This window comes from Ixodes scapularis, unplaced genomic scaffold (assembly GCF_016920785.2).
Source record: "Ixodes scapularis isolate PalLabHiFi unplaced genomic scaffold, ASM1692078v2 PGA_scaffold1__304_contigs__length_218370807, whole genome shotgun sequence".
NCBI lineage: Eukaryota > Metazoa > Arthropoda > Arachnida > Ixodida > Ixodidae > Ixodes > Ixodes scapularis.
In genome coordinates, this window is record NW_024609846.1 from 20,213,212 (window position 1) to 20,285,300 (window position 72,089).

Consider the following 72,089-nt stretch of genomic DNA (forward strand, 5'->3'; position numbering starts at 1 on the left):
GCGATGCGTTTGGATACACAGTTTAGCTACGAAATTTGCGCGAGTCATGCTTAGCAGTGTGCAGACGCAGTGCCCTTCATCCAAATGATTGGAGGCTTACTTTGGTTGCTCGGCGCATCGAAGAGCTACCCTGAAACTGGTAGTTCCCGCGCCGTGATAGATGATACTGTGCCGCTGTCTAAATTGTCCTAGCGTAGACGTGCACTTTCACGAAGCACAGGTGTTGCCGTTTAATGCCAGAAAATTTTTCCCACATCCGTTTCAGTTAAGATTTTCAGCGGCAGTCGTCAAAACACCAAAGGTGAGGATTATTCCGTCGGTTTGCTAAAGCAATGAAGCACCTTACCTAGTCAGAATATAGGACCTTCGTGAGTTTTTTTTTTATATTGTCACGGATGCTTGGACCCGTCCTTTTTTTTGTCGGTCTTTGCTATTTTGATCGTTCCACGCTTTACTCGGCTGTGACCGTGTGTTCTGGTGGGAGTGATGGGTTCTTCACCGTCTGCTGATTTCTCGTACACCCCGAGGAGCCGTGAAATCTGATCCCGAGCCCGGCAGAAGAAGCACAAGACGATTGAGTCCCACAAGAGGAGTGAACACCGTAAATAGACCGCAAAGTACCTGAATCCCGACCCAATCGCCGCAGCCAGGGAGAGCCACCGGAATTCAGTCTCCTGCCAGACAAACCGAGTCGGACTAAGACAACGATGAGCAACCCGTAGCAGCAGACCGGGACTGCTCCCACTGTCCTCTAATTGCCCGTTGCACCTCGCACTCCGACGCCCTTTTATGGGGAGGAGCACGAAGACGTCGAGGACTGAATTGACCAATACAAGCGTGTCTCCCGCCACAACAGGAGTCAGATGACCAGCACCCGCAGAAACTATACTTGTCGGGGAAGGATTTGTCAGGCACTAGTTTCAGTGATACAAATCCTTCTTCACGTTGTAGGAAGTTTTGCAAGACAGAGCTGAAGCCCACCCACGTTAGCCATCATCGACGAAAAGGAGCCAAAGAACTGCTTCGGTTCAAGACACAGGGCCCCGATGAAAGTGTCACCGCCTTTGTGTAGTATGGTTCGCGCCTGAGCGCCCGTGTAAACCCTAAGGCTACAGAAGAGAAAAAAGCTAAGAATTCTCATGCTGCGCTTGAGAAACAACATGTTCAGCGGCCTTTTCCGCAGCCCTCCGAAAACAATCGAAGGGTTTGTTACCGAGGCTTCCAACATCGGAGTGCCCGGCAGGCCGGGGCTGGTCATCATCAACGACTCTCCGGTGTCTACACACTTGAGTTGTCCAGCGGCAACTTCAACTCCAGCCCCCCAGACATTAGTGAAATCATCGATGACGTCGTACGGACAAGGGGAGTTCAAGAAGCTACATTCTGCCGCCAGTCACCTGTCTTTCATTTCAAATTCGGAGGTTGTTCCAGAAAAAGTTAAATGGGAATTTTAACTGAAGAGTTTTTTGAGAAAAGCGGCATTTGATGAACCGAGGGTGACCTACTCTGCAATGGCACGACGACAACCACCGGCTCCCGTTAGTGCCCGACGCCAACTCGAAGGGACACACCAACGCCACAGTATTCCCGACGTCGCGAAGAACCAGTGTAAGTCCACGCTGAAACACATACAGCGAAAATGACGGACGTGTGGCCAACAGTCGACCGACGACCACTATGCTACGACTGCGATGAGGCCGACCAGGTCTACCGTTGGTGCCCGTACCGATGAATGGGCCTGCGCCGAACAACCCTTCGCGCCGAACAACCCTCGACCACGTTTCCGGGAGCGACCAAGTGACACTGAGGAATATCTTCGGTGGCCTCTGTCCCAGGTGCCGACACTACCCCGAAGCTCCCGATCCACATCACCTGGACATGCCCGTCGTCTGGATGGGAGGTAACCTCGACCCAGGCTTCTACACCAAGTACGCCAAAGCAGGTGTGCGACAATGCGATGACAGCTGATTTGGTGCCGTTCGTCATCCAAAGGCAATAATATTTTGACGACACCAGTTATCTGTGTCCACTCCTCGGGGGACACTTTGAACGCGATCGCCATCTTTAAGGCGCCGCTGAGTGGCTTGAAGAAATAGTATGGTTGGTTCCTCTCATAAACGGAACACCAAGCATCACCCGAGTTCACTGTGCCACATCAGACTTACTCAAGTTTTAGTGGTTGTGTCATGCAGAAGAAATCGCAGTTGCGGAATGGAAGTGCTTGGATAGCAAATACATGTTGTCAGCAGCCATCAAGCCAACGGAAGAGCGAAAGGCACAACCACGCAACCAACACGTGCTCGAACTTGCCACATGGATGCAGAAAACTGCCAACAATATTTGCAAATAAGATAAAGTGATTTGAGGACAGCTATTTTTTTTTTATTCGGCCATCTCAACCATACCTGCAGTTTCAGCGCATGGGATGTCAGTGGCAGCCCATGACGTATGATCAGGAGACGGCGGGTGGCTGCCAGCAAGAGCAAAGTCGCCACTCGACCGATCTGAACACCGAAGTGTCAGGAGCTGGAACGTTATCCAAAAAGGAGCACAGACAGCATGACCAAAAGTCTGTCACGAGACTGTCCTAACACAAACTCTAGTGATGTGAAAGTGTTATTTCTTTATTTTTACAACCCAAAGGCCCTTGTGGGCATTGTGAAGAGGATCTTTATGCCTTCAACAGACATGATAAGAACATCATAGCACACTGACATTAACGGGGACAAAGGAGGCCCAGCTACTGAAAACAAATATCACACTAGTGAGAAAATAATTTCCGTAACTTGTTAAATACAAAGACGAACGCACCTCTGACAATCTAGTTTATAGTACGTGATAATTCTGGATACAGGGATTGTTATATAGCAGGTCATTCTATATAGATTACGAGACGGAATGTCCAACGAACCTGAATGTCCAACGAGACGGAAGATACAATAATGGATATTCAGGCACGTTGGACATTCAGGCGCGTGGGACATTCCCTCTCGGTTGGACCTTCCGTCTCGTTGGACCTTCAGGCTCGTTGGACATTCAGTCTCGGTTAGATCTTTCGTCTCGATGGACATTCAGGCACGTTGGACATTCCGTCTCGATTGGATCTTTTCTCTCGTTGGACATTCAGGCACGTTGGACATTCTGTCTCGCCTATCACGTGCTAGATTAATTTGCCTTGTTAAATATACAGACTTGTGTGTATATTTAAACCACGTTCTTTTAGGCATTGCCCTGTTTTCGATACTAAAATGTCGTGCCACTGAAGCCGATGTAGACAGACCGACAGAGAAACATAGAGTAGACACAAATATTTTAATTTCATCTATAGGTATCATGACGGTTATTTATCTTAATGCCGATGCGCAGCTATGTCCCAATCGGTTAAAGGTGCCGATTGTACGACGCGAAACGCTCCTTTGATATTGACAGCTCAAATGTTTCGAATGTTTCGGTGACATAAGTCAGCCAATTTGAAATATATAACAGGGATGCAGTGTCCGGGTGTTCTAGTGCATAGCAATTGGGGGACGTCTATGAAAGCCGCGCCTCAGATCTCAGGAATTTCTAGTTCAGTCCTCATCCCTGCCCGTTTCGATCTATACCTGAGCTAAGAACGGAGACCCGCATTATAAACACATGACCGCCTGCCAGCGCCACTGACTATGCGCACAGTCAATATTGAAATTTTTGAATAGAGCTTTGGCAGCTGCATGGAGCGAGGCATCAGTAGTTTTCACAGACGTGTTTTCCCCCCCAAAATATATGTTCTCTTTACAAAGTAAAGAAAAATTACGCCTAACTCGCCTATATATACACCGGGGGAGGGGGGGGGGGGAGGGGAACCGGACAACTTATGAGTAAATGCCAAACAATTGTGTGGATTTAACAAATTTTTATTTTTGTTCGTTTACACTGCAGTTGCGAGCAGTTTACATAAACATGCATTCCCTGTCAGTAGGTTAGTATGGCACAGACTAGAGAGAGAACACTGGTATCATGCAGTACGCAATTTGTTTTTGCATGAGACATCCATAGTGGTTCTCAGAAGCCCATGGAATTTATCTCGCTTCTGAAAGCACTCGGAAGCTCGCGATGCGGTCGAGGTAGTTGATGACTTCTTGGTACGTGGGAGCTTGACTGCTGATAAAGGACGCAAAAGCGTCCATCTCGGCGTGCAGCATAATGTTCACACCCAGATATACCAATAGCCTGCATCATGTGTGAATACAACAATAGATCGTTCCACGTGGCTTTCTATTCTTGTAGGGGAGGCGTATTGCACAGCGAAGCCGCTCGATTCGTCGGAATTTCATTGGTCTTTTGACAAGTGGAAGAAGGTCAATTCGTTGAATAGGGCAATTCGCAGAATAAAAAATCTGGCAAAATTGCCCGTTTGTCGAAATGTCGAAAAGAGTTGATTAGGGTAGGGTGTGTAGATAGCCGGGGACAGTGGGGGTCAACAGTGAGACCCTCTTTCTAAAAAAGAGAGCGTCACAAATGCAGTTTTCAGAATTTACAAGGGTCCGATACTGAATCATCGTACACGGGTCGCTCAAAATTATAAAAGTCGGCTTCTACATGAATATATTCACTCGCGACTCTAGCATGATGGGATTTGGGAAGAAGGAGCGAGAGACTGACCTCCTGACCATGTGGTCGCATGTGCACTTGTTATCTGCGCACATGAATAAATCGCGGTCGCACTGTCGCAGCGGCTCTGTGACAGAGTTGCAACCAGTTGAAATCCGATCGCAGCCTCGATATGCTACCTGCGCGCGTATCGGTGCGATTGCCGCATGCCACGTGACCAGAAAAGACAGAGCTGGAAGGACAGAAGACTATCCTAACAAGTATTGTATTAATTATTGAAAGTACCTACTTGTTGCTTAGCACATTGTTCACTGCGACAGCAATCGCTTTGGTGGCCGAAGCATGCGAAACTAATCGTCGCGATAAGCGTCAATGTGCCGGATCCTCCGGATAATCACCGGACAAAAACTTACCACTTTAGGACACCACCTGCACAAAGGCTTAATGGAAGGAATATTGCATTTTCTCACTGGTTTTAATATGAGGATCGAATTTTTGTTTCTGGGGACCGAGAAGTCCGGCACCATGACAGAACAGCACACGACATAACAACACGCGACAAAACAGCACGGTCAAAACAGCACGCGTCAAAACAACACTGCGTCAAAACAGCACGGTGACAAAACAGCACACGTCAAAATAGCACGCGACAAAACAGCACAACGTCAAAACGGCACAGCGACAGAAGAGCACGTGCCAAAACAGCACGGCGTCAAAACAGCATGACGTCGAAACAGCACAGCAACAAAACAGCACAACCTCAAAACATGAAATTGATAATATAGCTAGGGTTCGGCGTTTTCGGTTTGTATTATTTGAAATTCCGCGCAATTTTTTTTCAGTTTATATTCTAAACAAAAGTTTTCGGTTTATTGCGGTGAATATTTGTAGACTCATACACTTCTCAGTTATATTAGGTTTATTTACGAAAACCAGTATACTAACGAAAATGCAATAATTAAAAGCGTTTTTGTAAAATGTATATTGAGTACCAGGTACTGGTCTTCTTATTTGTTGCCGTCTTTGGCAGCCGACGCGACCTGTTCTGTAAGACGCACGGGGGCCTTATCGTGATCTGAGATTATCGTCGTGTGCTCGTATTTGTACACAGGACGAGCACGAGCTTCAGTACCACTTCAACCGGAGAGGAAAATATGAATATGGAGAAATTAGCAAGCGTTGTATTCGGTGCGTTTTCTCCCATTTTCACAACTGCGAGAGGTGATAAATTCGCGCCGACGGTTGAAATGACAATAAAACACTCGTATTTATGCCCTCCTCTAGTAGACGGAAGCTAGGGGTGTTATACAATGCACGGCATTTACGGACGCTCTTGGTTTCCGTTGTTTGATTTCACGATTAAAACTGTGTTGTACGGAACGGCGTTCCAAGGAACGGCGTTCCTGGAACGCGTTCCTAATATGAGGAACGAAGGAACGCCTCCGTTCCATTTTGAATCGGTAGAACTGGAACGGGAACTCGTTACATTTATAGTGGAACGGAAAAAGGAACGACATTCCTTTTTTCGTCCAGTGGGATAATGTTTGTTTTGCTTCTAAGGGGGAAATTCTAAAAGTATAAAAACTATCTTTAAGAAGAGCGGGATCTCGTTACTTTTTTGGTTACTTGTATTAAGGTTTATTTTGTGTGGTCCTCGCTTGGTAACAGTCGGGTGCAGGAGAGCTAGTGGACATCGATACTTTTTTCATTACCCGAGACTGTGGTACAAGAAGCAAAACTTTTAGTCGGAGGAAACGACACAGAACGAGGGTCGTTTAAAACACTACTTTGTTTTTTTCCACGAATTCTAGTACGCCTAGAAATCTAAGGCCGACTAAAGCCATCACTGAACCTTCACAAAGAGACCTACAGTTACAACAAACGAACAGGTTTCCAGACATGGAACACACCCTTGTATCACGAACGATGGTCACTTGAAGATACACAAAAAATAACCTTTATTCCTTCACCCCTTTTTCCTCCACTTTCGAACTGAACAACGAATCCAACCTTCACGAAGAAGGACTTGCAGTTTTCAAGACTGACCTTCCAAAAGCCCGTCCCTCTACTTCACTTGCTCGTCTTGAGGACAGCAACATCGAGAAGCAACTGCTGTTAGGTTGGAACAAGGGACTTTGTTAGACTGAAACGTGTGAGGTTGTTGTGAAACCCTCGTGCAATGTGGGGTAACAGTACATTTGGCTCTTTTGAATCGCGTACCAACAACATAAATAAGATTCAAAGCTGATATTTTTAAAGGTTAATATAGCAACAAAAGAAACCCTGCATACCCTTGTTTCCTTCTCCTGGTGCCCTACCATCATGGCATTCAAATTCGTATGTTTACATAAAAAAGATAGATTGAAAAAAAAACCTTTCTCGAGTTAGCGAAATACGGTAGTCAGCAAAATACAGAAGTAACATATATGTAGAAATTCGTTCAATTTTTTTAAGGGTAACGGGAACGAGTTCTTTTTTCAAATATGGAACTTGTAACGGGAACGCGTTTTGAAAATCAGAAGGAACGAGCAACGAGCTTTCGTTCCTTTTCTTGAGGAACGTGTACAAGACTGGATTAAACTCTCTTCTTTTAACAAAGAATTCGGCGCAAATCCCTATCAGGTGAAAAACCCAGATTTCGTCCTGAAGACCCCTGCGCCCCCGGAGCTTTTGTTGCAAGCTGAACCGATCTCGCAGACAAGCTGAAAACTGCGAAAGGAAGTGGTCATATTAGTCAGTAATGAGTAGAGTTCCGTGTTTTCGGAGCTTAGTTTTCGTCAAGTTCGGAGGGTGTTTTTCTGAGTTTATTTTTGCCGAAAATTCGGAGTTTATCGGAGTTTATTTTTTGTTTGATTCCGAATTCTCCGAAATTCGGAGCTCAATTTCGCAGTGTTTCTTATTAAAAATAAACAAATAATATCCACATGTAAACGTATGCTAAACAAAAAAGAAAAGAAAACGAAAAAAAAACGCGATTCAATTAGTATTTTCTTTAGTCGGATTTGGCGTTGGTGCCATTACTACTGGCAATACTAATTTGTCCTAGAACAAAAGTAGCACACAAGTGTTATTTCGATATGTGTCGATACCTTAAAATCAATACCCTACTGGAGGTAGTCGCTGGGAAGCCTGTATTCATTCCATGCAATTCCATCAACCTACCGCGCGGTCGGAAGAGGTCCCAGACATCACACGACGTCGGGCCAATATTGGTATTTAATTGGCAAAAAATGGTCCAATTTTGAACCAATGTGGCCATCGCACTACCAATTTTGGTGGTACACTGACATATACTGGCCAACATTGGCCTGACTTGACCAACGGCTTACCAACGGCTTACCAACGTTGGCAAACGATTGGCTTAGGCCGCCCAACACTGGCCTATCTCAGCCATTGGCTTACTAACGTCGGCACTTGAATGGCTTAGACTGGCCAGCATTGGCCAATCTCAGCCAATGGCTTACCGACGATGGCAATGTGTTGGCTTAAGGGTGGCCAACATTGGCCTGTCTCAGCCAATTGGTTAGTAACAGTGGTAAGCAATTGGCTTAGATTGGCCAACATTGGCCTACGTTAGCCGATCAGTCGCCAGCATTGGTAATCAATTGGCTTAGGCTGGCCAACATTGACCTGTCTTAGCCAATGGGTTACCAACATTGGTAATCGATGGACTTAGGCTGGACAACATTGGCCTGTCTTAGCCAATGGCCTACCAACGTTGGTAATTGATTGGCTTAGTCCGGCCAACAGTGGCCTGTCTTAGCCAATAGCTTACCATCATTGGTAAGCGATTGGCTTAGGCTGACCAACGTTGGCCTGTCTTAGCCAATGGGTTACCAACATTGAAAATGTGTCGGCGCAAGGTATCAGGGTGCCTCGTTTTCTGGAACCGAGCTTTAAAAACGAATGAAGTATACCAGGAAATAAAAATCGCTGTTGTAAAAAGGCGTCTTGATAAAAAGGCTATAGGAAGACGCTATAAATAAATAGGTTATTCATGAATTAAAACTAATTGGCAAACTTTATTAGGTGTCAATTGGAAATTTGTATTTTGAATAGATTCTCGACGAAGGAGTTTACAACATGGTACACCCCAGGCAGCACACTTGCTTAGACTAGCTATGGGGCCAAGATTGGGCCTTGGCCGACTTGACCGGGACTGCCCAGGGAATTCGGTGAACTGCCAACATGGCGTCTCACTGTATTTCCCGTTCACCGGAATTACATGGAACTGTCAGTGAAGGAACTTTCTTGGCGCCTTTTGTCTCGTTTTTGGTCCGAGCCGACCAGGGTAGACAGGCGTGCGGCCACCAACATTTAAAAATTTTGTGGCGCTTCACTGTATTCACTGGCCCTAGGATTCCACGGAACGAGAACGGAGTGGTTTTTGGTGTCGTTTCTTGGCTTTGCAAGATTCGGTGCCCCAAGGAACGACTGGCGTTGTCACGAAGCTCTCTAGAAAAGCATCAAGTCTCGAAAATCAAAAGATCAGTTCATTAGTGTAGAGTGCGAACCGAATGAACGCAATAATAGTGTCAACAAATTTATCCCTCCATGACGTTTACAGTATTCATGTCTCAAATCGCAACATCTGAAACTGGAAAAACTTGCGAGATAATTTTTCTCTGTTTATTTTTCAACATCACGCATGGTCGCAACGCAACAAGCAGCGGCGCTATGTACGTCGACGCCCACGTTGAGAACCACGAAATATACATTAAAACACTTTTTAACACCCGAAACAAATGTTTAATTATATAATCGTGAATTTTTCGCCACCTTAGGGACGTCCTATTACCTCACTGTTCTGCAGATTCCTCAAATATGCAGACGCTGTTGCTGATAGATTTCTTTTTTTAATATTCTGCAATATGATAAGTTGTTAGCACTTTCGAGCCCAGAACCCCTTCATGTGTGGTCATCGTTTTGTTAGATTCGTGTTTTTTTAAGTTCAGCTTTGGGAATCTTTGCATCTGTATTGCATTTATGATTACATGGTTTAAGAAATGGTAGAGTTTTTGTTACATGTACACAATGCTCGCGAAACAAAAAAAAAAAAATCTGTTATTAGCGTGCTGCGAAATATACGGCACAGCTTATTTCTGAGTAATATTTTTTTCTTTGTGATTTCAGTTTAATTGAGGAAATCGTGCGCAGAAAGAAGACGCGGTTATTTTTGCATTTGAGTTTAGAGTTTTACGCGGTTATTTTTGCATTTTAGTTTAGAGATTTTAGTTTTACGGCGAAACCTTGCATCTTTATACCTCCCGTTTTTGGTTAACATTTGGGAAGGGCAGTTCCTTTGGGACTCCAAAAACTATCTCGGCGAGAACTTTTCTTGGCAGTGCAGTGGAAAGGAGGAGAGCCCGCGCACAGTTTTATTCAGCGCTCAAAATGGGAGAGGGAGCGCGGGCCTGTACCTTCCACTGCATTGCCATGAAAAGTTGTCGCCGAGTAACCGTCGTGCTGCTGTCCTGTTCACTCGGTACTGACAGCAGAGTAGACGCTATGCGTATTTTAGGCCAAGCGTGTCTCCGGTTACGGTCACGTGACTGTAGTCTCCAAGCGGGTCACACGGCAGAACACGGCACCTGCCTGAAGGACACTGCTTGGTAGACCACTCACGTAGCATCCACTGCACTATCAACTTTGGGACGAACTCACAAAAGTATCTACTGACAAATCGTCTCGCTGTGTACATTGTTAGGATGACCCTCGAAGATAAGCCTTTTGTGGGCGCACCCGCCTGGGGACCTTGAAGAAGCAGGATGCAGGCGAAATGCTGGCGGGAGGGGAATGTTTCCTCCTCACCTCTCCAGCAAACCATCTGCTTCACCCTAGCAGCATTCCTTACCCTGGCCCTGACTGAACTCTTAGCTGCGGCCTGTGTGGCTCAGTGTTTGAAAAGTCCTACGCGTATTCGCGACTCTAGCAAAACGGACGCCACCAAGCGGGAAAACCGGGAACCAGCCGGTCCAGGTCGCTCCGCGCCCCTCCGCGTCTCTGGTGCCTTTCGCGGAGACGTGTTGTCGGCGCGGTGGTGAACAATGTAATTTAACGAAGGTCCGAATATTTCTTAAGTTTGCCTGAGTGATCATTAGTGTGGTGAAGCATCAGTAGATTCTTTTCTTCTCTTGCGTGTTTGAAAGCCCACTCCACAGCACACGGTCGCGTGCTTTCGATTTCTTAGATGGGGAGGAATCACGGAAAAAGTTTTGATTTCTTGCCTGTCTCGAATCACATTCAAAGTGACGACTACTTGGTAACTGATAAGTGACAGATGAGGCATTTCACTGGAGGGAACATAAATGTTGCAGCCAAGTGAATGGGAAGGTTCGATAGCTGCTTTTCTTGAGTTTGGTTGTGTTCCGTTAGCTTCAAGTTTGAGCCACCCACGCCCGTCGGTGCGTTGGCTATTCATCTTGACTGCTTTTCGCCGAAAACGCCTCTGGACCACACTGAAGGAGTTGGGTTGATTTCGCAATTACTTGATTCAGGAAAACCTGCTCGCTGCAAATGATGAATGAGGGAAATTATATTTTTTCAAAAGGTGGGGGACAAGTCTCTAAACGTTAGATGCTGTCACGGCATTTTGACCTATCGCGCCTCCAATATTTATATTACAAGGACGTCGAAGCCAGCAGTAATATATGTCTACATTGGTCAGGTTGACCGGCCACAAAAAAATATTCCTTTTCTTCGTTCAGGATTCGAAGCAAAGTTCCATGCAGAGAGGTTCTGCGTGAATCCTCGATGAAGACTCTCTTCAGTTCGTCTCCGTGCTGCCGGCTACAGAACCATATGACTAAGTTTAAGTAGTTTCTGTCCGTCTGTCAAATATACTTTTATTCAGCAGCTCACCTAATAGCTAGTCAACTAAGCTCATATTTCAACTCGAAGAATATACTAATATCGCTTTAGGGGGACCATAGTACATAATATAACATATAACCCGCTCGTTAAAATGACTTCTCGATTGCTGCTAAAACCTGAATTGAAATACGAGTATCAGCTGCTTAGTGCGGCGCCAGTGGGTTAACATGCTCATTGGCTCAAGAAGTGCTTGCTTAATTTTCGTCAGTTTCCTGCAGCCTGTGTTGTTGACCGAGCAGACGACTGGAGCTGTTTCTTAAACGCGGATACGCACAAAAGCTCGATTTCGCGGACGGATAAGTCGCATGGTCGAGGCATGCGAGTTAGCTGAAAAGTTACTCTCTGTGGAACAATTCTGTAGTCATCGCCGCTCTCCTTAGATGATCAAAACTGATTAATATATTACTGTCTCTCCGGAGCCCATAGTTTCGGTTTTGAACGAAATCTCCGAAAGTTTATTATGAAAAGAACAAAAAACACCGACAAAACAAAACTATGCTTTGCAAGCTTATGTGCACCGGCTACACTTAACCGTCTCAGTTCAAATGCCTATAAAATTGGGCATTATACAAAAGAAAATCGGTTAAATTGAACGCGCCACCTGTTCAGGCGGCCCGGCCGAGCCGACGCGACCTCGACTCAGCCGCCATGTTTGTTTGGTGGTGGCGCCCCTTATAGGTCGCTGGAGTCGTGACCTAGGGGCAACAAGCGATTTCTTCGAAGAAGTCACAGAAATTCTCGTGATGTCGCTTGGTTCGGCAAATGACAGCTTGTATCGCATAGTGTTGAATCTTCACGGAGCCCTACCATCTCGTTTGTGTGTGTACGTGGTTGTTCTCCAGTGCCAATATCGACAAATATCTCGGAATGCATCTTTCAAGTCCGCTAATGTTTTTGGTAAGTGCACGGCAACCTGCTTGTTGGCAACGAGTGGCCGCTGTTCTACGGGTACTCTTCCAGATTATCTATAGAATTAGGCAGTGTCTACTCTCCCGGCAGCCGGGACAATAATTTTTTCCGAAATTCTACAGAGAGTCGGCTCCAATTAGCTGCCTGAAATCGTGCAACTCCCGGTAGAATGCTGACTTTCTTGTTCTCCCGGCTGTTCGTGGAAACACGTTTCATAGACATTTTTTTATGAACACCTGTTTCACGGACAGGTTTCGCCGACACTAACATATCACCAACACTCGCTACGTGAATTGCACGTTGCGGGGAAATTTTTGCCGGAAGTAGATACTCTGCCGGCAGCGCGGGAAAAGAATGCCGGCAGTTGTCCCCTATTGGGTCTCGTATCAAACGAATTGTGAAAACGGCTATTTGAAGCTGTAGAGCAGCTCATTGGTAAGGTGTCTGTCTCAAGCACAGCGGGACCCTGATTCAATCCAACAGGTGGGCTTACTTTTTTTGTCAAACTTTTTTTAAGCATTTACGATATTTACAACATGCTTTTTTTATGATTAACACTTAGCACTTGCGCTACAGGCGCAAAACTAACAATGCAAAATCGAAAACAAAAACGCGCGAGCACGTGGATATTGGGTGTATATTTGGATCCCAGGATAGCGAAACACGCTCGCAGAATACTAAAAAATGCACGCTAAATTAAGCAAAAAAACTTTCTTGCCGAACTTAGCGCAGAAATTTACCCCCTCTATTTAGTATAAAAATTTCTCCGCTAGATTTAGCGGAAAGATTGTGGCGTCGCGTGACGCGACGTCCTATGGCACTATGGCGTAAAAATGTCACGTCATGTCCACTGCTAAATTTAGTAGAGGAAATTTCTGCCACATTTATCGGGGCGCAACATACGCACACAAAACACACGGGATATGCTGCGAAGCTTTCTTGGCGACGGCTATCGCCGTAAAAGTGGGTTTGCCGCCTTTAGACATTATTTTCGATGAAATTCATAAACAGCACATAAATATGGTACACGGAAACATAGACAGCTATGATATTCAAAAGCGAAGTACAACAACTGCCGTGGGGCATCAGACGAACCTCGCTAACGCCTGGGATGTCACAGGTCACAGGTGTCGTGACGTCATTAGTGGTCTATCCAATCCAGCTGTTGTGGCTGCGCTAAAGAAACCATGCTGCGTTGCGCTGAGGTCTGAAAATCATGTCTATCTTCACCTCAAAATGGGGTTCCCATTTGGAATACATTGTCTGCACATTATACTTCAACTTCAGGTGTTTCACAGAGTTCTACTCAGGGGTCAATTCTTTTTTTTTTTATTGTTATACATGATATCGTTTTTGCTGTTAGAAATGCTAAGATCCCCCCCCCTCCCCCTCCCCCGAGGATATTAAGCTTTATTTATCGGTTCGTGGTTCTGACGATTGTTTATAACTACAGGAAGATGTAAATCATCTGTGAATATGGTCCTCAAGCAATGTTATTTCTCAACGCGCATAAAACTAAAATTCTTTCATTGTCCAGGAAGCCTGACCAGATTGATTTTCGCTATGCACTACCCGTAGAAGTCATAACGCAGCGCGAATCTACAGTTTGTGACCTTGCCGTTCTTGGGGATATTCGTCTTATTTTCAAAGACCATGTTACATCAATTGTCGCTAGATCCCTTCGTATACATAGTGGGTATGGATTCACGTATGGCGCGTGAGTTTTCTGAGCTTAAATGTTTAGTTCGTTTATTTTGTTCTTTTGTACTTTAAAAATTTCAATTTAGTTCCGCTGTATGGACGTCTTTGAGTTCCAATTAGAGCACAAACATTAAACGCGTTCAGAAGCGTCTGGTGAAAATCGTCTATAATACATTCTTCAATCACCCTTGCTATTATAGCTAGGATTTGATTCTGGAGTTTCTTGACTTACAAAGGCTATCGAATCGTCGAGTCAATCGCTATTTATCGAGTGTTTAACTGGTATCGTCTATGAACTTCCAGGCCCCTATTCGGAGCGGTAGGTTTATTTCGCCATTTTACCCAAACACCCAGCCTCATGCTTCATCCATGACTAGAATTCGGTATCTCTAAAATGTAATTTCTGGGCCCGATATGCACATATATGCTAATAATTTTTGGGGAAAGTGACATATCGATAGCGTTTGATGTTGTGTTTTTCTTGCTTCCATGCTTTTCTCTTCTTTTTTTTTTCTCCTCAGATTCTGAGCGTGCGATTCTTCTAATAACACTTCGAAGAATTAGTACCGTATAATCTTGTTTTTAGAGCCCAGCTCTTAGGAGCCCGTTCCCGGCTTGAGTGGCGTTGGCGTCGCCGTCGGCGTAACCGTAAGGTCACGTGACCCCCCAGGTCACGTGACCCCCACATGTCACGTGACTCCCCAGGTCACGTGACCCCGAGGTCACGTGAACCCCCAGGCCACGTGACCCCAACCAGGTCACGTAACCCCCCCCCCTCCCCCCCCCCCCCCGAGATCATGTGACACCCGTGAGGGGAGGAGGAGAAAGGAAAGGGGGTATACCCTCCCCTCGGTACCCTTCCTTCCTCCTCCTCAAGAGCTGCGCTCCATTGCGGCGTTACAGGGAGTTGGAAACGGCTTTCATTTTTTTTATAGCAAATGCTTATACAGTTTAAGGGTGAAGCTGTTCAGTGTGCTAATGTATTTGGTAAATGCTTTGGATTCTATTTTTTCTTGTAGTGTTCCGATAAGAAAGCTTTCATGGCTGTTTTTGGACGCTACCAGAAAATAAAACATTAATATTACTAAGAAGGCTGGTGTCGGCTGAACAGCCGCCTTGCACCGTCCCGGCCAGGTTTTAGGACGGCCAGGGGTCAAGCAGGAGCCAGAGGGCCACCATGTCGCGGGAAGTCAGGAACAACGTGAAAGCAGCCCGCCTTAGGCCAGCCAAATCAGTACTCAATGCCACTCCGTCGTCGTCGTGGTCGATCATCATTACTTTCAGGGTTGAGGTGCGTCCGACCTTGGCTAGCTTTGCCGCTTTGAGCCTCATGCAGAAGAAACATATTTCTGCTGTTTGTTGCTATTCTAATCAGTTTGGTATTGAGTCTGTGCTCAATATGTGGACGGACACACTGGGTAACTAGATGTAAATAAGCAGTTTTGTTTCGTCTGCAACACTGCAAACATCTGTGCGACACAAGTGACTTGTTCCGAAGCTTACACATATGATCTCAGTATTTGTTTTAATAATATAGAGATCTCAAAGGTTTTTAGATTTTTCTAAAATATATTAAATATAGATGAAGGACTCTGTATTGTTGGCTGCCTTGCATGTACAATTACTAAGATTTTGAACGCACGGAAGAATGAAGTTGTCCATAAAGGCCTTAATTCTAACGAAGTACATCGGGAGATTGGTGACGTTGCATGGCATCTCGGTAGCGGTTATTAGTCCCATCAAGGTCCAGCGGCCATCTGCTGTCTTGTACACCAACGGGCCTCCACTGTCGCCCTGTTTAAGAAATGAAAGGCGAATAGAATAAATTGAAGAGTTAAATAACGGAAATCCACGCAAAAGCTAATTTTCGTTCGCTCACGCTTAAGAGATAGCGCAATGTGGGGCAGCCATTACGGTAGTTTGACGCCCTCCATTTTTGTGTCGAAGAAACCTGTGGCTTGTATTCACTAATCAATGTACTCTCATTGAAAGGTACCTGGAATGCACCGTGTCTGCGCGGCAAGACACGTTTAATTCGAGTTGTAACTCAAAATGTACGTTAACGACATTAACGAATATTTGATTGGTGGCACGAGTTTAATTTACAATTCCCAATATTACTGAAAGCAGTATTGACAAACCAGTATAAACACCAAAAGGCTGACGGATATGGTTATTGTTGTCTGTCTTGTTTGACTAACACTTTTCTGTCTGCTACTCTTGAGTCTTTAGAAGTTCTAACAATCAGTTCTAAAATTACCAACAAAATGCCGTGCTCACCGCTAAGAGCACTGCATGGAAGAGCTACGCTGGGGGTCTTAAAGAAAGCTTGAGTACACCTTGACTCCTCTTTGTCGGGGCTTGTTTCTATACCAAGTTCATTTCTCAACGGGCAGTGTAGTGGAATCAACGTGCTCGCTTTACCAGTTATACGTCTATTTCTAGCGCCACGAGAGCAGAGTCAGATGATGAGAGGGAGGCGACTGATTGACCCGGCGAGCGCGCAGCTCCCGTCGCACTGCCAGCTTAGGGGTGAACGGAGTATAGGGAGAATTCTGAACATTTGGGGTTTGTTTGTATCCCTAGATAATAGTCTTGGAGGCAGTCCATCAGCTCGAAATAAGTCAGAAAAAAAAAACAACGAAAAAACAGTCAAGTGACTTCAGATCCAAAAAAGAAACATATCTAGGAAAGATGTTGTTTTAGGGATGAAGGCGCAGAATGACTGTGGGGAGGAGCTTCAGTTGTTTCGCCCCCAGCGCGAGCTTCCGATATTAGACGACGCTTTGACGTCTCGTGCACCTCAAGGGCGCGTGCGCTGCCGAAGCACAGTTGAAGGCGCTGGGAGTTTGCTGGCGAACGGGCGTTCTGAAGACACTCGCTATCATTCTCATTCTGTCAGTGAGCACAATCGACAGCGTTCTTGATTGCTGACGCTAGAAAAGGTTGCATTCTGAATTTTTTTCAGTATTCATATTACCGGGACTGGCTGCCCATGTGTTCCTTGGGCCGCCAGATGTTGTTAGGGACGTTGAGCGCATGCGAACACCTACATTAAATATTTGTTTTGACTGCAGATGTTTTGAAATGCCTTCGAAAAGACGATCGCTATATTTAGTTTTAAGACTTGCCTTATTTTAACGTAATGGTGCATATCTTACTAAGAAATGGTTATCCTCACCGAGCATACAGATCCAAAGTCGTGCATAGCGCAAACAATGTTTCCATCAAGTGACGAGTCGTTATACAGCTTATCGCATTCCTCATTTGGGATTAACCGAACCCGGGCTTCTTGGAGCATATCAGGAATTTTATTTTTTGCCGGGTACACTGGTGTCGCAGCAGGGTCATAGTAGTCGTAATACTCGGTTGTGTCTGAAATTTAAAATCAGATGGAGGCTGAGGGATTAAGCTGACCATGAAACATTTTTTCGCAATTCTAGCTGAGTTTGGAAACCGTGAAAAATTTTCTAAATGAGCTCTATCTTGCGAGATTGGTCTTCACCATTTATGTTGAATTTTAAGAAAAATTAAAGAACGCAAGGACGTTTGCTACTGCGAGATTGACTTTAGTATATCTGTATTTTCTCTCCAGGTAAAATTGCTTAACGTTTGTGGTATGAAGGAATCTCAAATATATTATTTCCCTGGAGAAGGGAAGCAAGTAGTACAATGGACAACCCCAAATTTTCAATGGAGCTCAGTGACCTGTACGCGACTCGAAAATCCGCCTGGTCATGGTTAGTAGAGCGCTCCACTGGAAATAGAGACGTCCCTGGTTCTATACCAGGACCAGGAGGATTCTTGAAGTAGCGCAAGAGTCACTCAGCTGTGTTTGGAGATTTGTGTTTTTCCTATTTTCCCCTTCGCAGGGATTCTTAGTGTTATTCTTGTTCAGCTCGTTTGCACCTTTTCACTAATCGCATTATTACCAAAAGGAATCCTGTTAGTTATGAATAAGAATATAGTTTTTGAACGTCGCTAAAAGTAGGGTATTTGGATTTAAACCCCTAAAATTTAAATGGTGAGATCATGAGAGTTCGAAGGCTGGAACATCTTTCGCAACGCGGTTAGGGCGAGTTTCACCATTAGAACCCTGATTTTGAGTTTTCAAATGAAGTTTGTTCTAGTGAGCTATACTGTAAGTATTATATGGCTACAGGTAGTGTATCCCTATATTTACGGTCTTTTTTTACCGTGGAGGGTATCACGGAATCATGCTCTCAAGGGCACTAGAATGCCCGTATAGAATGAGAGGAATACCTAGTGAGGGTAAAGTTATTTTTGTACTAGATATTTGGAGCAATTCTGCCCCAGAAGCATTGAACCAAATGGATACGTAAACCTAAGCAATTTGACGCTTTTATAGCAAGCCAATACCGCAGCAACATTCTTAATGGGGAACTGACACCCCAAAGGTCGTATTTTTTTGCTCTTGAAAACGATGCAAGTTGTAGTACTAGAAACGCCAAAAAAAAAAAAGATACCATAACCCCCCCAAAAAAAAAAAATTTCCTACAAGCGAGCGCGCCTTCTTTTTGGCGCCCTCCTCTCCCTCGTCTCACCTTCTCGTATCTTTTTATTTGTGGCGCCAACAAGATAAAATTTGAAAGATTTGTAAGCGAAATTTCTTAAATATCTAATAGGCATTCGTAAGACATGTTTTTTTTTTTTTTTTTAACGCAATTGTGAACGCACTACGGCCCTTGTTTTGGAAATACCGAAAATCGGAGTCTGAAGTAACGTCGCCTCCTGGCTTTGTATCATCCCTCAGTAAGCATGGCGGTGCTGGCGGCGCACGGCATATATGGGAATGAGGGTGATCGGTGAGTCGGGGAATGGGACGAAGTTCTCTTCTTTAAATGCACGATGAGCTCGCATACTTCGAAAAGGAAATCGTCAAGCGGTCACAACAACTGCGTTCGATATCTGTTTTACCGTAGTTTCGGTGGTAACTCCGCCGGGGCAGCCATTCACGCAGAACCGGCGCGACGTGGCGCCTCACGTCGCTGACAAAGTCCACTGCGCGTCCTCTTCGACCTCGCACCGCTTCAAAGTACATGAGATCGGTAAAAGGGCCCTAAAATAACTTCAAATTCGAATGTGACGCGTCGTCTGCTCACAGCAGCAGGCGGCGGGCACGAAGAAGAGAGTTTGATCGCGGAACGCGGGCGAACACGACACTTCAGGACGGGATGGTTTGGAGGCGTGAAAGAAACTTGAGTTGCAGGACAATTCAATCTTTGACGTCACTGCACTAGCGCGGATCGCGTGGGAAGCTCAAATTCGGCTTTGGAAAAAAGCTTGTTTACTCCACAAAAACTGAGTTCCCAAGTTTCGAAGTTTGAGGATAATGTCCAGGCATCGTTTTCAATCGGTTCGGATTAGAAAGAAAATCTTATTGTGACCTGTTAGCGCCCCTTTAAGCACATCTGAGTGCGTCGGTATACCCCACCTTCATTTACTTCTTGGGATTTTTTCTGGGAGCCGAAGTTTCCTCTCATCAAAGCTTCTTTGGCATGAGACCCGTCCATATTTTCAGACAAGGACTGGTTATTCCATATGACCGCTGCAAAAAGGAGTAGGAAAAAAAGAGATATTTATTAATGCAGCTGGATTCTGTAGGTGCTAGCATTTAAGAGTGCATCAACATCGTTAAATGATTACAACAAATTGTTGCGAGTGGAGTCCCAGGTAATATGCATATATAATCAAAGACTATATTGTTAATATAATTCATCAAAGCATTGGAAAATCAGTGTGTCGTGGACGTACGCGGAGCGAAGGCGATTCAATTGTTGTTTGGCACCAATCGTCACAATTGCCCTTTGGAGGTTTGATACACACGGTGAGGACGTTAGAATACACGTTATAACCACAATATATTTAGACGTTATGTAAACCAATACGAATACTTTTTAGAACAGTTTTTGCAGATTTGGGTCTTGCATCGAGGCGTTGCGCAGTATTGAGTTACACGAAGAAAAGTCAGTGAGACCAGCAAGCCAGAGTTCAGTTTTGTTGCGAATTTAATGCGTTCGGATCACCACTACACTTCATAATGCCATGCCGATTTTACCCGTTAGCAAAGGACACCTAAAATAGGTTTTCTTTGCCTTTTCATTTTTTTATAAAAGGCGATAAATTTTACTCCATTTACGAGTATGCCGAATTAATTATCCCAAAACAACTGCCTTGGGCCTTCTGAAGAAATACGGTATTTTTCTTTATGTGCTATATGAATAAGTGAACCATAAATTACTTTGACAGGAATTTAGCAGCCTCAACTTTGATTTACTGCCAAAACCTTTGATTTTGTTTTTTGATACTATAATCAATGTAGCTGGCGCTGACGTTGTTGATATTTACTATACAAATATCTGTTATCTGGTATCATTCCTAAAATGTGCTTTCATGAGGTAGTCTCTTACGAACTTTCCCGTTCCGAACCGTCACTCTCATACAGAACTGCAAGTAAGCTTCCGTGATGACAAGAAAACACGTTTAAAAAAAGCATATTGCAAGAGAAAAAGGAAAACAAAGTGTTAATGGTTTATGTAACATTTCGAACATTTTCTTAGGAGCGAGTACTAAATTGTGATTTTTTTTTACGATGAACCGCTGATTTCAAAACCGTAGGAAAATTAGTGTAGGTGCTGCAAAACCGCACATTGAATTTCTAATGTTTTAAAAAGTCCCTTCAAAGCAATAAAATAGTAAAAATGCAGATTTTAGATATGCTATGAAATTATAATTTGATAGACTCTTGGGGGAAGCGTAACAGTGTACTGGAAAAGCGCTTTTAGTAATACCTGACAAGTTTAATATCCTGTTTTACCACAAATAAAAAGCAGTGTCGAAATTTCGTGCGATAAACTAACTCTAACTTTTAGTTAGGTTTCACCTAATTCGTTTTTAAACTGGTATACAGCAGCGCCCAAAGGAATTATCACCGGAAACCTAACGAATTATTCCAAATCATTGACGCTATGCTACTGTGTATCCGATTTCACTCTTGAACTGTTGTTGGACAGAAGAATCATATGAAACATCAATTACGTAGAATGTTTTCATTTTTAACTTCGCTGTCTTGATCAGACATTTGCGAATTAATGTATGACTATACTCCGTCTCATCGTACGATGGACTAAAGCCCAGTGCAACCAGGCCGCTGGGTCCAATAAGGAACCCGATAAAGTCGCGTGATTTGTTTGCTGACTGTGTACGCTTGCTACTACTGAAGACTACTGAAGGGACTAAATATCATCTGTATGCGATGCGACTAAGAGAACCCACGATAAGAACCAGTATCGGTTAAGAAATGAAGAATGTGTCAGATTGAGTGTTCGACAAGGGAGTGTGCGCAGGGACTACGTGTGGACGGGGGATACGGGTCCAGGTGCGTTCACAAAGATTGGATTGGATTGACTCTTCTCCAAACTGTTGACCTGTTTGCGAAATATGGCATGAATGTTTATGAGACTAAATACCGTGTACCTTTCCTTCACCAATATAAGATAGCGCCCGTTCAAAAAAAAAACATTTTCGAAAAATTAGTGTTTTCGTACTCTACGTATCGAAAGTTCTCTCGCGCACTCTTTTGAAATTCGGATGCGCCCTACCCTGAGGTAGTGCTCCCCCCATTGGCCTTCGCCTAGTTAATCACAGGGTGGGACGAAGTATAGTGCCAAACCTACTCTTTTCGATTTTTGTTTTGTTTGAGTATATGTTATATATCAGTATTAACCAATGGCAGATTTGACAGAAATACCCTGGCCTAATTGAAATGTAATCATGCTCTCGTGGTAGCAGTATGCCAAAAAAAAAGTCGTGGAGGTTTTTTGAGCACTTTGTAAATCCTAGGTATGTTCCTCTAGAAATATTTTCAGTGGAATATACGTTAAAGGAATACACTTGTTCACCTAACGCTACAAGTTGAATATTTATAAATTAAGGGCAAAGGAATGGAAAGTGTTATCTCGTAAACTGCACATGTTAACAGGTCCAAACCCCCACCGCCGTTTTCCTGTTATTACTTCATGTGAGTATACGATTAAGGTCACCTTGTGTAATGGTGTTTTCCAAATAAATTTCAATATTTCGGCAAACCATACAGTCATCAGTATACGGCCGGAAGATGAAAAATACATCATTTGCAAGTTCAGTAATAAGGATTAAAAACTAGAGGCCCTAAAAAGAAAGGTTTTGTTTTTCCAAGAGGAAAACGGCGACGCCACGAAATAGCAGAGGTGGCATCAACTCTTTGTGATTTCTTTCCGTTAACTAAAACTACCGTAAAGTTCCAAGAGAACGCACGCCCCCGAGTGGGCATCCCATTTTTCTGGCTAATATTTTGTAACATAAAAATTCCGAAACATCGCCCACCCCCCGATTCCTGTCGGACGTCACGCGATACCTGAGAGGAATCGTACCAACCGCGGAATCGGCTGTACCGGCAGGTCTGACAAATGTGACAGGCAAAGTTGCAGAGGGTTACCGCGTGTTTATGGCACCATAAAAATGACACCTGCTGCGTCCGCAACCCGCGGTATCCTTTCCCGTGGCACAGGAGTTCGTAATAAATTCCCGCGTGTTTATCGCATCGTTAAACGCGAATTTGCCGTGTCCGCGATCTGCAGTATCAGTTCCCGCGTCACTTGGTTTGTAGCCGTTGACAGGGTGTTTAACATTAATTCTTTATAAAGTTTCGCTGTGGCATCCCCAAAGATAGCCCACCCCATCTTTTTCACCATTTAATTCTTCATTTTGAGTGGTCGTTCTTTGGGAACGTTACGGTACACGCAAGCAGCTTGACACGATATGGGCAGACAGAAACCTCTAAAATATTCGTTGTTTTTAATATTATTAGCCTTAGGTGTTTTGAATGACAACCTTATTAGTTGCTCTTACGTTCAGTGTATCCCCATCCAGCAACGTACATGGGAACCTCACAATCTGGATTGTTATCGATGTCGGGCAGGCAAACTGGTTTAATGGTTTGTGAACGTTCTACAGGTCTTTTCAGTGTTATGATGGCAATGTCAGTCTAAAAAAAGAAAGGTACAAGTGGTTTGATATAATTCTAAATTGAATGAGAACAATATTACATACTTTCAGATTAGTATATTTCGATATATAAAAATTAAATTTAATTATCAGCCCTGTGCATGAAGAGATCGGCGACATTTCGAATAATAAACGTTTTACTTGGGCTATTCTGGAGAGGGATAAAACTTCAATATTTTGAATCTTTTCCAGAATTCTTTTATAGCCCCAGGGATAAAAAAACCGTATGCGGTTTATTAAAGAAGCATAATTTTATTAATTAGTTTGTGCTCTATTGATTCGAATTCCACGAGATGATGCAGAAGTAGAGGATGAAACAAGAACAAAACACGTACGTACTTTTTAGTGTCGTCGATTAGACAGCTACCAAGCACTATTTGAGCGATAGAGAAGTGTGAAGTAGGAAACAAGGTTTTACAGAAAATATTGAAACAACCATTGCACATTGTACTTCGCAGATTTTTCCACATGAAGGCAATATATTTCTGTACGTACACGCATGATATTACTTTCAGCTTTACTCCAGATTGCCTCTCACTTTGCAAGCTTCGAAAACAAAATAAATTATTTACGTTCGGCAACAAGCCGTGGTGCGCTAAGCACCGTTCTTTCCGGACGACACGAATTCTCGCTAGTAAATAAGTTGGTGATGTTGAGTTTGGCAACCCTAGAGAATTGTTGCCAAACCCTTTTCGAAACGCCTTTTGACAGTATAATTGTTTGATCATTATTGTTGATTAGTAAATGGATGGATTAATGGATGGGTTATTCTAACAAGATCTCAACTCACATAATTAAATAAGTTTCAATTGTCTTTTTTGTCAAGCATTCCAGCATATTATTGTCCTTATAAAAATGTTTTCATAATATTTGCACAAAGAATTAGATAGTAATATTAACTTTTTATTACACCGGAAGGCTGCTGGCTTTCATTGGAACGCGCGATATTCTCAAAGGGTAACGGACGCAGTAAAACTTTGGTGGTAAAGGCGTGGTGGTCTACGCAAGGCCCGTTCACACCCTTGCGTTTTTCTGCAACCAAGGGCGTTGTGTAGACTTGCGCTCTCTTGTGACAAGACAACAAGCTGCCTGGTACTCAGGGGCCATCTGTGAGATAGCTTGAAACTGCATTTTACTAGTGTGAAGGTTTTGCAATATTTGCGATATTAATTGTATGCTCTATAGACAAGAAATAGTCCTTCACAACATTGTTAAACGTATGTTAAGCTCAGGCTGAAAAAAGATGTACAAGTAAAGGAAATGTGCGAACATTTTAAACGATCCAGGGTTCCCCCATTGAGGACGTCACAGGTCAGTGTGTTCTTTTATCACAAGCGAGCACAATTGGGTGTACAGTGTTGTTTAACACACTTTATTGCAGGCAAACGCAAGTTGGAAAACCAGCCTATAGAATCTGCGCAGCGTTACCTGAATTTAGAAACTGCTTCAATAGGTCATACGAATCTCAAAACATAGCCCTAAAGCTGCCGTAAAACCAACGGGAATTCCTCTCTATGCTTCCAGAAGATCTTCCAGAAACCCTAGATTTGAGAGAGGGAAGAACTTGAAGCATGCATAGCGCTTCCGGTTTAGTGGCGGCCAATTCTTGCGCGGGTTGGCTGCACGTCGGCGTTTTCGCGTCAAGAGCAAGATCGCGGGCGGAAAGGAGTAATTTCTTGCAGTTGACCAACGCTTTCGTTAAATTCTTGCACATTAATTGTGCAGTTAAACTTAACTCATAATACAAATTACGTAATACCGATTCACCAGTTTGAAGCGCTCTTCAAACTGGTGAATACACGAAAGCTTCATGAATACACGAAAAGCTTCATGAAACCGGTGTCGCCGTGGGGCGGTTAATTCCCTACCACCCGAAGGGGGTAAAAATATTGGCGGCAGGTGGTACTTAGAATAAAGGCTTACAGCGCCACCTGGCTAATGCAGGTCGCTCATAAAACTGGCAACGTCGCCTTTTGCAGCATAGATATAAGAGGTTTTATTATCTGAACCACCAAACTCGCTTAAGCATTGCTTCTCGAAATGAAGCATTCGAATGTTCATAGAGGCTTCAATTCTTCTGCTCTAGCCTTCTGAACATTTTTTGAGCTGTTAGATAACTGGCATTTTTAGTCTTCTCTTTAGCGGTAACACCAAAAAAGCATTTCATAATACCGTATTTACTCGAATAATAGGCGCACTATTTATGGACAAAGACCTTGCGTCTACTGTCCCACAGAAAACATATACAGCCTATCACTGCATTGCGCATAAATAACACAGCGAATAACCAGATCGATAGCACGATTCTCTATACAAATGCAATCTTCACAGATCGCATCTCCGCACGAAGACGCTATCTCTGTCCTGTAAACAGCTTGAGTCATGCTATCGATCGCGGTGATTGGCGATCTGCGTGCTCTGCGGAAAAACCAACTCTCCTGTTTTGTTCATAAACAATGCGGCTCTTGCTCGAGTAACTACGGTAATATATACTATCAGCGCTTTGACTTTCCCGAAAGTGCATAATGTATCTAGCGTTGACGAGAAATAATGTATGATTTCGACAAATGTATAGTATGTGCTGCCAGAGCAGGTCATATCGATAGTTTTTTTTAAGTTTTGTTTTGTTTTTATAACAATTAGTAATTGAGTAGCTCAGTTAATTTAATTAAGTTTGATTACTATTAAATTTTATTCACAACATCTTGGTAAGGTAAGAATTTTTATGAGAGCGTTCATGCGGCCACTTGCCTCGAATTTGCCCTTTACAAATTGAGAGTACATGCAGATGGTTTCAATTTCTTCCTTCAGTTCTTCTTTCTCTGCTTGCTGCCTGGAATAGCTCCCGAGCAAAACTGTAAATGATTTCTTGGGTGTATGGCTGTAATTTGATTATACATAGTATTAATATTTCTGTGCTTACCTTTGACTGTAAAGGAACGTCATATGAACACTACTTGAGACCTACACTCTAAAAAAAGTATGTGCGTCTACTTTCACGCACAGCACTCGGAAAGCCAAGCACCGTAACTTACGGAGGCAGCTCAGCGAATGGCGATGTAGAAACACATGTTCAGACCAAAAAACGCAGTCTGAGTTGTGGCATTAAGCAATGCAAAACGTCACGCTTGCATTGCCTAATGTCACAACTCAAACTGCGTTTTTTGGTCTAAGCATATGTTTCTGCATCGTCATTCGCTGAGCTGCCTCCGTAAGTTGCGCTGATTGGTTCTCCGAGTGTTGTGCGTGAAAGTAGACGCACATACATTTTCAGAGTGATAGTGCTTCCTCCTGAATGAATTTATTCACTAAAGAAAGCTGATCAGTACAAAAGTTTGGAAAAGACTCCATTGTACTCCGCCGAAAGATTTACGCGTTTCGTGTGACGTCACTGTCTAGGGCGCACATGTGTTGCTCGTCTCAGCCACTGGGGGGCAGGACCGCGGGTGCAAAGATGCGCTCCGATGACGCGTTCAAACTGAGCGGTTTTTCAGAGCGCCGTAAAATGCTCTCCCTGCAGCTGCTTTGTGTATTTCTAAAAAAATAGTTGTTTTAGTGGTTTCGGATGATGCTTGGCAATTTTCCCAGTTGAGCCACTTGTTTGTTCTCACTAAAACATTAATGAATGCATCTTAGTTAATTATCTCGCTAATTAGTACGTTTTCGCAACTCTTAACGTCCGCTAAGGACGGTAGTTCGTTCCTTCAAAGAGTTCTTTTTCTTTAAATTTCGAATAGTCTATACTTAGGGATTTTTGATATATAATGAAGAGCGGTTCCCGCTCGAGACGTCGTAATAAACTTCGTATTAGTAACTTCGACACTACGCATCTTAGACTTTTTCTCAGCCACTGGGGAGCAGGATCGCGGGCGCAGAGATGCGTTCCGATAGGAAATCCAAACCTAGAATAGTGTCCAAATCGAGCATTTTTACGGAAGGCCGTAATATATTGCCCCTGCGTTACACCCTTCTAAAAAGAGTCGATTGAGTAGTTTTCGATGTCGCTGAACACGTTTCTAATTAAAAAAATGTGTCCTATTTTTATATTATTAAACGCTAATTTTCAATCTTTAATTAATTAGTTGGCTGATTATTACGATTCGCCTCCTAGACTATGTCAGCTTGGTGGTATAACTCACCTGCACAAACCGCATTAGTGTAATTTTCACAGCATTTTTTAAACTATTCTGTTGAGTTAATATATATATATATATATATATATATATATATATATATATATATATATATATATATGAGGACACGGAGCACGACGACCGCAGCGATGCGATCGACCAGATAATAGAGAGTTTTAGTAATACGTATAGGGGCAAACGCAAACCCCCTACGTTAGCGTTAACGTTGGGTCGACGGAACGTTACGGAGCGCGTCGAATACGCACTTTTAGTATTGCGGAAGAAGAACGCATACGTAAAGACTTGTACCGCCATCTAGATGTGCCCCTGTAAACTGCTTCAAACAATCCAAGGCGGGTATTCGGTGAAGCCAATCCAAAGCCCTGATTCTCCTCCCTTTGTTACGGAAGTGCGTGCTTCCGTGTGCCTGTTGTGTACGTGTTTTGTCTTTTTTATTTTTTTTTTGTACCGACCGCATGGTAAACATTTTTTTGGGGTTTGACGGCGTCGTCAGCGTTCTTGGCTATCGACACCCATCTTTGTGGGTGCTCGAAAGGTTCGTCGCGTTGACTTCTTGAAAAGGTTGATGTCATCTTCAATGGTAAAGCGAACCCGTACAATGCGCGTAGCACCTCCGCTGGTTTGCCTCACCGCCGTCATTTTTCAAACTGGACTAGTCTCGCGGTCTCCCCTACGCGACGAGAGCAACGAGATGGCACGCAGGGGACCGCTACGTACGTTCGCAGAAATCGATAGCGAGCGTACGTACGCAAGGCTCTTCGCAGTACGTGCGTATGGCGCATGCGCAGTGTGGAGGACGAAACGTTAACGTTAACGTATGGGGTCTGCGTTTGCTCCTATACGTATTACTAAAACTCTCTAATGTTCTGCTAGCGCGCGCCCGAGTAACCTCAGGCAACAGCGGTTCCGCCGTCCATACGGCGCAACCAAGGAAGAAAGAAAGGGAGACAATTTGTCTCGTTCCTATGGCACCTGGGCGCGCGTTCATCCCGCTCAGACATAGATCCTCTATAAACCTTTCCGAAAAACGTTCCTAGGCCGTCGCCATGTTGCTGATGCTCATGCGGCTGGTGCGACTCTCGCGCCCTCTATCAGCTAGAAATGTTCTGCCGCTTTTTGGACTGTGAAACCACGCTCAGCCTGATTCTCTACCTATGTTTTACGGTTTTGCATTCGACGTTTTCCCGCCCCTCTTGAAAGTTTCTACTTAGTTTTTTTTATGCGTGCTGCGTACCCTTTTTGTGTTATCTTTCACTGTGACAAATAGGGCAAAAAAAAAAAACACAACAATTTGTTTGCTTTGTATGTTCATACAACCTTGATGATAGACGCCTCAACGGGTGATTTGTCTGTTAGCTGTCGATGATAAATTTAGCCAGTGCGGTGCAACCGCTAACCGGGTGGTTCTAACGTACATCACGCAGTAGTGATTCCACGAGCGTGTTCCGGTACGGAACTCATCCACATCGAAACGAGCGGGGGCGGTGGGGATCGAAACCAGGAGGCTCCCAGCGCAAGCTTTCGCTCCACGCTCCGAGCTGGGACGCGTTAGCCCACTCGGCCACTGATTAAAGCTACCATTAGCTTTAAGTAGCAGCATATCGAATAGCCATCTGGTGGTGCCGCATGCAACCAAGACGAGGAGAGGGTTTTATCTTGTAGCTGCGGCGCGCGCGGCATCCATGCCTTATAGATATGTTTCACGCGGACCACGCATACCCGTGACAGGAAATATCAGAAAAACCGGTTTGGTTACAATGACTGCAGAGGCAAAAGGATCTACAGAAAAGGCAAGAATGAATCAAATACATACTCATCGCTACCAGAATTCGCACCCACACATCTTCGGCCGCCTCCGTGTGCACTACCGCCGGATTCATGAATCGGGTTCCGACGTGTATCGACTGAGGAGCGTCCCCCACGTTTCCTACCACAATAGCCTCTTTTCAAAAGTTCTGCCAACAACATTGGCGGTCGCCATTGCTGGGACCCGAAGCGCGTGATTGGATCCGAGTGCTCGCCGAACGATGACGCAGCCTTCGTGTCCAATAAACGCACAGGGTATGTGAGCGAAGAATGGCGGACAGGCGATGGCGCGGACTTTGGAAAAGGGTCTATTACGATATGCTTGCGTTCTTCGTAGTGTTTGGTGGTGTTGTAGGGGAGCATGAGGAAATGAATAAACACTGTTTTTCTTCGCCCGGAAAGCGCCTTGTTAATGCATTTTTAAACATATTTAAACGATCGCGTTTTAAACAACTCGTCCCATGTCCGATACCGTGCTTTCCGAACTAGTCCGCGGAATATATACATTAAAAAATTTAAGCTTTATGGGGGTCGGACTATCTCCAGATGTGTACAATACAAGGATTAATTTTTGTTTTTTAAAGATCGTTCATTATGACGAGACATGACGGATTTTGTGAATGACGGAGTCGGTTAATGATGGTTTATACATAATACGAGCTTCTTTTTGAACTAACAAAGCAGGCATTTTTTAAGGCGTGCTGTTAGGAGAGCTGTTTTTTTACGTATACTAGGCAATATACACTCAAACGCCAAGGACAAGGACAAGCAAAAGACGTAGAGGAGAAGCGCTGTACTAACAATTCAAGCTTAACTCAAAACTGACGTTTAACTCAGAACTGATATTTAACTCACAACTGACTTTAACTCATAACTGATGTTTAGGGCTGAATCGCATGTAACCCATTTAGCGATCGACGATACTAGCGACGGCGATAGCGACGAGATTCAGCGACGAGCGACGAAGATTTCTCACTGTCTTTCGTCGCGTCGCTCGGTTTCTAGATTGCTAGAAAAAGTCGCTCATAACCTTGGTCACTTGCTCCCGTTGCTTCCTTGCGGTTTGCCTCGTCGCTCGAGCGACCGAGCAGCAGCAAAGCGGGTCGCCGTCGTTTGTCTCGCCTCTCAACAATTCGCTTACATGCTGTTTATACTTTATACTCGCAACTGACGTCATCTACTATGTACGAGGTGCGAACTATGAGCCGTGTGCACACCACGGTCCTGAAAATACGGCAGTACTTTCAAGGGAAGTGTCACTGGCATTTTGTTTTTCTTGAATTTCGTAAAACATTTGATTATTGTTGATATAAAGAAATTATTTTAGACTGCTTTGGGATTTATTCAATGAGAACCTTACATAATAATATATCTAAAATTGCTTACGTCAGACAGTGAGCATTTGTCAACACATGTCGGGAGCTTATCAGGGCTCCACCGCAGCGGTGTCCGCTTGCATCTAAAATTTCAACCATCCATGGCCAAGCTCCAGGAGTCGCGTTTGTGCCGTTCAAAATACGTTCACTTATCACCGAGTCTGGCGTTGTTGTAACAAGTCCACAATTCTCTGAACGAAACGGATTTGAAACGTTTTATTGGTAATGGTTACGTGGAATTTGTAGGAGGTAATGCTTTATTGAGAGAAAATAGCCGAGGGACGCATTTAATTGAGATCCGGGATATAAGAAAGAGAGCTAGCAGAGTGGTTTTTAGATGAAAGTGTTCGACTTTTCATGGTTAACTATAATTAGTAGCACGAAGTACTTACTTTGAATTGTAGCGTCAGAACATAGACGAGATGCTGTCAGTACGCTGTGGCTACAATGATTAGCCAAAACCTTAGTACATGAACAGAATAGAAAGCAAGTGATGTATTCACATTTTTAACCAGAGCAGGGAAACAGGACGGGACAACACTCTTCCCACTCCCCTGTTTTAAAATGTCAGTTTTTAAACATCTCGGCTGCACTCTTGCTTTAACTTTATTAGGTGAAGTGTAGAACTCTAATGTCTTTGCAAACAAATTTGAATGACCAGGCAAACGTTTCCTCGCAACTGTTCACCCCAACTTCACCCCATTAAACGTTTATTAATTCCTGTTTATTTATTGCTATTTTGGTCCCCAATCGTATTATTCTGGTGGAGGTGCGGGGTACCGTTGGGGTCCCTGCAGCGTACCCCTTCGAGGGCACGCAGGGCAAGTCCGACAGCAAGCCCAGGACGACCCAACGAAGACACTACCAAGATCCGATGAAGTCGGCCAACACCTCCACCAGAATGTCACGGGTGGTGACAAAAAAAAAAAGAAATAAACAGGCATAAATAAACGGTTAATGGGGCGAACTTGTGAACCAAACAAAAAGGGAGTAGACGATAACAACAGAGCGTCGCGGGCATCGAAGTCGGCGTAGCAGCGGGATCGAACGCTGGGCGAGACTGACCCCGGCCCGCCACGCGGAGCACCTTTTGTATCGGTGTGGGTTTTTGGAACATTCGGCCTAGAACGTTCGGCGCCTAGAACATTCGTAACACGATAAGACGAGAAAGTTCTCGAAGATACGAGAACGACAAGTAGAAAGAACAAATAAAAGAACTTTCCGCTACCTGGACTGAAACCCAGATCTTACACGCGACAGTTGAGCGCGGTAACCATTCGGCCACGCACGTTCTCGCTCAACTACTCGCGTGGCATTGTCTAATGTCTTGCCTGTGTAAATGGGAATATTTCTAAACACACGCTGATTGCAGCGGCCGCTTCGACGGAATTCAGTGAACACAGAGTTATGTGAGCATATGCAGCAAGCCGAGGGAGGAGATGATTCTGCTAAAATATAGTAATCAATAAATTTTGTTGGAGCGGCTAGTTACCTCAGACTATGCGTTTCAAAGCCAGTCTATGAGTGACTGAATGGAAAGCGCCGAATAAACACGGATGAAGAAGGGGACAGAGATGAAGCGCACTCTCAACTGAAGGATTATTGAAAGAAACGTTGACTATTAATACCGTCTATCTGGGTGTTGGCTCAAAAAGAAAAAACTTTATCTGTTAGGTTTAGTGACGGCGCACTAATACACAAACTCTCCTCTTGCTCTCTTATGCGGAATGCCTCGTGTATTTTTCGCGCTCTTATGTGAGTGTATCTTCCCAGAACTGTTGTTTTTTTCAATTCCGGGCCAGATGGGCGCCTCTTACAGTGCACCGCAAGGTTGCCCGATGGCGACTGTTTCACTGAACAGGCATGTTCCCGGGCCCTCTCATTTATGCAACGCCCCGTTTGGCCCACACACGATTTCCAGCAACTCATTGGTATGTTATACAGCACTGACGTTGCACACTCCACATAGTTCTTAGCGTGTTTCTTTTGACACACTTTACCCTCTCCATTTTCGTTGTTTATTTTTGAACATAGATGAGACAGCTTGTATGGCGCTGAAACCACCACTTGTACTTTAAAATGAGCCGCCCCTTTTTTAGATTGTGAGATAGATTGTGAACGTTAGAAACCACCGCCAGTCTTGTTAGTTGTCTAAAAGAAATGTGATCGTCATCTTTTTTCTTCATCTTGGAAAAAAGGTTATCCGCTACTTCCCCCAAAAAGCGATCGGGGTACCCTGGGCGTTTTAGACGATGCATCTGCGTGAGGAAGCTTTCATCCGCGACATGGTGGCATGATTTTGCCAGCGAGGCCCTCATTAGGCACGATGCTGTTTCCCTTCTAACGAGTTTGGATTGCGCAGAATTGAACGGCAGAACCCCTTTCTTAGTTCGCAGCTCATATTTCCAACAAACATGGTCACCTACGAAGTTGAAGCCCAAATCCAAAAAACTGCAGCCTTCCCTTCGTCATTGTTTTATGGGTGAACGTCAATCCATGTGAATTCAAGTTAAAACAATCCAGCACATTGTTGATTAAGTCCATGCTAACAATAACGGACTTCGGGGCAAGCACCAAAAAGTCATCCACATGCCGACAGATTGTGAATTCCCCCAAATATTCGATATCCTTACGTATTCCCTTATCACATTCAACATTCCGCCAAACATGTATCGCAGAGCACTGGGGCGACACGGGAGCCGATACATATGCCTCGCTTTTGAACGTAAACACCATCCCCAAAGGACAAAAAGGTTGAGTTAACGTAGCATTGTAGGAACTCTAAAAAAGGCACCACACTTACTCCGCTCCACTTTCTGAAGTTTATTTCATCGCTTTCTTCAATTCACTTTTTTACCGTTTGGAAAGGCTTGTCATGCGAGATGGAATAGAAGAGGTCTTCCACGTCAATAGAAAACGCTCCGCCGTAGGACTGGTCGCACTTCGGGAAACATTCTATGACAGCCTCCGAGTTTCGGAACAGGAATGGGTCACTCAATTCAATGCCAGCCATATGCCTACTAAGGAAGCCCCCCTCCACCCACAAACACAAACTTCATTTTACTACACATTCCTTTCCGTTACGATCGCTCTAAACGGGCAGTTTACATTGTGGCCCTTGACACTAAAGAACACAGGGGTTCTTTCCTTCAATTCTTCGCAATCCATACTCGTCAAAAATGGAACAGCATCGTGCCTCATGAGAGACTCGCTGTCAAAATCATGCCACCATGTCGCGGATGAAAGCTTCCTCACGCAGGTAAATCATCTAAAAAGCAGAGGGAATCCCGATCGCTTCTTGGGAGAAGTAGGGGGTAACCTCGTTTTCAAGATGAAGAAAAAAGATGTCGATCATATTCCTTCCAGACAACTAATAAGACCGGCGGTGATTCCTTATATTCACAATCTATCTCATAATCTAAAAAAGTGGCGGCTAATTTTCAAGTACCAGTGGTGGTTTCAGCGCCATCCAAGCTGTCTTATGTATGTTAAAAAATAAACAACGAAAAGGGAGAAGGTAAAGTTTGTCAAAAGAAACACGCTAAGCAATACGTGGAGTGCACAACGTCAGTGGTATATAACATTCCAATGAGTTCCGGGAAATCGTATGTGGGCCAAACGTGGCGTTGCAGAAATGAGAGAGCCAGGGAACATGCCTGGTCAGTGAAACAGTCCCCGTCGGGCAATCTTGCGGTACATTGTGATAAGTGCCCATGTGGCCCGGAATTGGAAAAAAAACAGTTTTGGGCAGATACGCTAACAAAACAGCGCGAGAAATACATGAGGCATTCCGTATAAGAGAGCAAGCGGAAAGTTTGTGCATTACTGCGCCGTCACTGCACTTAACAGTTAACGAGTTTTTCATTTTGAGCCAACAGCCAGATAGACGGTACTAATAGTGAATGTTTGTTTCAATAAACCTACAGTTGAGAGTGCGCTTCGTCTCTGTCCCCTTCTTCGTCCTTTTTTATTCGGCGCTTTCCATTCAGTGATGTACCAACACGCCCATTTATATATTCTGCTACAGTGTATGAGCTATATTTAAAGTAGACCGCTTTTTTCCTGCTTTCAGAAACTGAGCTTTGGAAACTCTGAGGGCTCTGTAGCGAGTGCTATTCTTAGTCACTGATATTCTGCATAGATCACTAAAACATTGCAGCTGATGATAACCATTTTTGTAAAAAAAAAAAAAAGACGCGAAGAACATAATTATATATTAATCCCTCGCATTACCTCGTGACATTTCTGGTAGAGGTGCGGGGCACCGAAACCCGTGAAGGACGCCCCTCTGAGGCCTCGCCGCGCAAGCCGACTTCCGGGCTCAAGAAGAACGTTCGTGCAAACTACAGAGTCCTGAGCAAGCAGCCACACCAAAGGTCAACCCGCCAAAAATTTGACTTCAACAGATTCGTGAACTTATTACAGAAGAATAAGTCGACGAAGCCATCAGCCCACTGGGCCTGCAAACGAAGACTCCCGCTGTTGCCTACCGCGTCGTTTACATGCCCATCCCCCCTCGTGCGCCGACGCCCCCCGTACGCCGACGCCCCTCGCACGCCAACGCCCCTTGTACTCCGACTCCCTTCCACTTCAACCTCTACGAAGACATCAAGGACTGGATCAACCAGTACGAGCGAGTGGCCCGGCATAATGCGTGGACGCCTGAGCAATGCCTGCAGAACGTCTAGTTTACCATATAGGGCACGGTGCAACACTGGATTGAGAATTACGAAACCTAGATTACGTCACGGTGCCAGGTGAAAGAAGAGCTCCAACGGGCGTTCCTCAGTCAGCAGCGATGGGAGAGCGCCGAGGACCTCCTTCGAACGAGGGCACAAGGCCCCAACGAAAGCGTCACCAGCTTCGTTCGAGATGGCATGCGATTGAGCGCACGTGCCAACCGAAAAGCCACCGACAACAAGAATCTGCGTGTCCTGATGTGCGGGGTGAGGGACGACATCTTTTGAAGGCCTCGTCCAGAAACCCAACGAAAACAGTCGTAGCTTTTGTCACGAAGCAATGAACACAGAGCGCGCCCTCCAAGCACGCGCCTCCTACTACTCAACGACATTCAGGCGTCATTGCCTCCACGCTGCTTAGCGACGACATCGGTGCCAGTATCAGGGGCATCCGTGAGGTTATCCAGGACGTCGTCCGGAACGAGCTTCAAAGGTTGCTGCCTGCGGCCAGTTCTCCGCCATCCCTCTCCATCGTTTAAGCTTTTCGCGAAGAAATTGACCGGTCGCTCCAACCATAGGTTCCCGTCACCATGGGGGCGTAAGGGAAGCCGAAGTTGACCTACGCCGCAGTGACCCGACGACCGCCGCCTGCTCCCCGTTAAAACCAGGCGCCATCTCAACGGGACAATCCAACGCCGCAGTAACCTCGACGCCAAAAACAAGTCCAGCACGTCCGACCAGAGCAGCCCTCGCCGTGAAAAACCGACGTGTGCGAACGGCCGACCGACGCCCCATTCGTTGCCATTGCGTAAAAGCCGACGGCGTTACGGAAGATGCCCCTACCGCTAGCTGGGTCTGTGAGGGTTTGCGCACAGTGACCTTCGACCACGCTAGAGGGAGAGACCTCGGGACATCGACAACTACCTACGCCGCTTGACATTTCTTAAGCTGTCTCTTCGCCGAATATGTCGCTCGCCTTCACCGCGAAGCCCTGCATCGCCTTTTCTTAGGTCCCGCCGGGAAAGCCTGTGAACTATGCCTCGCCGGGGAAGCTACTCGCGGCAACCCCTTGAGATGGAGTTGCCAAAGACGTCCGGCAGTAAGATCATCAATGAAAGTCGGATGGTCTTTACTCTAGGGACGACAAGCATCGAAACGACGATTCTGCAAAGGTGCCCAACAACCTCACCGTTGCTATCGACGGCAACGACGCGTCGGCAGTCGTGAACACCGGAGCAGATTACACAGGTGTCAGCGGGGAGCTGCCCCGTCGCCTTCGGAGAGTCACGATACCGTGGGTCGGCAGGTAAATACGCACCGCCGGAGGACGCTTCATCACTCCAGTTGGGAGGTGCACTGCTAGCGTCAAAATTTATGAAAACCTGTCCAGTCAAGTTCGTCATCCTTCAGGACTGTGCGAGAGACGTATTTCTTGCCGTAGATTTCTTGTGTGAGCACGGTGCCGTGATTGACCTTGCAGCAAACGAGTTGAAGCTGTGAAAGCCCGTCAACGTATGGCGGGATTTAAAACCACGCCAGCCGCCCACTGAATCATTGCGGACCACGTGAACCGGGTGCCGCGGTCGAGTGCTTTTGTACCCGTCGTGACCGATGCTGTCGACTGCGGAAAACTTCTTTTGCAGGAGACGTTTAACAGCTTCTCGGCCAAAGAATAGCCGTTGCAAGGGGCGTAACAGAGCTGCAGGATGAACGCAGTGCAGTCCTCGTGACGTACGTCCGAAAGAATGCATAGCACTTCACGAAATGTGCCGTTGTAGGACGCGTCGACAATCTCCGGAACGTCGCCGAAATCGCCGCGATCTCCAATGAGCCCTCGCCATCTCATCCGTGCAGTGCACCGCCGCCGCAGTTCGATGTTAATCTCAAGCTCAGTGCCACGGAACGACGATAGCTCAGAGACCTCCTTGCCGAATTCAGCGACTGCTCTGTGATTGAGTCGAAAGTGGGCCGAACACTTGCGAAGCAGCATCGTTACAAACGACGATGCGCTCCTTGTGCATCGGCCACTGTACCGGGTCTCCATAAAGGGAAGAGAGGCTGTTCATGAACAGCCTCTCTTCCCTTTATGGAGAGAGTACAAGAGATGCTCAACGAGGACATCATGCTGCCTTCAAGCAGCCCGTAGGCCTCACCAGCCGTACTCGTGAAAAAGAAGGACGGAACGATTAGATTTTGCGTAGAATACAGGTGGCTCAACGCGGTGACGAAGAAGGACGTTTATCCGCTCCGCCACATCGACGACCCACTTGACCGGCTGTGCCACTCCTGATACTTTTCGTCGATGGACCTGAAGAGTGGCTACTGGCAGATGGAATTCGACGAACGGGACCGAGAGAAGACTGCCTTCATCACGCCCGATAGACTCTGCGAGTTCAAGGTGATGCCCTTCCGACTGTGCACGGCGCCAGCAACCTTTCAACGTGTGATGGACACCGTGCTGGCAGACATAAAAGGCGAGAGTTCTCTCTTTTACCGCGTCGACGTCGTGGAATTCTCGGTTAACTTCCACGAGCACTTCCGGCGCTTTCGAGCCATTCTTCAAGAAATCAGGACCGCCGGACTGCCCCTGAACCCGACGAAGTGCCGGTTTGCCTACGGCGAACTGAAGTTTCTAGGCCAGGTTATGAGCAACGAAGGTGTTTGCCTAACCCTGAGTAGACTCGCGCAATGGTGGCATCTCCACTTCCCACCAACAAAAAGGCCGTCCGAAGATTCCTGGGACCTTGCGCGTTCTACTGGCGGTTCGTTCGGGATTTCGCCAAGCTTTCTGCACCACTCACGCACCTCAGAAACGACGGCGTGAACTCCGAATAGGGAGAAGAGCAACAACGGGCATTTGCCGAGCTAAAGGAGCGACAGCAGACGCCACCGATTCTTGGCCACTTCGTGCAATCGTTCAAAACAAAAGTTTACACGATCGCCAGCAATTAAGGACTCGGCGCAGTACTGGTACAACGACAAGAGGGTACCGAGAGCGTGATCGTCCTCACTGGACGGACGTTGTGGATCGTCCAGGGAGGCAGACGCCACCAACGAAAAAGCCGTCCAAAGATTCCTGGGACCTTGCGCGTTCTACTGGCGGTTCGTTCGGGATTTCGCCAAGCGTTCTGCACCAATCACGCACCTCAGAAACGACGGCGTGAACTTCGAATAGGGAGAAGAGCAACAACGGGCATTAGCCGACCTAAAGGAACGACTGCAGACGCCACCGATTCTTGGCCACTTCGTGCAATCGTTCAAAAGAAAAGTCCACACGATCGCCAGCAATGAAGTGCTCGGCGTAGTACTGGTACAACGACAAGAGGGTACCGAGAGCGCGATCGTCCTCACTGGACGGACGTTGTCGATCGCGGAGCGAAATTACTTGACGACTGAGAATGAATGCCTGGCCGGCGTCTGGGCCCTCATAAAATTCCGCCCCCACTTATACGGGAGTCCTTTTGGAGTGGTCACCATCCACCACTCGCTATGCTGGTTAGTGAGCCTGAAGGATGTATCGGAACACCTCGCTCGATGAGGCCTACGACTGCAAGAGTACGACGGGACCATGGTCTACATGTAAGGGGAAAACAAAGCGACGCCGACTGCCTTCCACAGCCCCCGTCGAGTAAGCTACGGTCTGTGCCAAAGACGACGATGACGAGGATCGCTTTCTTGACGTAGTGAGCGTTAGCGGCATGGCAGCGCTCCATTGGGACAATCCTGTACCTCGCGCACTGATCGATCATTGGAAGAAACGAGGCGAACAATTGTCCGAGCCTTTTCACGTGCCCTACCAACATTTGTCGACTTGAAAGTTATTCTTACAAAGCGAACTTCGAGGAGAGTAACTCGACGTAACCCCTACACGTCTTCGCGAAGAAATCTTCCGACCCTGCCACAATGACCAGACATCTGGTCACCTTGGCTACAGCAGGACTCTCGCAAGTATACGAGAGAGTACTTTCGGCTAAAGCTCCCAATGACTGCCCGCCTCTACGCACTATCGTGCCACGAGTACCTGCTACGGAAGAAACCGCCGTCAAAGCCGGCAACCGTGCTGCAGCCGATCGCGCCCCCGACTACACCGTTCTAGCAGATTGGAAGCGATACACTTGGATCTTTTGCACCGTCGCGGCAGCGAAACTGTTGGATAATCGTGGCAACTCAATATCCTATCCGGCACGACGAGGCGAATGCACTCCTGTCGGGAACCGTTTTGAAAGAAGCCAAGTTCTTCGTTGAGTCTATAGTCCACCGACACGGCGCTTCCCAATTAATGATTACAGATTGAGGCTCGTGGTTCATGGCGCAACTGGCGCATGGGATACGCCGCCTGGGCCACATCGACCACCGCCTAATCACGGCATGACAGCCGCAGACCAACGGCTCACGGAGCGACTAATCAATACCATCGCCGACATGATCTTGATATACGCGTACGTGGAACGCAAGACATGGGATAAGGTGTTGCAACCTTTTCATTTTGTGCACGGCAGGAAGGTGACGACGATTCTCGACGCCAAGCTGCCCTGCGACCCGACGGGCGACGGTACCGACGACGCCCAGCTGGTCACCCAACGGGCAGAAGGGGTACGCCAGCTAGCCTGCTATCGGATAAAGGACCAACAACGTGTGGACGCTGGCTGGTACAACCTTCGTCACCACGACGTGGAGTTCCCGCCCAGAGACAGGATGTGAGTGTGGACGCCCATTCGCCACCGCCGCCTCTGCGAGAAAATTAAAACGCTACTTCGGTCTCAAAAAAAATCGTTTGCCGCATTGGGGACTTGAACTATGAAGTGCTTTCCGACGGAACCCGACCTTCAGGACGCCACCAGCCACGACCCAGAGTGGTCCAAGTTGTCCAACTCAAGCCGTTCTACGCGCGTTAGGCCTGTGACGCTGCATTTTTATTTCATCTCGCCGTAGATAAAAGCCGCGTGGGGTCCAGGGAGTGTGATCGCGGCTCAGGTCAGATCCGTGGAAAGTTGCTTTGTCTGGTGGAAATTGTACCGATTTGTAGAAATATTGTTTACGACCACCTGTTGGAAGTCACATGCATCATCTGGAGAACTATGTTACTACTGTAAGTGGACTCTTGAACATTTTACGGTCATGTTTGTGTCGACCAGGTGTCCCGCCTAGGTAATCCTAATGCTAGCGGTAAACGAACACGGCGGCTCGTCGACGGCCGAAGCCCCCGGTACTCGCTTTGGAACCCCGCAGTGGAGGCACGATGACCATGGATGTTACTGTAGAGGGTGCCGAAATTACACCCGAAGAATTGAGAACCGCGGATTGGTCACGAAAGTGGGAACATATGTCAGAGAGCTGCAGAACCACGCGAGTGGCAAACGGCGAGGAAGCCAAAATGGCGAAGCGAGGGCAGGTCATGGAGCCGATTTCGGGGGTGCGAGAAGATGGCGGGGGAAGTGAACGCCGGGTATAAGAAGCTGAGGAGAAGATCGCGGAGCGTTCAATTGCGCCGCATCTCCCGCGATTACCGGCGAACGACTGCAAAATAATTATTCGGCCGAAGAACGGGCTGGCGCTCGCAAAAGTTCCGATTGCCAGGCTGAGTCTGGCGGTGCGCATGGCAGCGCAAATTCCGTTGCTTAAGGGTCAAGGAGAGGACGCGCTGGTTGTTAGCGATAAGAAAGGCACCCTGATTTTCAGCACCACGGACATGGGGGGCTGGAAGATTAAGTCTATCAAGATCGACGACGACGACTACGAAATCACGGCGTACCTCGCGCCTCACGAGGACAACGGGCGGGATGGGGCACCCGGCATCGACCCGAAATTGACAATAGCGGAACTTACGGAGGCCTTTGGACACCCGAAGAACCCACCAATACTTGGCGTTCAAAAGCTGGGCAACTCCAGTTCGGCAATCGTAACCTTGAAACACGAGACAGTGTCGATGTGGATGTAGTGCTACGGTATACCTCTGAAGCGCGTGCTCTGCAGTAAACACTATGAGATGTGCTACCGATGTTGCGAGTTAGGACACAGAGGAGGCGTATGTGTCAGCGCCCAAGTTAATTGTCGGGGATGCGAAATTGCAGCCCCACCGTGGATCACGTATGCGAGCCCAAGTGTAAGTTGTGCGGTAAAGGTAATTTGACAACAGACCGGAAATGCAAAGAAGCTTTCAGTACCCGTTATGCGATAGAAAGGAGGCAATGGGAAGCCAAGCTGCGCAGGGAAGAGGAAGACTGGAAGGCGAAGGAGGCCGAAGTGGGGAGGAGCCGATGGGAAAAGCATCAAGGGAGATCCAGGAGTGAGTCAAGAAACCGGAGCGTGTCGAGAGGGAGATCGGACTCTTTCCCGGGGTGTCCGCAACGGCAAGAAGAGAAGCAAAAGAAGTCCGGACCCGGGATTGTGGGGAACTCCGGAAGCGCTGTCCTCAACAACCCAGTGAGACTCAAGTCGTCGAGCCGAAAAGTCGGATGGGTGGACATGGCCTTCTAGGATAAACGCGATGAAGAAATGTTTAAGATTAAGGCAGAAAATCGCATGCTTAAAGAACAGCTAGTGGTGATGACTAGGTAGATTGCGGAGCTTCATATAGCTCTTAAGCCTCAGACAGCACCTGCGAAACAATCGCAAGTGTCGCAAAAGCCAAATGAAGGAAAAACAGAGGAGCAGAGTGCGGCTCCGCCGCCGGCTAAGAGGGCGAAGGACGTGGACAAAACCGAAATAGATAAGGACACGGAGACAGTGATAGACCTAGAAAAGTGAAATTGAAAGCAAATTTTGAGGCCAAATCTAGCCAGGACGATGAATGCGCAAGGCCTCTGAGGAACGCATGTTGGGAATGTTTCAAACTCTCCCAGAGCAGAGCCATCAGCGATATAAGTATCTCGCAGAGCGACTGCATCAAGGGGATAATAATCTCACAGAAGAACTTTAGGAAGAATTTGGAGAAAAGGGAACGGGCAGCTGAGCAGAGGGATCGGCATATGGACAGCTCACCCAACAAGTATTAGGATGTCGGCTGGATCTGCTAATTGGCCAATCATGTCTTACAGATGCAGTAAAAACACCGCAAGGCACTGGAACTTTAGAGACGTCACGCGAGAGCGTGCGGTGCAAACCGAAAGGGGCAACGACGCGGTAGACAAGATATTATTAAACATTTGGATCACAAACAAAGGGTTGGAGGACCGGCTTCGACAAAGAAAATGGAATCGGAATATCAGAAAACAGATAGCGGCTTTAAACAGGAAATTGAAGAGCGCGCAATCGCGCTCACGAAGCGAAATTGGGGGACGTCTGCGATCAGACGGAGAGGATTTTGGAACCGCGGGGACTTGGCAACTTCTTCGCCACTTCATAAATCCGGATAGCACAAAGTCGGCGTCCAAACAACAGGTGGAAAGGCTGGCGTATCAATATGACGGAACTAAGAATGAACACGTGAAAGTTCGGAATAGGTACATCAATCCCACCGGACCTGAACCCCTCCCGGACTGCGGAGGGGGGGGGGGGGGAGAGTTTGGAACAAGACATTCCGATCTACTTGGCTGAGGGCAGAGCGGAGATTAATCGGCTGAGGTCTAAGTCAGCGGCTGGGCCGGACAGGGTGAGCAACAGAATGCTTTGTAATTCAGACGACAGGTCTATCGCCAACCTCGCAGCGTACATGCAGGAGTCCTGGTAGAAGGGAACAATACCGCAGGAGTGGAAACTTGCAAACCTCATTTTCATTCCCAACACGGAGAAGAAACTGGGCTTCACCAACTTCAGGATATCGCTCACCTCCTGCGTGGGTGAGCTCATAGAGCACGTCTTTCAGACGTGGCTGAGTAGGTGCATGGAGGAAAATGGGCTTTATCCTTACACCATGATCAGTTTTCGAGCAAAGCTGTCGGCATGCGACGTGATCCTGCAGCTCAAATACCAAATTATAGAGGAGCAAACGCGAGACGCGAAAGCGATCGTGGGGTTAGATGTGGCAAAGGCATTTGACAACGTGAGACACCTGTCGATGTTGGAGACTCTTAACTCACTCAATATCGGGAAAAGAGTGTAAAATTATATCACGGACTTCCTTACGAACAGGAAAGCCACTTTCAAGATAGGGGAAGAGCCCATTGAGGACGTTAAACTGAATAAGAGGGTGACGCAGCGGGGCTCGGTGTTATCACCGACCCTCTTCAAGTTTGCGAGGTTGAGATTCCCCGAACACTGCGGGGAAATTAAGAATCTAAACCACACCTTATACGCGGATATGACTTAACATCATAGATAAACAAGGGCCGTAACGGGCAAATTGAAAGCTCCCTGCAAAGTGCTATTTATATCATCAAAGAGTACCTGAAACCCAAAGGTCTCAAATGTTCGACAGAAAAGTCGGAAGCACTGTTCTTCATGCCCCCCGAAAAACAGCGGCTTCACCAAAAGCGCGAGGCGGACATCCACCAGTACGTCCGATGCGGAGAGATCTTCGCGGTCGTCTGTATCCGCGTTCTCGGGCCAAGATTCAGGCCAACCGGAAGAATCATTCAACGCCTGCTAGACTAGAAGCCAGTGCAAATCAGACGGGTCGTCTCATCAGACGAATAGCGAACAGGCACGCTGGGATGAAAGATGCGAGTCTCTTGAGACTCGCGCAACCTTTTGTAATCAGTAGGCTAGTGTACGTGGCACCCCACCTCCAACTGAATGGAGTGCAATGGAACAAGTTTGGAAATTAATATCAGGAAAAGTGTCAAGGTGGCGCGCGGACTTTTCTCGAACACGTACACCGACACACTTCTGAGGCCAGGGGCATCGAACACTCTCAAAAGCTGATTGAGGCTGCCGTTACCACGCAGCATCAAATCATACTCGTATCTAAAACGGGGAGGAATCTTTTAACTTGCTCATGCTTGTGCTACGCACCCAAGCATGAGCAAGTGCGCTGAAGAGACATACCGAGACAGATCAGGGACAAGATTGAAATATCCTCCGACACCAAGAAACCCTGCCTTTCACAAAGGCAGATGTAAAGACTGCGGAGGCATTACAAGCTAGGTATACAGGTCGACAGGACGTCCTATGTATGGACGCTGCTGATTATGAGAGCAAAGCGGCACACGGCGGCCGTGCCGGTTAGGGAATGCTGCACCCCGGTGACGTGCTGCACACTCAGTAGCGTCGAGACGGTAGAAGCTGGAGAAGTGGCCATAGCCTTGGCTGTCAGCCGAAGGGGGGGGGGGTTAAGGTGGTCATCAGCGACTCCAAAACGCTGTGAGAAATTAAGAATCGGGAAGGGTGACGGAGACTGCCATGCGTATATTAAACATGGAAGGAGGACCCAGAGAGCCGGTTCTGCTCGTTGGGGCACCAGCTCACCAGGGAATTAGACAGAACGAGGAGGCTCATTCGGTCGGCCGAGGTTTCACTTACCGGTCGACCGCCGGAACCACCCAGGTCCCCGAAACTATCAACAGCAGAGAGAATATGCGCGCATATCAGGAAATCACAACACTGCAGACTAAGGAGTAATCATGAAAGAGCGGCAGCCATGCAGACGCACCAAATCATGTTCTGCTTACTTGTGCAGATTTTCTCGGGGAATGGCACGTGCCTCCCTCCTTTTCGGCGTGGTGCGTCAGCGAGTTCGTCAAACCTCATGGATCACTCATCGCAGACAAGTCAACGTTGTCCAGCGTCTTCATTTGTTGGCTCCGCCTGCGTTACATCGCCATCTTCGGCTTCATCGATTACATCGGCACAGACATCAAGTTTCCAGTGGCCTTTAAAGCAAGTGCCGTTGACCTGTTTCGCCAGTGGGCATGAAAGAGCAGTGTTATGCAGACGCAACAAATCATGATCTGCTTTCGTGTGCAGATTTTCTCGGGGAACGGCACGTGCCTCCTTCCTTTTCGGCGTGGTGCGTCAGCGAGTTCCTCAAACCTCATGGACCACTCATCGCAGAGAAGTCAACGTTGTCCAGCGTCTTCATTTGTTGGCTCCGCCTGCGTTACATCGCCATCTTCGGCTTCATCGATTCCATCGGCACAGATATCAAGTTTCCAGTGGCCTTTAAAGCAAGTGCCCTTGACCTGTTTCGCCAGTGGGCATGAAAGAGCGGCAGCCATGCAGACGCACCAAATCATGTTCTGCTTTCTTGGGCAGATTTTCTCGGGGAACGGCATGTGCCTCCTTCCTTTTCGGCGTGGTGCGTCAGCGAGTTCGTCAAACCTCATGAATCACTCATCGCAGACAAGTCAACGTTGTCCAACGTCTTCATTTGTTGGCTCCGCCTGCGTTACATCGCCATCTTCGGCTTCATCGATTCCATCGGCACAGACATCAAGTTTCCAGTGGCCTTTAAAGCAAGTGCCCTTGACCTGTTTCGCCAGTGGGCATGAAAGAGCGGCAGCCATGCAGACGCAACAAATCATGATCTGCTTTCGTGTGCAGATTTTCTCGGGGAACGGCACGTGCCTCCTTCCTTTTCGGCGTGGTGCGTCAGCGAGTTCCTCAAACCTCATGGACCACTCATCGCAGAGAAGTCAACGTTGTCCAGCGTCTTCATTTGTTGGCTCCGCCTGCGTTACATCGCCATCTTCGGCTTCATCGATTCCATCGGCACAGATATCAAGTTTCCAGTGGCCTTTAAAGCAAGTGCCCTTGACCTGTTTTGCCAGTGGGCATGAAAGAGCGGCAGCCATGCAGACGCACCAAATCATGTTCTGCTTTCTTGTGCAGATTTTCTCGGGGAACGGCATGTGCCTCCTTCCTTTTCGGCGTGGTGCGTCAGCGAGTTCGTCAAACCTCATGAATCACTCATCGCAGACAAGTCAACGTGGTCCAGCGTCTTCATTTGTTGGCTCCGCCTGCGTTACATCGCCATCTTCGGCTTCATCGATTCCATCGGCACAGACATCAAGTTTCCAGTGGCCTTTAAAGCAAGTGCCGTTGACCTGTTTCGCCAATGGGCATGAAAGAGCGGCAGCCATGCAGACGCACCAAATCATGTTCTGCTTTCTTGTGCAGATTTTCTCGAGGAATGGCACGTGCCTCCCTCCTTTTCGGCGTGGTGCGTCAGCCAGTTCGTTAAACCTCATGGATCACTCATCGCAGACAAGTCAACGTGGTCCAGCGTCTTCATTTGTTGGCTCCGCCTGCGTTACATCGCCATCTTCGGCTTCATCGATTCCATCGGCACAGACAAGTTTCCAGTGGCCTTTAAAGCAAGTGCCGTTGACCTGTTTCGCCAGTGGGCATGAAAGAGCGGCAGCCATGCAGACGCACCAAATCATGATCTGCTTTCTTGTGCAGATTTTCTCGGGGAACGGCACGTGCCTCCTTCCTTTTCGGCGTGGTGCGTCAGCGAGTTCGTCAAACCTCATGGATCACTCATCGAAGAGAAGTCAACGTTGTCCAGCGTCTTCATTTGTTGGCTCCGCCTGCGTTACGTCGCCATCTTCGGCTTCATCGATTCCATTGGCACAGACATCAAGTTTCCAGCGGCCTTTAAAGGGACACTGACAGGGTATTTATGCTCGCCGAGGTTTTTAGTTGTACGTGACATATGAGAGCTCAACTACCCAGAACAGAATTTACGGCTCGAAATTCGGTTTCTTTCCGCCCGAAAACCGCCGATCAAGAACTGGCCGGTTCGAGTCTCGCTCACTCTCTTTTCCGCGGTCACGGGCCGTTTTCTAAGGTATCGATGCGACCACCAAATTTAATCAAAGTCGTGGGTCACTGAAGGCACACACTCAATATTAAAAATAGAAAAAAATATGAAACCGATTTTTTGTGGATTCTAAAAAGCTGCAAATACGTTGATTGAAAAAAAAGTTCCACAGACAACCGGAAGCAATCTGTGCGTGCGTCGTTTCGCGTACCGTGGGACTCGCAGGGACGGCGATGGCAGCGGACGACGGGCGTGGGACCTCTATTTCAGAACTGTCGTTCGCGGTATCGGCGAATTTTGTCTGCCTTTAAAAGAGAAATTTGGGACTGATCAAAAGAACTGGTATTCATCCCGTACGACACGCCCGATCACCAAGCCGATTTGCACGAAGACGTCGCCGAGCCGTCGCTGCCTTCTCGTGGCTGAAGACATCGCTCGCGCAAACGTCAAGCACGACGTGTCTACTTCGAGTTGAGTATGCACGCGTGCGATTTATTTACTACGTGAGAATGTCGCCAATGCGCGATGCATCCCGACTTCGACCCGGGAGTGCTTTTGCTAGAGGAAAATCGGCAGCAAACTTTCCAACTTACAGTTTATCGGCTGAATTATTACTAAGGGAAGAGATTCCCCAATTTCGGTATGCCCCAGTAGCTCAGTGGGAAAGACGTCCGCTTCACACGCGGTAGGACCGGGTTCGATCCCCCGTGAAACCTTTTTTTTTATTTTTTTAAAATATTTTTTATGTCTACATTTCTTTTTCTTTTTAAACAATTATCACTGAAGAAACAAAAAATAAGAAACAAATGTTGTGGACGACACGTCGCTGAATTAAATGGTACGGGGTTTCCTTTTTGACACCTGCGAACTCAATGTAATCACTTTCCACAAAATGCAAGGAGCATATAAATCAGGTAGCGTCCGCTTTCCGAGGTGCCCGTAAATGGTCTACAGGAATTGCAGCCAGCCATTGGTCCCGATCACTTTGATCTTTCGGAAACTCTGTCGCACAATGCCACTTCTGTTTCGGACGCAGGGCATGTGAGCCAGCTCTTCACGCAACATCTTGGGTGTATTCTTTTCGGAGCCGATCAAAATTCACCACGGGCACTCACTACTCATCTCCAACTCCTCAATGTACAAAACAACTCATCTTGGAGTACAGAACAACGAGCGGAACATACATAACTGCAAAAGAATCGCTCAGTGAACAGTTCCGGTACGCCGCATGTCGTCTGCTACGGGAAGGAGGAAAAAAAAACAAAAAAAACACGGTCGGGTGTAGCCACGTGACTTCCGCCAGTCACTCTCTCCTCTCCACTTCTCCGACCTCCGTCGGGTTTCGGTTTCGGTTTCGAGCAGTTGCGTCTTTTGGCTTTATTAAAAAATACGCTACTCTGTTGCAAAATATTAATTGGGTAGTCCTCCGACACCATAATGAAGCGCCTGGCAAAAAATTAAAAAAAAATTTGGGGGGGTGTCAGTGTCCCTTTAAAGCAAGTTCCGTCGACCTGTTTCGCCAGTGGGCATGAAAGAGCGGCAGCCATGCAGACGCACCAAATCATGATCTGCTTTCTTGTGCAGATTTTCTCGGGGAACGGCACGTGCCTCCTTCCTTTTCGGTGTGGTGCGTCAGCGAGTTCGTCAAACCTCATGGATCACTCATCGCAGACAAGTCAACGTTGTCCAGCGTCTTCATTTGTTGGCTCCGCCTGCGTTACATCGCAGTCTTCGGCTTCATCGATTCCATCGGCACAGACATCAAGTTTCCAGTGGCCTTTAAAGCAAGTGCCGTTGACCTGTTTCGCCAGTGGGCATGAAAGAGCGGCAGTCATGCAGACGCACCAAATCATGTTCTGCTTTCTTGTGCATATTTTCTCGGGGAACGGCACGTGCCTCCTTCCTTTTCGGCGTGGTGCGTTAGCGAGTTCGTCAAACCTCATGGATCACTCATCGCAGAGAAGTCAACGTTGTCCAGCGTCTTCATTTGTTGGCTCCGCCTGCGTTACGTCACCATCTTCGGCTTCATCGATTCCATCGGCACAGACATCAAGTTTCCAGCGGCCTTTAAAGCAAGTGCCGTCGACCTGTTTCGCCAGTGGGCATGAAAGAGCGGTAACCATGCACACGCACCAAATCATGTTCTGCTTTCTTGTGCATATTTTCTCGGGGAACGGCACGTGCCTCCTTCCTTTTCGGCGTGGTGCGTTAGCGAGTTCGTCAAACCTCATGGATCACTCATCGCAGACAAGTCAACGTTGTCCAGCGTCTTCATTTGTTGGCTCCGCCTGCGTTACGTCACCATCTTCGGCTTCATCGATTCCATCGGCACAGACATCAAGTTTCCAGCGGCCTTTAAAGCAAGTGCCGTCGACCTGTTTCGCCAGTGGGCATGAAAGAGCGGTAACCATGCACACGCACCAAATCATGTTCTGCTTTCTTGTGCAGGTTAGTCCAAGCTCTTCGTTGCATTTTAAACGAACAAACAATGTGAATCTGCAGCTCTTTTCATGCCCAACCGCTGTTCTTAACACTGCCTGTGGATAACTGTACGTTACGAAGCTGCTACTTTTGGGTGGGGACATTGAACTAAATCCCGGGCCTAATAGACTCTGTCGCGAAACCCAACGATGTAACATTCTTTTTGAAATAACTGTCGGCGAAAATGAATACAAATCACTCCGAGGTACTCTCGCAACTTAGTGAAGTTAAACAATTTCAAATAAATCTGGAAAAACAAATGACCGACATCAATGAGCGGCTAACAACCGTTGAGCAAAAGATGGTTGCCTCAGAGGGCTGCGCTGAGCAAGACATTGCCAGCACTGTATCTCTTGCTGTACGCTCTGAGACACCTAATCTTGCACGTCGTTTAGACGAAATCGAGGACAGATCGCGGCGAGAAAATTTGCTGCTTCACGGTTTTCTCGACGTACCCTCAGAGTCGTTGTCTGATTCAGAAAAACGTGTCCGTGAAGTCCTTTCGTCCACGCTGAGCATGCAGCTTCCTGAAGAGTCGATTGCACGAGCACATAGATTGGGTAAGTAGCTACCAAACAAGTGTCGTCCAGTGATCGCTAAATTTTCCAGTTTTAATGTCAAAGATGCTATATTTGCGGCGAGATCAAAACTGAAAGTTGCCGGTATCAGTGTCAGCTAAGACTTTTGCATTTCTACTCGAACTTTACGCAGGAAACTAACTGAATACGGCAAGGCTAGTGGTCAGCAGTTTTCAATTCGGTACGATAAGTTATTTATTAACAGGAGGTGTAACGTTTATCTTTCGTCATCTGACAGTGTTTGTGAAATGCTTTCCCACAACGATGGACCTGATCCCGCCAGTCATGTTGAAACTGTGCCAAACGAGCCTGAATCGTATTCGACATAACAATCACCTCGTGCACATAATCCTTTCCGTGACATCTGCTTTCTTTTTCAAACATTCGGAGCGTTGTAAACAAGCGTGATGACTTGTCGTCCCTTATTGATACTTGTAGTGCTGATGTCGTCATACTAACAGAAACGTCGTTATCTGCCAAGATTTCTAACAATGAAGTATTTGAGTGTGAAAAGTCGTTTAATATCTATCGCTGTGATCGCTGTACTAGATCAAGAGGAGGTGTCCTAATCGGTATTGCTGATCATATACAATCTTTTTTATGTCCCCGTTGTTTCGTGTTTAGAGGTGGTCTGCGCAGATATACGTATTAACCACCGTGACGTGATTTTCTACGCCTGTTATCGGCCACCAAATGCATCCTCCCCTTTTTGCAATGACCTTCATGACGTGTTAAATAATATTGTCGTAAGGTACCCTCATTCGCTTATATTTTTGTTAGGGGACTTCAACTTTCCGAAAATACTTTGGACTGATTCGTGCCCGGTTGTTTCCGAGTCACATAGGGAATCAACGGCATTTGTAAACCTTTTCCTCTCATTTTAATTTTTCCCAAATGGTAACAGAGCCTACACAAACTTCATTATCGAGTGCCAATATTCTTGATCTCATTTTGACATCTCCTGACTTGCTTAACTCAATAACCTACTTGCCCGGTCTAGGTGATCATTGCTTTATTAATTTTACTCTTAAAGGATCTGTTCATTGTTCAGTCACTAAACCAAAGTATATTAGAGACTAGAACAAGGCTGACTATCAATCTATAAACAGAGAGCTTGAAGCGTTTTTAGATGAATACATGCTGGATTTTTCGGAACGTACTATCGAAACTAATTGGTATCTTTTTAGGGACAAGGGGAATTATTTAGTACAAAAATACATACCATTACGCGTAATCTCATGCAAGCATCGAGCCGCTTGGTTCAACGTTCCATTAAAGCGTATTTTATATAATAAAAACGATTATATCGCAAAGCCAAACAAAGTCAAAGTCATGTCAACTGGTGTGCTTATCGTCAATTTAAAGCTCTGTTTAAAAACGCAGTGAAAGAGGCTAAGAGGATTTTATTTCATAACACACTTCCTTCGTTACTGATAAACAACGCTAAAAAGTTTTGGAACGTTGTTCGTGGTCCGAAACAGAATAAGATATATCTAAGCGACGACAATGGTGTGACTATTCCTCAGTCTGAATGCTGCTCTGTGTTTAATGAAGTGTTTGCAAAGTCGTTCTTGAATCTATCCTCCGTTTTCTTCCTGATGTTGCTGATTCGAGCTTTTTTCCTATGGATCCTGTGCTGATTGACTGGTTGGTGCGATGGATTTAATTCGAAATTGAAAAGTTTCTTCGTCATCTGGACCCGATGATATTAACTCAAAGTACCTGCAGAACACCGAAGTATACTCCTCCATAATTTTGTCGAAACCTTTTTCACAGTTCCTAGATACCTGTATCGTGCCCTGTGATTGAAAGGTGGGCAAGGTGGTACCCTCGTTTAAATCAGGAATCTCGCATTCTCCCCATAGCTACAGACCAATATCTTTAACTAGTATTCCTTGTAAAATCTTAGAGCATATAATTTATTCTAACCTTGTTAGTTTCCTTGAAAGTAATGCATTTTTTACATCATACCAGCACGGCTTTCGTAAGACGTTCTCCTGTGAGACACAACTCATTTCATTTACACATGAACTTTTTGCTGCTTTAGATATTGCATCTCATGTTGACTGCATATTTTTCGACTTTTCTAAAGCTTTCGACCTCGTATCTCATCAGCTACTTTGTTTGAAATTAAGCAGATTAAATATTGACCCTAATATGCTCGCATGGATTGAAAGTTTCCTGTCTAACAGAACCCAATTTGTAGTTGCTAACGACTTCAGGTGCGCCGCGAGGGTCTGTGCTTGGCCCTCTTCTCTTTCTCGTTTACATTGTTGACCTTCCTAACTCTATCGACACATCCATCAAGTTTTTTGCTCACGACTGCGTCATTTTTCGAGTCATTTCTACTAGTTCCGATTCCTATGTGCTTCAGTCTGACCTTAACAAAATCTCTAATTGGCGTGATATCTGGAAAATGCGTGTGAATACTAACAAGTGTAAAGTAATGAGAATTACGCGTGAGACTGTTTGTGGCAACATTTACGATTATCAACTTTCAGGCAGTGCACTTGAACAAGTAACGTCATACAAATACCTAGGGGTTCACATAACCGCTAATCTGTCTTGGCAAATGCATATTAAACATATAGTAAATACAGCTAACCGCATGCTTGGATATTTGCGTCGTAACTTTTCTATGGCACCTTCATCTTTAAAGCTTCTCCTCTACAAAACTCTCGTCCGCTCTAAACTGGAGTACGCATCTTCGGTGTGGGACCCAGGCCTGGAATTTCTTACTAATAACTTAGAATGATACAGAATCGCAGCGCACGTTTTGTCTTGTCGAACTACTCCCGTTCATCTAGTGTATCCTCTATGAAAGCCATCTTGAACCTTCCGAACCTCTCACTGCGCAGAAAGATATCGCGACTCACGCTAGTTCATAAAATATATCATTATAATCCGCACCTCAAAACCGAACTTTTTTCAGAGCCATCATGCGTCTTATCTCGTTCGGACCACCATAACAAAGTAGGCGTGCCACACTGTCGCACTAACTTGTTTTTCGATTCATTTATCCCAAGGACTAGTAACGAATGGAACCGCCTGCCCGCCTCCATCGTAACGACTACCGACGATTTCACTTTCAGATCCGCCATTGAGTGTTATGTACTTTCTTAATAACCGGCGTTGTCTGCATTTTTCATTCTCTGTTCAATTTCTGAATTTACTACCTGTTGTTTGTTTTTATGTTTTCCTCCACTCCCTTCTGTAACGCCCCCTGGGCCTTGAAGGTACTGAAATAAATAAATAAATCGACAAATTTATCTGAGAGTGGACACAACGCTCAGTGAGAAAGAGGGGATTATGTGGAGGAACTTGCAGACGGCGTTATTTACCAAACCCGTACTCTACGGCCAGTCGCATCCAGAAGTATTCAGGTCAAAGTACTAAATTTGCGATGAGGCAGCAAATTCGGTCCACACGGTATGGAGATGTCGGACTAAGTACGATAGCTCGTGCACTCTAGAATCCTGGGAGACTTTGCTCTGCAGCCCAGACCCCAAAGTCCAGCAGGAGATCATCGGTCAAGCCCTTGCTGTTGCTGTGTCCTAAGGCATTCCGGCCGACGGCTAGGGGCGAAGGGGGAGATGGACTTCTCTCCTGGCGCTCATTGACTGGTGTTTCAGTAAACTGGTTTCTCTCTCTCTCTCTCTCTCACTCACCGTATTTTTTTATTTGTCATTTTTGTTTTCCTTTCGCGTTGGATTGGGACGATGCGCTTTTAAAAAGAGGGATAATGAAACGCTCAGGGTCGAAAAGCAACGCTTGGTCACGGACTTTTAGAAGATTCGCTTTCTCTCGCTTTCTGTGACGCGGACAAATCACCGCCCGCTTTTGTTCTGTCTTAGCGCTGGCTTTTTTATTTTGTTCAGCAAGAGTTCGCCAATAAAACCTTTCGTGCCAGTTAATTATTTATCATTTCTTCGCCGTACACCGTGACGATATGTTACAATATTACTTATATGTGAAACTAGTAACTGTACGGAATTCCATTGTTATGTTTGATGGTGCCGGCTGCTTATCCCGCACGTCAAGAACATTTTCCTAATTAGGGAAAATACTTTTGAGTTGAACTTGCTTTCCAAATACTTTACAATGGTTTGCTTAACTATAGTGGTGAAAACGCGCAACGTCTCAATTACATTTCATAAACGCATGCTAGATACATACCGGTTAAACGAGGAGAAAATGCGTAGTTGTGTTTTAAGTAGAAAATAATCAGGATCAATACGTCGGCTTTCATGCTACGGCTTCTCTCCAAAGGCGCGGGGCTTCAAGCACGCTTTGCCTTTTTATTTAAGCGAACAGCTCTAAATGAAACGGTTTGTGCGTTTTGTCATTGTTAAATGGCGTGACGTGAGGCAGTTGCCTTTCATATAACGTTTCTTCACTCAAGGCGAGCGCAAAGAAATAAAAATATAAGGCTGAGATGAACTATTGACATTTAGGAAAGGCCACACTGAATATTCGAAGGAAATAAATGAGGAGTTGCAGCTGACAGACTACGCAAGTTACCACATGAAGAAGTTTCTAGCGTATGCCCATCCACAAGTTGCGAAATTTTAACAACGCCAGAAACCAACTCAACTGCCTCTTGCTAACTTAACCATGAAATTGGCATGTCTCAGTTACAAAATAGAAAAAAAAAGCAATGCCGCTTTGATGTGTTCTCTGAATGGAAACCTAATTATTTTGACTGTTTGCCAATTTATATATGTAATGTTCATAAAATGAATGCTTTGGTTTCTAACCAATATTAACGCCGTCACTTAAATCTACGCGAATGTGAATTTTCTTCTGGAAATTCAGAAACTGACTTGAATATGCTTTTATGCACAGAAAACTATTCTTTACAACAGCAACAAAAAATTGATGACATTTTTTAATGAACGCTTTATGAACAATTATCGTATCACAAATTATATAATTTATTTTGTTTGCTTTAGAGCCATGAAGCGATTACTCTAGCAATTTCACTCTAATATGAGGGAGCATAAATACCAGGCGGCGCATGCTGCCGGATAATTGAAGAAGCTGAGAATTAAGCTGACGTGTATCTAATGCGTTACGGAAGCAACTGAAACAGCTGGCGTCATCGGTTCGATAACAATCGTAATAATCGTGCAACCCAGCTACTTGGATCCTCGTTCTGTGTCCGAAGCCTCCGAAGTACAGCTATACACGGGTGCGAATCGATAACTCACGCTGGCAAAAAAACCTTAGTGAAAACAGCAACAGCGGACGATTTATTCTTCGACGTTTCGGCAGGAGTCCGGCCTTCGTCAGGAAGAACTTTTACAGATGAAGGCGGGTTGTATTTATACAATGCTAACGGTCGAGTCCAAGTTTCAAAAACGGCGGGATGACGGTTGGAGGTTCCAAAGAAGCGTAGGAGGAGTTCCGGATGGGCAAACGTTTATACAATTATATTAACGAAGTTGTTCGCTGTTAACAATAATAAGAAGTCGGCAGTGATGAGGGTATCTTCCAACAAATTTATATTTAAATCACAAGCGCCAAAAATAACATATTTGCTTTCGTTCGCGAGACACATAAGTTCATCTGAAAATGTCAAAAATCGTGCCATAAATATTTCCGCTGGGCGGACGATATATAACAGCAAAAATATAAAAGTTCTTTTTCAACACTCTATCTTATAGTCACCCGTAACAAGCGTAAAGTCAGGAACATTTTTGAAATCATCACTCGCAAGAAACATGGCGTCCCCCGCCTCCCCGCCCCCCCCCCCCCCCCCCCCCCCCCCCCCCCGACGCATAGAATCACGATTTTGCTAACTATGGATATACTGGGGGAGAAAATAAAATCAGTTTCATCTGCGTACAAAGTTTTCGTGAACATTATAACATCAAACGAACATTTGCATGAATAAAGAAAGGAACAAGTTTTCGTCTATCTTGGATTTAGCTGGACTAACATTCAAGTAAAAAAGTTTGAAGTCTTTTTTTGTTTTATTGGTCTTAATCCAAATTGCATCCGGTTTTTTTCTTTTCTACTTTTTCATAGTTCAGCAGGTAAGCCGAGGTCATAGTTCGTGCAATTAGGGAATATTATCAACTTCAGATAGCACGAACACCCTTGTTTTCTCGCTGTTAGACGCGAGAAAGGCGGTCGCGAGCGTTCCAGATCGCCGGCCGCGCGCCTCACTGCCCGCCGGTGACGTCGCCTTAGGGTGGCGGGGAAATCCGAAGAACAGAGAACAAAATATTTTTTTTCTCATTCAACTAGAGTGAATTTCCAGGAAGGAGATAGCATTTCCGAATCGGAAAGCCACGCGCATTCCTATGATTCCTTTGGATAAGGTAGCTAAAAAAATCGGCGGTGTTGCTCTTTAACCGCTAAATATATTGAGAAACCTCCCATAGACCACGAAGCAAGCTTGCGGAAGCAACTTGTTTGTTCAATTCATATTGTTTATCACTTGTAGTTTTCTTCAGAGGAAACAATATACTGAAAAGCAAGAATGCAATAACACAATGCATAACATTTTTTGGAATGCGCGCTTGAGTGGGATCTTTGTCTTGTCATGAGTATGGTTTGGAGGAGGAAGGCTTGCATCGCCGTTGCCATTGTTCTGGCTTCGCAGTTTTGCAAGCTCGCGGAGTACCCGCCACACACGCATCATGGGCGCGGTCGAACCGTTTCGCTGTAGCACTGATCTCTATTGTAGTGGGCTGGATCGCGGATCGAAGCGGTCTCTCTGGGGTCGAGTGCAAACACCGGCAGTCATCCCTTGACGCGATCTAATGCATGATACCCTTAGGCAGAAACGGTGAAATCTGCAATTTCTTAGCTTAGCAGCTTTTGTTTACAATGAAACTTTAATCGTGTTTTCCGGGAATATCCGCTAATACTCTGGGCGCAAATATCAAAACCCTTAGAATACCAATATTTTTCAAATAAATATTTCGTGGTTCAGAGTCCAGGGTTGCGACTTTGTTGGGCGTAAACTGTGAAACGGTTCAACGAAACAAGGTTTGCCCAGGGTCAATATGCAGTCATTCGTGATCGCGAAGTCATCAGAGCTTAGCAAACGATAAGTTAGAAGACCTTTACTCGGGACATTCGCATCGCTTCAAGCGCTTGTACAGTGTACTTGTGATGCAAGGTTTTGCTTTGAACTCACTAAATAAAACTCGGAGCGTGTCGTCCATTTGTTGAACGTGTCATTTATTTAGCAAATGGAGGGTGCGATGCCGCCACAGTCGATGGTGCTCCGGCCCATTTGATTTTTTTATTCGGCGTTGAACCACTTGACAGATACGGAATCGATCTCCAAACACCGCCGGGCTCCCCATCCGTGATCGAGTCTACTACCATAGAAATCAATGATTGGCAGTTGCTTAGTTGCTTTTCAACATGTCCACAGGGGCCATACATAAGTTGCGTGAATACTGGAAAATAATGAGCAACACTTACGCGCTCAGTGTGGAGCACATTTTAATAATTTCAATTCAGTCCCAAGGCTGTAAAATTTCTTTTACAGTCCTAAGCGTAGTTTCTAATATTTTGTTCCTTTATTTCAAAACACATTTTACCTTCATTAGGTTTATTCTGTTTTTTTTTTCTCTTCTTTGAACACAGAGATAAAAAACAACTGTATCCTTAAAGCAAGGAATAACACACTCACTTTAATAAATATAGCACCTAACGTTAGAAAAGCAACAGTCAAGCACCCAATTTAAAAACAATTCAGAGAGAAGTAAAGCGGAAGAAATAAATAAAAAAGACCCACAAATCAGTTTCTGTAAGAAAATCTTTTGTACTTATTGGCAGGGTCAGAAATAGATTAAACAAAAATGATCAAAACTAAGAAAAAAAGAAACAGAAAAAATATTCTTTTAAGAACCTTTAGTTTTAGTTTATTCACAATTTTGAAATACCTGGCTAGAACACGGGAAACCTCTTTAACCGGGCGGAAAAAAGCAAAGAAAAACTATACTTTTATTAAATAAAAAATACGAAACGCCGTTTGTTTTGTTTTGGAGTCGGTATACTCTTTATAAACTTAACGTGGCATTCTAGTTGATAATTTGTTTCGAATCCTTGCTCGGGCGACTCCTCTTTACATAACTCGTTACTCTATATACGTAGAGTGCTAATCACACTCGTTCATAACGCGGTAGCGCGCGGCATTCTCCGACAAGCGCTCTCTGGTGGCGATAGTGGCAACTAATTTAGGCACGTGGGGAAATATAGAACAACCCGCTCGAGAGGTTTCCTGCCCGCTGGATAGGGTGTCGTCGCAAACACTACGCCTGCTTGATAAGAGATTTGGTAAATACTTTTAAAACACAGTACAAGGAAAAGAAAGCTTTTTTCTTTCTTTGTAACCACATTGTTACTAAGCCATCGGGCTTTATTTTTGTGTTTTGTGGATAGGGTTTCATGACGTTTTCGAAGAGCGGGCTAGCAGGGCTCGGCGACCCCAACACCCCTCGAGCGGGACGTTTCGTGTTTCCCCCCGTGGTTAAATTAGTTGCCGCTAATGCCACCAGTCGAGCGCTCGCCGGAGAAATCCGCTCCCTTTCGCGTTTTGTACAACTGTCATAAGCAGTGTACATCGATCTAACACACCTGGAGCGTCATCTCTCTCGCAGGTCAACTGGCATTAGCCAATCGCTGCAATCCGGAGGGGGCTTGGTGATTGACGGACCCGGTAATATGTCTAAACATAAAAAAGAAACTGTCCGCGCTTTGGCACTGAGAATGACTTACGTTTCACCCTCTTCAGTGCCATAGCGCAGGCCGTTTTTTGTGGTTCTAAACGCACTATTAGCTTCGTCATTCGACGGGAGACCTCCCTAAATTGCAGCAATTGGCTCTTTCAAGCGCTTTCATTTCCTTTCATTTCATTCATTGTTTCTCAAATAAATCCTTTCGGACAAATCACATAAGCGAGGACTTGAAAAAAACAAATCAAGAGCACAGTACATAGGAAACATTGGGTTCAAAAAACAATCGATCAATTAAAAACGAGATCAGAGGTGCCCTTGATTGACTCAAGTCATGTAGTCGCCCAATTTTTTTAATAATATGAAGCGAGCGTCGATCGCCGGGACGGCCAGCGCTGTGCCGCGGAAAAATGCGGCGTCCCTGCGTCCAGGGTGTCGAACCGGAACTGAACCGAACCGAAAACCGGAACAGAACCGTTATTTTTAGCCGAACCGGAAGTGAACCGAACCGAAATCTTCGCCGCCATCTTGGAACTGAACCGGAACCGAACCGAAAAAAAATATAACGGTAACCGGTTCAAAACGGTTCAAAGTAATATTTCTTTTTTGTCTCTTTTGTTAGTATCACAAAATGAACATATCTGAATAAAAAATTGGCGGCTGTATTTCTATCTATGGATCAAATCGTCATATACAGAACTGAAAAGTATGGTAAGTTGTGGGTTTTCATGACACTATGATTAACCATGTGTCACGTTGTCACGTGACGCCATGGTGTCAATACATGTTATCACGTGACCTCGTGACGTCACGTGACTCACTGCGTCAACTCGATTTAATTTGAGAAAGTCACTATATTTATTAACCTTGTTGACAGCATGACGTAACATGACATCACGATTTCGCAGCGAGAGTCACGTGACATTGTGACGTAAGCGATTTTCATAACCCCTAGTCGATCGCTCTGGTTCATGACAATCAGCACCGCCAAACATTCGGGTAACGGCTCATGTCAATTACTAATGATAATAGCCCAACCCTAACCATATCTGAAGCTCGGCCCAAGCTTTTGCTTTCCAAACCCTAGCCGCCTAGAGCATGACTGTGATCAACACTGGCGGTAGAGGAGATATCGACAGCTGTCTCTTTCCTTTATTTTTTTCTGCATCTGCTATTAGGGGAAAACTAATGGATGTTTCCTCAAGCTATCAACGTTAGGGATTATTTCTTAACACTATTTATTGAAAGTACAAGAAAATATGTTGCAAGACCCATTTTACACTATTGAGGCACCCAAATATTTTTTTCGTTGTTGCTGAACTGCATTCGGAAGATGTCCCTGAGAATAGAAGTACTGAAATTACTAAATGCGACTTATTAATAGACGTTACATAGAACTAAACGTTTGTACGGAAGGAATACAAAAAAAGAGGATATTTTAGTGACCTCAGAGAGACAGCCGAACGTTGGCAGTCGCTGTAAGTCTCACACAAGCGTCGTTCTAAAGTTATTGCCCAAGTTTCGACTCCCTCTGCACTTTGCTTAAAGGAGCTATAAATATATTTCTATACATTACTAAATACTACTCAGGATCACTCCCTAACGTAATAACTGCTTCAACTTGGCTTTGCTATTTTTTCTAGGCAATGGCAGTCGCCAAAAAATTCGAGAAATATGAGCATCGTTCATCCCCTTAAAGGGCAACTACGGTCCATACTTTCGATTTTGGGATTATGACTGTTTTCAGTGCAGTCAGCGTCCCTGAATTGCAAGGTGTAATTTTTTTCTCGTTATTGTGCGTAGTTTTAAAGATATCGACGCCTGAAAGTTTTGTTTGGGGCGCGGCCAACAAAACCGAAACTAGCCGCTCGAGGCCCCGGCAACACTGGAAAACAGCCGCTATGTGATCGTGACGTCACGATCGTTCTCGTTCAACGAGTACGCAGGCCGAGCGCCACCTACCTCTGTTGCGCTAGCCGTCTAAAAAATAGGAGGTAAGCTGATTTTGTTTTAATTCTGTATACGTGGTAGTTATCGATCATATGTAGAAAGAGTTAGTGCGTATAACCAAAAGCTAGCGACTGGAAAACCCGTGAACTCGTACGGTGCCGTACTCGGCGGCCACCGCCGTGCGTGCGCTATGCCGTACTCGTGGCTTGTATACCCAAAAGCTAGCGACTGGAAAACAAGTGAACTCGGTCGGTGCCGTACTCGGCGGCTGTCGCCGTGTGTGTGGTCTTCCCTACTCGTCGCTAGGCCTAAATTGTCATCTGGGCTCCGTGGATGGAGCGGCGTTGCTTTACGCCGCGCTGCCAGTGACGTACAGTACTGGGAGCCCTCTCGCCTTCGCGCTGCGCGTAAGTCCCAGACACGAAGGTTTGAGGCTCCGGCGCGGGCCGCGGCGCCCGAACACACGTGTGCTGGGTTGAACACGACTGTTTTTCGTTCTTTTTTCCTCGGGTGCGTAAAAGCCGAAGTCCAAAGTCGTCCACTCGTCGAACAGCGTTCACCCACACCTTCTCCAATTTCCGGTCCGTCGGACACTTGTAAAAAAGCACCTCCGTATTGCGCAGAGGGTTGTTTGAGCAGCCCACAGCGCTACAAGTTGCACTCGGCATCTTTCGAGTAGGGTGACCATTTTCCTGCCGGTGGAATGCGGGACACCCTGACTGGGGGGCAAGGGAGGGGGAGTGAGGGGAGTAAGAGGAGGAAGGTATTTTCACGACTCAAGAAATAAGTATTAAGGGAAATTCACCAACGCGCGCACCCCGAAATTCTGTGCTGTCCGAAAGCGTATTGTACACCTGAAAAGTGTACGCAGCAATTAAACTGAGATAAGTTTCACTCACAGCGATATACTTTTGTTTATTTGTAATGGTAAATATTTTATTAAAAGTATCTAAGTCGAAAGCATAAAGATCGACTGCATCAGACCCCAATGCATCGAAAGGAAATAGAAAAACAGTAAATATTTTTTTTTGCTTATTGTTTCCTGTCTATAATTACTCTTACATTAACATGCTTCTACACAAAAATAAAACCTTATGTTGTTGTTTTTTTACCGTTGTGAGTTGCAGGTTTTTTTGTCTTCTGTGGCCGTCTTCACTAAAAAAAGCTTTCCACAACAACCCTTTTGCATGATACAGTGTGATTTGCAACTAATTACAATAGTTTATTTTTCAGCTTTTGGCGATCAATTTTCGCTTGCAATATTTAGCCATCAAGGGGAGAGGCACAACGGCGCATGTGCGTCAGTCTCCTGCAAGAACGACGGTCACTTCCCGCAATGCTTGGATAGAAAATGGCGTACAATTGCGACTCCCACGATTACCAGTCACTTCCGCGCTTCCCGGTGCCCCGTTGTTCGGCAGCGCCATGAGTTGCAGAGTGAATTTTACTGCAGTATGAAATGCGGGACATTTTGAAGAATTAGGAATTTCTTGCGGGACGCGGGACACGAGCCCTCAATGCGGGACAAAACAAACAAAAGGCTATACCGACACTAGACGGGCTACAGATAAAAGCAGCGGCTAAACACGCCAATCACAAGCCGAAGTTGCGGTGGTAGCGGCTCAAAGAAGCGCACTCCGCGCAACGCCCGCACCGGAGGAAAAAAAGAGAACGATACGGACGTCACGGCCCAATGTTGCTTTAGCGATCGGCAACCCGCTGGCCGCCCTCTAAGGAGCAGCGGCTCGCGGCGGGTCGCATTTTTGTTATCAGCATTAGTTGAGAATGCGGCGTCCTACGGGCGTAATATTTTGGCCGGAGTGGTATTTTATGTCACTACAGCGATACCAGTAATTTATTTCATTTTGAGGTTTGGCCGGAGTTGCCCTTTAACTCGGAGCCAGAAGCGGCCACGAGGCCTGGTGCCTATCTTATGCCGCCAACGTTAATCATACCCCCGCGCTGGGATTTTAAAGGAAGAAAACGCGTGCTCAGCTTCAGGCATTGTTAGAGTTCGGCTATCCTCATCACCGCAGTGGTTGGACACGAGCCACACTCAAAAAAAAAAGGGAGTAGTACTTCCTCCCTTAAAGGAGGAACTCGCGTGTCCCTTATATTGCTCTATAAAGGGAGGAAATTTCCTCCTACAAAACGGGGAGGAAATTTGCTCCCCTAAGAAGGGAGGAAAATTGCCACCTTTTTTCTCCCAATGGAGGAAACTTCCTCCCCTCGTGTAAGTGATATAGCTTTCAACAGATGGCGCTCAAAACGGCAAAAAAAAAAAAAAAAGTCGTAGAGGCGTTTTTTCTTCTTTCTTTCTTTAGGCTTTGCCGACTTTCGAACGCTACATGGTGGAGATGCACCTACATCACTGAACATACAGAATATATGGAACACACGCAGATCAATCACGCACACAACAGCAACAACGCAGCAACACCGGGCCCCCTCGTCTCTCTACGTACGCCAAGTTCCCACTAGCTCTATATATGGCAGTCTTATTTTTGAATCCGACTTTTTCGGTGACTGCTATCATTTGGCACATACACACGGAAAGGTGGAGTAAATATTACTCTTACTTAATACATTATTTGAATTGTCTTGTTATTAGATTTAATAATTTTCTTCCGAATAAGTTCGATGAATTATCTTGACAATGCAGTGCTGAAATGCAGTACACTGTGCTAAACATTGCAATCAAGCTATTGCTTGATTGCGTTGTTCAGTGCCAGTGTAATTATTTTCAGTTTTGGTAGGGTAATTAATCATTTTAATTGTTGCACCAGTTCAACGGATTTTCAAACAAACAAGATTACTGATTTTAACAAGACTTCTTGAAACAGCAAAGAAGATATCTTGGTTCATGCTTTGTCACCGGTGTTACAGAAATTTAGAATTGTTTTAATTTACTAATCTGGAGCGTTTATATTATGCCGGGCGTGGTAAAGGCCCACGAACCATGACTTTGGTATCCTCAGCAGACAACTAAAATAAGACTGTCTTTGGTGATATAATGCAACCGCTTGAAAACATCACATTGCCCGAGTCAGAAAGTTAAAAAGCCCGTGTTGAGAGTTTTAATAGATCGTTTAATCACTCGCAACTCCATACGCAATCCGTTATGGCTTCCGCTATATATACCGTAGCGGAGCCGCGTTTTCGTGTTCTAGTAGAACGTTTGCAGCCCGGTGCAGAATATAGCGTTCCGAGAGCTAACGCAACGGAACTCTTTCGGACACTAAAGCTAAAATAGAGGTTCGGAAAGCAATTTTTAGTAATCTTCTATTCATGTCTCTATCTAAACAGTATTTAAATTTATTATCGAGTGCTTATGTTCATGTTTGCTTCCTTTACAAGTACGTCCAGTACGTTTGCGACGAGTTTGAGATCCAGGTTGTTGACGCCGGGTTAGCTGCGCTCGTTTCGCGACACAAAAGGGATCGCGTGATAATAGACTAAGTCAGTCGAATAAAAAAAACCGTAAAAAACTGAGTTTTTCTTTTTTTTTTTTTCTTTTAGTGCGAGTTTTGACATGTAGCAGGAGATGGAGCGCAGCGCAAACTAAAAAGGAGCAGCGGTGAACCGTTGGCTCTGTCGAATCATGCGTTTCTTCAAGCCCGCGGATCTGCCCTCCGCCCCCACTTTGCCCCGCAACGAGAATGGAATGTCTGTACTACCCTTTCTTCCAAGTGGACTCTTTCCGAATGCATAGTTGACCTTGCTTTCCGGATCCGTTGCCTCGTCCCTTCCCCGAATCGTCATTGCAGTGTCATTTCTTGTGCGGGCTATGGTTTTTGAAAAACGCGTGTTCCCGCAAGCCGGTCGTTTTTCCGATGTGGACGGACTACAGCGTGTGTCGGACGGAGTCGCTCGCCGCAACGCAGTGCTCGTTCCTATCGAATGGATATGCTGTTCTGTTTTATACAGAACTGAAATAAACGCCTCACGGATTACCTTTCGCTGTATGGTACGTACGCTTTATTTCAAGAGTATACGTTTCTCGCGGAGGTGCCGGCAACCAAGCTACCAAGCGCTCAAGTTGCCGTCACCGCCATTAAACATGTTTGCGGTGGCAGCGGCGGTTCGACCGCCGCTGCCGCCACGAATATAGAGGAGGAATTTTCGTCCCTTTTTCAAGCGCCACTAGGTCGCGCTGCATGTGGATCGGTAAAAGGGAGGAACAAGGGCAATTTCCTCCCTTCCGTTGGCGACAGGAAGGAACATCGTTGTTTTCCTCCCTTTCTCCTCCCTTTTTTTTTAGAGTGCACTACCCAAGTGCCTGCCAAGACAATGATTGTTACGAGCCGATTTACGGTGCTCACGCAGTCCTCCTGTCCAATCGATGAGCCACCCTCGACTGTCGTCAGGCGGGTGGTTATGATTCTACAATAGCGACATCAAGCAAGCAGGGAAGGCAAGACTGAAAGAAATAGTTTCATTTAATCCTCGCAATTTCACCGCGACAAAGAAGCTTCTGAATTAGTGGCGGCCTGTGCGAGTATACTTGGGCCAGAGGACCAGTACGCCTCGGAAAAGTCATGAAGATTCCAACCCGATGTCGTTTTATGACCTATCTAAACTTCACGGGGTGCAAAATAAAAGCAATGAAGGGTTACGGTTAACAAGTGTCAAATAAAATTGTCGAATGAACACACACAAATGGAGGAAGCAATTCCTCAGGAATACTTTCAGCCTTTCCACTGTGGTGACAAAGGAAGACCAACGAAGCTGTACTGTCGTGGGAATGAAGGAATGACCGGCCGCAAGTCGGCAAGCCCGAATGGAAAGGCTGGACAGCTACCGCTATCTATGAGCGACGGTGGAAACCAGACAACCGACAAGTCGGTTGTCTGGTTGCCGTCGTCGTTTATAGATGGTGGTAGCTGTCCAGAGTTTAGTTTCATCATTTGTTTGCTGACGGTCCCGACACTGGGGAAGCTAGCCCTTAACTGCTCCGCTCTATAAAGAAGTGCGCGCGTGTGTGTGTGTCGGGGGGGGGGGGGGGGGGGGGGGGGACAGGGAAGCGGGAGAGGGGGGAGTTTTAAAAACCTACTGTGTTGTAAAGGTTCCTTTTCCCTGCATTTTTGGCGCAGACCAAAAAGCGTGGCTCCGGAAGCTACTTTGCTTGCAAAAACGCTCTTACCAAAAAGCACATTTTTGTCGTGCCAGACGCTCGCGCCGTTCCTAGTGAAAAGCCTCTGACTCGCAACTAAAGGGTCGTGGGATCGAATCCCACCTAAAATTCTTAAGTTTTTTTCGTTAAGGCAAAATAATTACTTTCAAAAGTGAAATTATTTGAGACACACGGCGACTTTTAATTCGCTTTACATGTCATGTTTTAATCACTCTCATTCCACGCGTGATGTCACGTTTCACATGAGCATTGAGGGAAACTGGAAATTCTTGCGCGAGGGTCTGCAGCTCTCACCCCATGAACCTATCGACCAATCAGGATTTTGCAGTCACGCCACCGACATCGGCTTTTTTGCGACATGAGCTGCTTAACGCCATCGAGTTAAAATCATCAGTTAGCAAAGGTGATGCTCATTTGCAAATTAAATTGACCGGCATGTTGTCAAGAACAAACCTCAACAGCCAGGCTATACCAGCTTATTCTGCATAAGAAAATATTCACTTGGGCAAGCGCTATTTTGGGCCAGATTCGATCTGAGTGTGAAGGTGCGTATAGATTAGAGTGAATAAGTGCGATTACTTTTTGCTGCATGATTAGTGGCATGCATGCGGTGCTGAGTGTAAATAATGTTTGGTTAGAACAACAAGCATTTGGATTGCCCGCTCGGTGTTTCTATAAAAAATAGACTGAAAGGAATTATCCTAAAACTTTTGCAACATTCTGAAATCTGAAAATTTCATTGCTTTTAGCTCAGTTGTGTCGTCATCATATACATATATATTGTGGAGTGTATTTTGTAAACCTTATTTGATAAGTAGCATGAGCACCGAGGTGCTCATTTCATAATTTTATGGAATGTAATTAATTCCTTAGTTCAAGGACACAATCGCGATTTCATTTTTAACACTGCGACAGAAAGTTGTACCAATCACGGGTATTTTAGGCGAGCTACCACACTTTGCGACAACATTTTATACCGTGTAAATAGATCAGCTTGAACTTTAGAATTTTACTTAAACACGAAGAAAGAACAATAAAATACAGTATAGTTCTAAATTTGAAGCTGATCTATCTACATTTATGTACCAACTAGCTGAACTCTTTACTCTTGTACTTAAACATTTTGATTCAGGTAAACTATATGTTACTGGTAAACAAAGGGATGTTGAGTCGTATGAACACGACGTTATGTACGTTAATGTAGATTTTATTCCACTCCTGCGTCAAAATTAAATAACTGAATTTCATATTTTGGTACCTAAAACAAAAGTAAATTGCACGGACGATCGGAGAAACTATATAGTTTATCGTTTCACGGCGCAAATAGTGTATATTGCCAGGACAACGCGAAAAATATATTCTCAATTTAATAATACTGATAATGCTTTATTTCCATCCTTTATGATGGTGGGGCCCAAGAAAAAAAGCTGCAGTAAGCAGCTTGACGAGTCCCTGGGCCCCTACAATGGACAGCAGGAAGCATGCGGGAAAACAAACAAAAACAACATACTAACGTGCTAGAGGCAATGATGTTACAAATCAGTACACAAAACTAAAAGCACCTTTTGCAAATGTTAAGAGAGAAAAGGATCATGTACAAGCATATAATAAGCGCAAGTCTCTAAAGGTTAGATTTTCTAGATCAATGTTATTGCTGTTAAGGTTGTTTAACAAATGCGGGAGTGTGGAGCTTAACATTTGAGAGCCATAATTTGTTCGCTGCGTGACCATCCTCCATTTCTTTGGGTTACAGGTAGGATACGGAGGAGAAGCTTTCCTCAGCGACGCAAGGTTTTCCAAAAGACATCTACCTCTTATTTTTTTTTACTTTAATAACTAGTAGAAAGCCGATACTGATATAACTTGTGAATACTGATTATTTTAAAGTTCTTAAATAAATCAGCGGTATGAAAGTCGCGTGGCACGTTACATATATATCTCAATAATTTCTTTTGCAACATAAAAAGTTTATCAATATTGGTAAATGTTGACGTTCCCCAAACAAGGTGGCAATACGTTAAGTGGGAGAAAAATAATGATTTATAAAGCAATAATTTAACATTTGTTGGTAACAAAGATCTGTATCGATTTATAATACCCACTACTCGAGCTAACTTTGGGATAAGATAATTTATATGGTAATCCCAAGACATACCCTCTCTAAAAATGACTCCAAGAGTTTTAAAACAACTAACAATTTCGATTGGAGTAGAGCTAAAAGTGAGCACTTTAGACAGCACGCAAAATCGTTTAGCGGTTCAAACCGGTTCGAACAGGTTCGAACCGGCTTGAACCGATATTTTTAGCTCCCCGGAACTGAACCGGAACCGAACCGAAAGCCGTGAACCCGAACCGGAACCGAACCGATAAAAATTTCGGTTCGACACTCTGCCTGCGTCACTTGGGAGATTAAGCGCGTCCGCACAAACCCCTCTCTGGTGGGAGCGTCGTCTGCTAGGCTAATCCGTTGAACGCACACAGCTTCTGCTCCGTAGCAAAGGAGGGCAGGGCGCTTGCAATGTCGAAGTCCATCGCCGATACGCCCCTCCTCTTGAAATGCGTTCAAAATCCTATTGACGTTTGCCTGAGTAACACCGCCTGTTGTTTCTATATCCCCTGGCATCATGCCGCCCATCGACATTCTCACAACACGTTCCCGTGTTCTTATGGGCCCTCGAGGAGGCATAAAAATGTGCGCACGCCCGCTGGTCAAAACAAAGTGTGACTATCCGGTTACATAGGCAAGATGACGTCAGCAAGAACGCAGTATATAATACAAAACATCAAGCCCAAGCGAAAACCCTGTCCATACTCCGTTTCACTTTATGTTGTACCGCAGCCGACGCAACGAGCCATCTTGGCTAGGCTATCGCTAAAAGTGTGCCACGTGGCCTTCCCATTGTCTACAACAACATGGGGAAGCACGATGTCACGTGGCAGGGTGAAAGCACTGGATTGGTTTCAATGGATCGTAGCATTGTCTGCGGTATATAGTTTAATGCGTCGTAGCATTCAGTTTGTCGCGTCACCGTATTTTTAATTTTTCTTTGTGTTCATAAAAGTAAACGCGTACATGAAATGCCCCAAAAAAGTAAATTAAACTCGAGATGCCGCGCGGTTTATGCCACGCCTGAGCAGTATCACGCAAGCGAGCGCTGTTCAGATCTTTGCTTAAAGGCGGTTAGCTATGCCAGCAGATAATGAACAGGGGCTGTGTGCGGCCCACGGAATAGCCTAGCAGACGGCGCTCGCAACAGAAACAGCTTTGTGCGCACGCGCTTAATCTCTCCCATGACGCCGCTTTTTTCCGAGGCACAGCGCTGGCCGTCTCGGCGGTCGACGCTCGCTTGATATTATTCAAAATTGGGCCACTGTACGCTATGCCGAGTATATTCAAGCTCAGAAACAGATTATCATCTTGGAACTAATTAAACGATAAATCGCCACATGTCTTCCTAAACAACACCACGCCACGTTATGTTCCCTTGGAGTCTGGGAGCGCGTTTCAGACTCGCGGCAACACAAAAGTCGGGAAAGCCGACACTCCATAATTCTTAGATTGCATACTTTTCTGACGTCTTTGATGACGATATTACTTTCAAGTCACAATTTAGGCCCTTAAAGACGCGCGAAAGTCTTCGGTGAGGATGACTCGTTGTATGCGGGTGTAGTGTAGCGAAGGTAACGTATCAGGCGACAATCATCGGCGAGTTGTAGAAGGCGTTGCTGACGAACCGTCGGAGCCTGCGCAGCACCGGGCGTATCCGAGCCCACACGCCTGCCGGTGGTCGTCCAGGTCGACGTGAAAGATGGCTGCGCAGAGCGGACGGCCCTCCTTCTCCTCTACGAAAAAAAAACCCTTGCACGAAAAACATAAAAAAAAATGATTCGGTGAAAAGATTTCTTATGGTCCGTAAATGTTTATAGAACTACGGCCGCAGCAGGAAAAACGTTCACGGGCTCTTCCCGCATGACGATGTCGGGGGCGCAAGAAGCGAATGCCCGTGGCACGGAGTAACTGTAGTCCTGCAGAAGCAAATGTGCAGATCCCCCGCGCCGCAATCTCCGAGGCGCATATTCTTAGTTGCGTGCGATTGTTTTTAACTTTTCTGCTATACTCCGTTTCACCTTACGATGGACCGCGATAAACGCTACGAACCATCGAAGCCAATCCAATGCCTTGGGAGTGCCACGTGACCTTCCAGATGTGCGCAACAAGCCGCGCGGGGCGCGTAGTCAGATGGTGCATGCACTGCACAGGATTGATTGGGATGGCTCGTATCGCCTGCTCCGGTGCAGCATAAGGTGAAACATGGTATGCACCTTTCCATAAAACACTCGACCCCAGGGGCAACAAACCGTTTTCGAACCAAGTCACTGAGTGTGAGGCTAGACTCTCACCGGCGCCTCTCTTAACCCTAACAGAGTGGACTGTGATTTCAATAGCCGCAGCCTGCGTAGGCGCAGTTTCAAACACTGCTGGCGGCTAAATTCTCGCCGTTTCCCGCTATATTTTTGATCTCATGGCACATGTATTTTCCAGAGGACATTGAGTAAGAACTGTACCACATTTGAAAAAAAAACTAAAATTAAAAAAATTAAAAACTATAAACTATTTTTGTTGGGTACGCGCGACAGAACGAATGCGACTGGAATGTATGGTTCTAGATATTTTTTTCTTACGATAAGTTTTGACGGCGCCGCGGGATTCACCGCATGTGGAACGATAAAGCGCTTTGCTGAAAAAAAAATGAAACAGAAGGGGACCGAAAGGCATGCATTTTTGACGCTCACAAATAACGTGTTTGCCGATGGACAGGACACGGGCACACAATTGAGGAAGTGGTAACATTCGAACAATATATCGTACGTACCACACGATGCAGTGTTATCTGAAAAGAATTTATTTGAGCAAGATCTCAAATAAAACAGTCACAGTCGACGACATTCACATCTTGACGATCGGACGGAATCCCAATTGACTTCGCTTTGGGGTGCGTTTTGGGGAGAGCTTCCTTTTTTCACAACCGCACCAAGGCAAAGGAACGAACGCGACTGAAGGGGTGTCCAAAGAGGACACTACAAAACGTACGACTCCGCCAAATCGTGAAAATTGAAGCGGACGCTCCCGCTTCAATTTCCACGATTTGTCGGAGTCGTGCGTTTTGTAGTGTCCTGTTTGAACACCCCTTGACCCGTTTCCCACTCCAACCCGGACAACTGTGTTAGGAGACGACTGAGGATTCTACGCGGATTATCTGTAAGAGGGCGGAGAACAATGTTCGCAAAATCCCGTCGACGGTCGTTCGACGTCCTTCACCTTCTTCGTTTCCCGCGAATGTAAAGCAGAAAAACTTGAATGGCAGACACTTACCAGCCTTATTTCTTACAAAGGGAAGATAACACAAAAAGGGTACACAGCACGCATAAAAAAAGATTAAGTGGAAAATTTCAAGGGGGGCGAGAAAACGTCGAATGTAAAACCGCAAAAGCGTAGGTAGAGAACCGAGCTGAGCGGGTCTTCACAGTCCAGTAGAGTGGCAGAAAATTCCCAGCTGATAGAGGGCGCGAGAGTCGCACCAGCCGCATCAGCATCAGCCACATGGCGGCGGCCTAGGAGCGTTTTTTGGAAAGGTTTATAGTCGAGCAATAGAGTTGGGTGAACTGCCCGTGCGGCACAGCACGGGAGCTCGGCCGTTCGGCCGCTGGCCAGAGCAATGAGCGAAGATTGTGGAATGACGACTGCGCAAACGGCGTCTATCGCCGGAGTTCAGTCAGCGAGCAAAGTGAGCAAACGAGAAAGCCAGCAGATAAGAAAAAACGAGCCTGCGCACTGCGCCGTTCTCTGCAGCAGGCGGCGCGCCGTCAGGCAGCGCGGCGATGCGATTCGGTCTAGAGTTCCTGTTTAAACATTTTCATATTCCTGCGCACGGGCGCTGCCATCTTGGAATCACGTGACGGGGCAGCGATGAGGTTACGTCAACTTGCTGCCCCACTCTGCCCTCCGCGCCTTGGCGGATGCGTTGTATTCGTGTTTTTCGTCGCGTTTCACCGCCCTTTCCTGCTTTTCTTAGGAAGCGGTAGTCCGATACGTCCACTCGATGACTAAGAGATCACGAGGGTTCAAATATCTTTAAAACCCTTGAGATTTGTTTGCTAATAGTAGCGGAACATTCTCAGTAAGTAGCGCGTATATTTATATCGCGCATGTAGGATAGGAAGGCGTCAAGAATAGTCAGCACAAGGAGATCATCCGTATTTGCTGAAAATATCGTTCTTTGTATTTATAATATATCGAAAACAGTTTCCCCTGACTATGTGAGAAAACCCGCGGAGGAGATAGACAACGAACGCTTCGCTTGTATTTTTATCTGGGGCTAGCAGTACGTCAACGTCAGGCTATTTGCTTGTTCATGATATCAGGCTTACATCTATTTGAGGTTCTCAAGCTT

The 72,089-nt window shown here is 45.8% G+C and overlaps 1 protein-coding gene across 1 annotated transcript; it reads right to left on the minus strand.

The window, feature by feature from the left end:
• Positions 1–15,645: 15,645 nt before the first annotated feature.
• LOC115322542 (plasma kallikrein-like) lies at positions 15,646–54,103 on the minus strand. Its single transcript, XM_040205684.1, has 7 exons — positions 54,031–54,103; positions 30,486–30,666; positions 25,891–26,020; positions 22,984–23,119; positions 19,529–19,642; positions 17,255–17,448; positions 15,646–15,867 (listed from the first exon to the last, which is right to left on the minus strand). Exons 1-7 carry the CDS (start codon positions 54,101–54,103, stop codon positions 15,646–15,648), a joined length of 1,050 nt encoding a protein of 349 aa, XP_040061618.1.
• Between the last annotated feature and the right edge of the window lie 17,986 nt (positions 54,104–72,089).

Excerpts from the sequence above, each read along its gene's own strand:
- LOC115322542 (XM_040205684.1), bottom strand. The coding sequence starts at position 54,103 with ATGAAAGCCGACGTATTGATCCTGATTATTTTCTACTTAAAACACAAC. Across the intron at positions 23,120-25,890 it reads TTGTAAAGGGCAAATTCGAG|ACTGACATTGCCATCATAAC; the intron begins GCAAGTGGCCGC and ends TTCTTTTTTTAG. Across the intron at positions 17,449-19,528 it reads ATCCCAAGAAGTAAATGAAG|ACACAACCGAGTATTACGAC; the intron begins GTGGGGTATACC and ends TTTAAATTTCAG.